At 41.1% G+C, this 60,087-nt stretch overlaps 2 protein-coding genes across 4 annotated transcripts; both read right to left on the bottom strand.

The window, feature by feature from the left end:
* Window positions 1-2,833: 2,833 nt before the first annotated feature.
* klf5b (Kruppel like factor 5b) lies at window positions 2,834-9,228 on the bottom strand. The gene is made up of 4 exons (XM_011489304.4): window positions 8,593-9,228; window positions 4,991-5,649; window positions 4,855-4,914; window positions 2,834-3,375 (listed from the first exon to the last, which is right to left on the bottom strand). Exons 2-4 carry the CDS (start codon window positions 5,634-5,636, stop codon window positions 3,197-3,199), a joined length of 885 nt encoding a protein of 294 aa, XP_011487606.1. The 5' UTR covers window positions 5,637-5,649; window positions 8,593-9,228; the 3' UTR covers window positions 2,834-3,196.
* Window positions 9,229-29,865: 20,637 nt separating this feature from the next.
* LOC110017411 (uncharacterized) lies at window positions 29,866-58,819 on the bottom strand. Of its 3 annotated transcripts, none has more exons than XM_078940039.1 (5): window positions 58,595-58,759; window positions 43,735-43,892; window positions 43,435-43,650; window positions 43,331-43,363; window positions 29,866-30,137 (listed from the first exon to the last, which is right to left on the bottom strand). In XM_078940039.1, exons 1-5 carry the CDS (start codon window positions 58,620-58,622, stop codon window positions 30,111-30,113), a joined length of 462 nt encoding a protein of 153 aa, XP_078796165.1. In that variant the 5' UTR covers window positions 58,623-58,759; the 3' UTR covers window positions 29,866-30,110. The 3 variants fall into 3 exon arrangements, 1 of the variants encoding a protein (XP_078796165.1); XR_013652913.1 differs by lacking the exon at window positions 29,866-30,137 and adding an exon at window positions 41,833-42,879 and having other exon boundaries at window positions 43,741-43,892; window positions 58,595-58,819; XR_013652912.1 differs by lacking the exons at window positions 43,331-43,363; window positions 43,435-43,650; window positions 43,735-43,892; window positions 58,595-58,759 and adding an exon at window positions 30,218-30,348 and having other exon boundaries at window positions 30,000-30,137.
* Window positions 58,820-60,087: the final 1,268 nt, after the last annotated feature.

The raw sequence follows: 60,087 nt of genomic DNA, 5'->3' as shown, positions 1-60,087 counted from the left end.
AAAATAAATATTTGAAGTAGCAAAGTCTGGGATAATAAGATCAAATGCAGCATTAACACGCAATAATATCTTGTTAGAAAGCGAAGCGTGGTGGAGGTGGGGTGATGATCGGGGCTTGTTTTGCAACCAATTAGTCCTTTTCTAAAATTACCAAAAATTATAGGTCGGTTAAGTGGCAAAAACAAAAAAATTAAGTTGGATCAAATGAAGTAGCTTTAGAAGTGGTTGTTGTTCACCTTTCTATATATATATTCCTTCAGGGGTCGCCACAGCCAATCAGCTTCCACCAACTCACACGTGTGGCTTGGCTGAGATTTTTGTGCCAGATGCCCATTCTGAAACAACCTTGTATTATATCCAGGCTGGGGACTGGCACAGGGGGATCCAGACTCGGGCCCCTTGTGGCTACATAGTTAGACAGCAGAAAGGTCTTGCCTGAAGTAGAAACCATGTTAATAGCTTGAAGAGTAAAAAAGTACAAAATTAAAGTATTAAACACATCTAGTTTATCGCTTAGAATGTATTAAGTTACGGTACATTCACTTTATGAAATTGTTATTTTACAGCTAAAGTTCTACCAATGCAAAACTCAAAAAAGGCACAATGACAACAAGTTTGATTCTTTTTTCATAGTTTTAATTAGAAAATGTTCAGTTCAGTTTAGTCCAGACATGTTCAATAACAAATCACAAGAAAAGGAAATGGTTAGAAAAACGGTCTTAAATGTCTTAAAATATTGAAACTAAAACTCTTGAACAGACAGAATCCAAAGAAATGTCATTCAATCTTTTTACTCTTTTGACAAAAGGTTTAAGTGTTATTACTGATGCTTAAAGAAGTTTGTATTGATGATTTCTTAATCTTTGACAATAATATTGACAAAAAGAGGGGGGGGAAGCCCCTCCCACTTTACACCCTGTAGCTCCGCCCATAGATAACAATAAGTCCTGATCTGTAATATGTTTGGGAGTATTTTCACAATAATGCTCATTTGTTGCAAAAAGTCAGATACCATTCAATAGAATTTGTGGGTTAAAAACTCCAACAGCTTTACTAGTCCTTACCTGTTTCTCATATAAAATATGTCTTTAAATGAAAAGAAGTAGACTGTTGAGCTGCAGAAAACATGTATAGAAGAAGAAAATGTGTCATAATAGGAAAGGTAAATGAAAAAAAATGAAAAAGCTGATTTAAGGTATTTAAAGTATGCACTATAAAGTTCAGATGACATCATACCATACCAGCTTGTGTCTGTTAAGAGATATTTTTGAGACGGGACATGTTCCAACAGCGTGAGCTAAATACAATTTCTGAGAACAGCTTTGAGTTCAGAGAATTCCTCCTCGAGAGGAGCATGGCTCCAGCCTCATCTGAAAGAATGTTAGCATCATCCACTCGATGTCGCCGTTCCACGAATCGCCCCACAAACGTTTTATTAGAAACAAAGCTGGTCTTTTGTTTTGGCCTGCACTTTGCAGAATGGAATGATTGACCTGCCGTAGAGTGGTTAGGTTTCACTCCACGGAGGCGCTGACTGTGTCAGAGGTGTTTAGTGACACCTTCATTCTCAGAGCTCAAGCATTAGAGGTTCTTCGAGGACTGAAGAGGCTTCCAGGAGGGCTCCGGAGCGTTGGATGAAAACAGGTCGGTTTCTTGGAATGAGTGCAAGAAGAAAGAGCAGACGGATGTCCGCCACAAAGTCACTTCTTCACGTCTGAAGATGCAAAAGTAAAACACAAAAACATGCCAAGTATGATTTTATGGGGATTTATCATGAATTTATTCAGGAAGCCTCTGCGAGGCAAAAAGATCACAAGAAATTCGTGGATAAGTCTCATTTTACTCTTTATGGAATCTCCTTGTGTTAACTCATATCCTCAATGACAAAATTACCCAACATCCTTGAATGATCCATCCTTCTTAAAGTCCATGTGTACAGTGATGAAAAATATTTATGTTTTAAAGTAGTTTTTATATCAAAATGTCTCACGTCAAGGTTTACTTTGTGATTTTCTATTGGGTCAAAAACAAAATTTTCTGATTTCGAAGAGAGGTCTTTGTTTGGTGATCGCCATGTTGGTCTCCAAAGGAAAATGGCGTGGAGTTCCCAGGTCAAGGACCCTCAGGTGTCGTCCCCAGAGTTCTAGCCACACTACAACTCCCAGCAACCCCAGCACACACTCCCTGGATGCCACACACCTGACTCTCGTTCACTCAATCAACCAACCACAACATGCTTAAGCTCTGCACTGAGTGATTTTGCAGATTGTGTCTGTAGGTCACACAAGTTCAACTTTTTGTTCATAGCGTGAAAACTGTTGTGTTTTTGGTATTGATAAAGGTTGCAGATCGAATGCAAATGACCGGTTAAAGTTCTTCTTTTTTTTTAAGGTCTTTGGTCACACATTGCATTTTGTTGCCTTTGTGTAACCCTTGTGCTATCCTAGCCACCTCAACATTGGGAGTTGGGTCATCTAGACCCACTAGACAGTGCGCTGAACCTTTTTTCTTCAATGATTTGTGATCTTCACTGGAGTCCATGGAGAACTGGAGTTCAAAAAGCTCTGAGGCCAAAAAAAAAGACAAATTTCCCAGTTTTCCTGGAAATGTCTTGCTTGTACCTTAAGCATGTTTGTGGATTCCTCCTGTTTGCACAATCCTACAGGTGTTAGCATCAAGTTTCAGTTTTCAGTTAGATATTCTGAAACGCTGCAAAAAACAACAACAACACTGTGTTTTTACATCCTGTCCCTGGGATTACTGGCAGTTCTTTTAATGTATATTAACTTTTATAGGACATAAACCATAATGCCAAAAAAACATTTAGGCTACATTTCATATTTAACTCGTTTTTATTTTAATACAATCATTGCCAAATCTTCACCATTAACATAGACTCCTTTTTAAGACTTATTTTATGATGTGAAAAAATATAATACCTGAAATAGTAAATATTTATCTCAAGTTATTTACAAATAGTGTGTGATATGAATGACAATGTCATTCATAAATAAACGTTTGTTATTCATTTGAGTTCATTCTATTTAAATATGCTAATTTTTAATCATGATCATTCATTTATAAGGCAAACATGAAGCAACAGGAAAGAACAGAAGTTTTTTTTATATTCTAACCTTAAAATTTGTAAACATTTTTGGATTTTGGGCAGCATTTGTTTCAACCTAAGACATGGTTTCTAGCCCTGGTGTCTCTTCATGTGTAAGGCCAGGTGGTCAGAGCGGGAGAATGCGCGGCTGCACGCTCCACACTGGAAGGGCTTGGCCCCGGAGTGTTTCCTGAAGTGACGCGTCAGCTCGTCAGAGCGAGAGAAGCGCCACTCACATCCCTCCCAGGAGCAGTGGTATGGCCTCTCACCTGCAGCAAGCAAAAAGATCATTCGAGATTTAGATAAAGACCCTGATTCAGAACATGTCCATCAATAGCTGCCTTTACATGGGCAAAAGTAATCGGAAAGAACGCCTGATTGGAAGAAAAATGTGTCATGTAAACACGCCGTTCGGAATACTCTGCCCCGATCAGACTCATTCGGATCAGAATTTCTTTCCGACCACGATAGGTGGGTTATGCTGATTGTTTATCCGATCGTTGTTCATGTGAGCGGTTCATTCCGATCGTGTGTCACTACTGCTTTGGTTTACGTCACACATAGAAGGTGTGGTTCTCCAGAGAAAGCTTTGGAGCTCAAACAGGACTGACCGGCTGCTCTGCGGACGCCCAGTGCGAAGCGCGGACGCCCTCGCCCCGCGGGCTCCTTGCCTCTCCCTTCCCATCTTCTCCGACACCCCTCGAGAGGGGGTTGCCGGGGAGGAGAGCTTCGTGCTCCCTGACGTCCGGACCCTCCGCGGTCTCTGAGCAGAGCAGACGGACTTAAAGTTTTGTGTTCGAGGGGAGGGGAGGATGCTTTATTACTTATGGGAAGCTTCGGAATGCCACCTGTCCCACAGCTCTATGTGAACAAGCAGCCAAATTCAGGAGAACCATGTCTCCAGCTTTGGGGCGGTGTGTTAACTTTTCAAAGCAGAAATGTCGCTCAGTCCTTAGAAACTGTTCAAACAATCACGTGGATTTGTGTTTCCAGTCGTGTCCCGACAAAATAAAGGCTGATGTTATTCCCACATATTTACGTGCAGCCAAGATGCAGATTGCGGCATTTCCCGCATCGATTTATGCTCATCCAGGCTAAATGTTGTTGATAGCGCATGTTAACCTTCACCTAAACGTTCTTCCGGCTTCGTTCTTCCACAAAAAAAGCACTGACCACACAGATTAAAAATAAAATGATGATAACCATAACAATAATAAAAGCACGTTTAGAAGATCATCTCGTACATTACCGAGCTGCTACATATGTATGCGGCAGCTCAGCTTGTTTACATCGGGATTCGTTTCCTCTTCCTGTATTTCAAACAGTACTGCGCATGTGCGACTGTTTTATTCCGACCGAAAGTGCTGCGCATGTAAACGTTTGTTCTAATCAGAAAACGTTTTTCTGGGCCCATGTACACGGTTGAATTCTAATCCGACCATTGATCCGATCAAGATATTTTGCCCATGCAACCGCGGCTAATCTCAGCTTTATGTGATCTGATCTGTTGGTACCATTTTTTTTTTTTTTTTTTTTTAACTTGTCCTGTCCAACAGCTGGGCAGACAGATGAGAGCTGAGGGCCTCTTGTGTTGGACATATTTTACTTTAACAAGAGGGGTTATTAATCTTCAGACAAACCAAAGGTATGTCTGAATAAACCCCTTTTGTAATTGAGGCCAAACTTTATTAATTTCAATCATGTCTGTTGGTACCATTTTTGACCAAAATCAACAGTTAAAATTTTACCTGTATGGGTCCGCAGATGCACCTTTAGATGAGAAGACTTTGTGTATACTTTGTTGCACCCTAAAAGAAGAGAAAACTGATCAACTGTTGTCCTGAAATAAGGCTTACTGCTTTGCTTTAAAGCTTAAAGTTTCACCAGGGACAATGCAGTGGTGAATTCTTCGTCTCTCCAGATCGGGATTGTTCCTCCGACTGTGTTTGATTGACTGGGACATCATTGGTATCATCTGATCATATCTTGGATCATATCTTAGACCAGAAGTTTGGTTTTGATCTTGAATTGGAGTCCCGTCAAAGGAGTGTTCACGTTTTTGAAACATCAGCCTGGAGGCCATGCTGGCCTCATAGGTCGGAGGTGGGGGGAGACTGTGAAGGAGTTCCAGCCGATTTTCTGGACTTGGAGGCTCAGAGTTTGGTGGAGATGGTGGTAAATAGGCCAATCTGTCTTCATGCAGACTCAAATCAGAGCTCAGGAGCTGAAACGGGGACACATTCTGCAAATCAGCCACTTCCCGTTTGATGAGAAAGCCCAGAAAAGCGGTGGATAGAACCGTTTGGTGTCCTGTGCTCTGGCAGCAGGGAGGCATCAGGGCGTGTGCCGGCTCTGTTTTGATTTGTCTCATGTTCAGGTTTGTTTCTTTAGGAGGGAGCAGGTCACTGCTGATGCCGTTCCCGGATGGAGAGGAGATGTCTTCTGTAAGTTCCTGCCTGAAAGTGCCAGTCCTGCCCAGTGTTTCAGAAGTTACTACATTTTGGAGAAACAGACACGAGTAGCTGTCCATTGCTGATTTACCTCTGAAATGCAAAGCAACAGAGTGGTCATAGAAAATACACATTAATTTATTTATCCTCTCACTATGAGCCAAAATATTCTACAGCTAGCAGCTTCAGAACCCTATATGGCGTTCACACTGGACAAACAGGGATGGGCTTCCACTTCTTCTTCTTTTTCTGTTTTTACTATTTACTAGCACATTTCCGCCAGCCTACAGTTGAAGGAGGCTTGGCGTGAAATGTTAAAGCGGTGAAAATCTCAAAAATTTTACTCCAAGGTTTCCTGTCACAGCTCTGGTGCAATAAATGAAAGACTCTTTGTCGCATATTTCCAGTCGGGCACAAACCGCGATTATTAATTTCTTCTCATGATCAATTTTCAAGTGGTTGGCATATCTGTAAAATGAAAGGGACGCTATCCATACGTCACTACCAAATTTCAGTCCCTGATTGGTCAAAGTTTGACCTGGTTTAACTTTCAACACACGTTCTATAGCTCCACGTTTTTTATGTAGAGCCTGAAAATGGTCGTAGAAACTTGCATAGCAAAGTTTAAACACAGAGGCTCCAAACGTGCGTTTGGATAGACTTTTCATTGAAAGTGGTTTGCTTGAATGCATGTTGCCGAAGGCGATGAAAAGGTAGCTTTACAGATTAAGTATGTATTATCTACCTGCATTTATAACAGAAATGCGACAAAAAGTTATTTGACTCTATGCTGTTTTGTTGATTTCCTGAGACATTTATTCGAAATGCATTGAAACAAAAACAAAATAATAAGAAAAATATATTTATAAAGAGTTAATGTGACTAATTGAGTAGTGTTTGATTTCACAAAACACGGCTTTCTAATTGGGGCAAATTGTCTCAATTTGGCTGAAAAAGGTCAATCATTTCTCGGAGTCACCAACAACATTTGATACCATTTAACCCCTTGTAGTTCTGGGCCTTTTTGAGCTTCCTTTTCTACTGTAGAATTTGCTCAAATAATTCATCTTTGCAACAATTTTTGTGGCAATGCTTGATATTGATCTTTTTAGTACGACCACAGCTTCTGCTTTTACAGATATAGTTTTCATTGTATTACACAATAATTCCCCCATGAACCTGGAACTAAATTTAGTCCTTTCACATAAATTGTGATCAAACTGTTGTGTTGTATAGCAAAAGATCAAACATTTCGAGACAACATAAAAATGTATAAATCCACATACAAAGCGAAGACCAGGTCAAAACTATGTGGTAATTACAAGGGGGGTCTCAATTATGTGTCATAGCTCAAGTCATGTTTGTTTAAAACCAAAAATGTCAAAACTAAAACTTCTTGAAATCTTCATGATCAAATTTGAATGAAATGTGGGGCTCAGCCTCAATCCTACTTCATCGTAAACAGCTGAGGTCATCAGAAAACTCACAGGTGAATTCAGGGACTGGATAAAGTCATGTGCCTTATTTGCAAGACAGTCAAAGTATTCAATATAAATTGTCATAATGTTACAACTCATAAAAACTACAACAAATGTACTGGCGAGGAGCGCAACAATAAGCTCCAACAACAACAATGAGGCTATGCTGAACAGCAGATAATGTTTACAAAAATGGCTAAATCCAGTGAAGCTGTGACAGAAGCTAGCTACGTTGTGGCTTAGGAAATGAGTAGAAAGCCCTTAAGTGACGGGGAGTTTGTAAAAAGAACGTATGGTGAAAGTAGCTGACATTGTTTGTCCAGAGCAAAAGAAAGTTTATCAAATGATACAATTACTAGACAAGCAGAAGATCTAGGCAGCAACCTCCGACAGGAACTGGGAAAACATCTGGAGGGCCTGGTTAACTGTACAAATGACACTTGGTCATTAAAGTTATCAAAAACAACTCTTTCTGTTTAGCCATTTTTTACACCAAAATTAGCCCCCAGTCTAATGTCGAGTTCCTAATTTTGCCCTCTGCTACAAAAACTTTGAGAACCCCTGGTTTAGAGGGATTTTGTCCATTCCCCTGGCAGAGCCTCGTCGGAGCTTTAAAACTAATATTTGTCAAACGATCTCTTATTCTTCTTGTTGCCCTCCAGCAGCACATCACACTTTTTTGAGCCATGTCTTTGTTAGCTGTGTGTCATGCTGGAACACCCATTTTCATTGTCCTCACACACACACAAAATTGCACACAGCGATTGTGTGTGCAACTCAGTATTCCTTTTGTGCAACATCAAACCAACATGTTCCCCCCTCCATGTTTGACAGTGGGGATGATGTAATTCTGGACTGGATCCTAAATGTCCTCATGGGGTATGGAACTCCAGAACCAGGAAGACTAAAAGTTTATTTTTATTTTTCATCCATGAAGGAATAATCTCACCAAATCGCTCTGCAGTGATCTAGTCCGGTCTTGTGTGGATCTACACAGCTTTGTCCCTGACTTCTGTGGACAGCTTAGGTCTTGATCATACTGACATTTGAACTGAGTGATGGCTTTAATGACAGGTGTCTCTCATTCAAGTAACACTGTTAGCTAGCTCTTTAGCTGAATAAAAGACAGCTGGGAGCCATAAATAATGCTAATTGGTTAAGATCAAAAGCTTTATTCAAAATACAGCAAAATACAACTAATCTATTTTTTAAAACTCCCTCCCTGTTCACTAAAGCTCTTTTTTGTCACTTCAAAAATCAACAGAAGATCCTTTTTCCCTCATTTTTACATGAAAGAAAAAAAAGACCCCCCCCCCCCCCCCCCCATTTTCCTAGAAGCTCATCTAAAATGCTTAAGCCTATAGCCTGTTCTGAAATGGAAATCTCTCTGCATTTTGCTTTGACTTCCTGGAGCCAACAACATCAATGCAACCAAAGCTCTAGACGTTTGAAGGTATACCTCAGAATTTCCAATTTAACCTTCCTTCAATTTAAAGTGAAAACTCTCTGCTTTTATTTTGAAATTTATTTTCTATATGTGTTTAAATCAATTACTTACCAGGCGATCAGGATAAAAATATGAAGTTTCTTGGATGGCACCATGTTCATCCACCTCGGTTCTGAGAACTGCTGGTGGTGCGGAGGTTCTGCGCGCGGAGTCCACGCGTGACTCCCCACAGCAGCGGTCACTGAAGCAGAAGTCACTTCACTTATACCTTCACGGTAAAAGTCATACACGCTTTTGTTTGGGAGCAGAGCAGATGTCAAACGACAATCCTTCCAACTCGGTTTGTCAAATTGCGCAACTGCGTGGTTTGACGCGTCAGGAGCGCGCGCGTCATCCGTAGGCTAAAGAGATCAAACTATAACCACTATTGGTTGTAAGAGGATGCTATACGGGAAGTGTTTGTGGAGAAGTGTGAAGTTTATTGAGGCTTGAATAACCATCCATGGGATCCTGCTGTGGCATGTCCCAAACCAAACGTCACAGCCTCACAGCTGTCCGTCACGACTGGGTACTGGATGCCAACATTCCTGAAGCAGCTATGAAGTCTTTTCCAGATTCAGTAAACTAACTGTGTGTGTGTGTGTGTGTGTGTGTGTGTGTGTGTGTGTGCGTGTGTGTGTGTGTGTGTGTGTGTGTGTGTGTGTGGGTGTGGGTGTGGGTGTGTGGGGGTGTGTGTGTGTGGGTGTGGGTGTGTGTGTGAATGTGGCGTCCCGTCAAAGTAGGTCACAAAATACTCCTCCTAGTTTCCTTCTTATGTTCAGCAATTAGGATGTTGCCTGCAGCTGATTGAGCCGCAGATGGAGGTGGGTATGTTCATGTTTAACATTTTTCTGTTTGTTGCCAGACCTGCTATTGATTCTTTTTTATTATTATTATTTATTTATTTTTTGAAGGAACATCAAGCTTTGTAATCTTGGTCTTGGCTCAGTTGGAGATCCAAAAATCCATTCCCTTTGAGATTGCACACAGTAGCTGCTGTTTTTGCTGTTTTCATTCTACAGTATATGCATGTGAGTGTTTTGAAAAGGTGGGGTGGGGGGCTTTCTCAATATGACATTTATAGGCCACAGCCACTCCCATCCCCATGTTCCTTCAGGCAGCTCTTGTCCTCTCAGTGAAATGTTGCTCCTGCAGCCGCTGCAGGCTTGACTGAACATGATTTAACTGTGTTGTTTGCAGTGAAAAGGTAAAAGTCTGTCTTTGGCCGTTTGTTTCATATTTAACTTGACCCCCCCCCCCCAAAAAAAACAAGTATTTTTTTGATACAATTAATTAGAAAGGTTAGTTCGTACAACACAAACGTTGGGAATATGTGGAGTCCGATGGAGGCAAAGAAGATTATGGCCAGAAACTCTAATTTTTTTGCCAAACCTTTTTTAAACTACGTTCACACAGCAAGGCGCAAATGAAAAGTCTAAGTAAACGCGTGTTTTTGCGCATTTTTGGCTACCGCTTTAAAACTTGTGTGTTTCTACAATCATTTTTCGGCTCTACGAACCGAACACGCAGCCAATTAAAACATGTTGAAAATTAAACTAGGTTAAACTTTGACCAATCAGCGACTCAGATTTAGTGACGTATGGATGGTGTCCCTTTCAATTTACGGAAGTGCCAACCGTTTTATAAACTGATCATGGGGAAATAAATATTTGCGGTTTGTGCCCGGATGGAATGATTTGACACCAAGTCTTTAATATATCTGTGGTGTGAATGGAAAAAGTCTGAAGGTGACATTTCCCACCAAGCCTCTTCCAACTGTAGGTGGCGGACATGTAAGGATTAACAGCCGACGAAGTGTGCACTATCAGAAATTCTGATTCTGATTTTCTAATTCTGATAATGCAGGCCACAGCCACTCCCGTTGGAGGCCATTAACCCACTTATACCATGGTCACTCACAAAAGAAATAAATATTCAATCAGTACTTATTCATGTTGTTTTTTGGGTTTGGATAGCTTTTTTTTCACAAAAAGTGGACTATTTGTTACCTGGTGCGGCGCGTTGTCACGGTAACATGACAATGCGCCGCTCCAAGCTCTGATTTCGACTGCAGTGGCAAAGGAAAGCGATCTATATGCTGACTGTCACGATTACTGAAAGTAAGCATCAGTTCAGAGAGACAGTTCACTTGTTTTTGTTCAGATGACGAAGCAAAATTTGTTTTAAAGGAGCCAGCGCAGTGATAAAGAGCATTTAACTTCTTTTTTAGCAGTGCATTATCACTTTTTAATTGCACACCCAACAGCCAACCAGAATCAAGAATTCACCAGGACCATGGTACGAGGGCTGGTAAAAATTAGAATAAGAAAAAGATGAAGAAGGCTTCCCTGCCTGTCCAGTGTGAACACCACTGGACATGAAACGCGCGTTCATTTCTGGTAATTATTTGCACAAACCTCTATTGTGCATCTGCACTTCTTAATTCACACACTAGCCCCACGTCATGAAAGAACCTTGTTTGACAAAGGCAAGAATGGGTTCATTTTCTGCCGTTGAGCACTCGATGCACTTCTTGTTCCTCCCAGATTACAGCAGAAATAGGTTTGTGTAGTCCAGTGCGAGTTTATTAGGATTTAAACCTCAACGAATCAATGATTATTTAAAACTATGAAAGATCAGGCATATCGGAGGAACTGAATATATTAATCTGACTGTATATATTTGATTGTTTCAGACTTTACCAATAGACATTGAGCTATTTCAAAAAGCATTTTGCAATAATTGTATCAGTTTTAAGCCATAAGAGCATTGTTCCTTGGTCAGCTAATGTACCCACTTTAAATTGACACTCAAATTTCGAGGGATTTTTATATTTGTTAAACTGAAGATGAATCAAACAGGTGGAACGAGTAGAGTGTGCTTGAACGGGAGCTGTGTTAGATTATCTCTGAATCTGACATTCACTTTCATCAGGCAGGGGAAAGTGCCAAAGTAAAGCTTAGGGAAACGTCAACAAGGAGAAATTAGCAAACAATCTTTGCAAGTGCTCTTTAAATCCACAGACCGGCTCATCTTGGCTGTTGCTCTTATCACATAGTCTCTGTGAAGCTTGTTCCCATAAACCCCCTGCTCCATATTAGAAAATCCAGAAATATGCCAAACAACTGCAGTGCAGGGGTGAGCATGTGTGCTATGCTCTTGCAGCATCCAGCTCCCCTTCTTTCAAATAGGCTTAAATTGCCAAACAATGAGGGTCTGGACAGTAAATGGGGTTTGTTTTCCTGAACACTTGTCAGTAGTTTTGTATCTTACACTAACATTGTTGTGAGCTAAAACTTAAAAAATCACCCAACGTATCTTAACTGATACTATCTGTATCTCTTAAAAATTGATATTGCAATTTTTATGGATTAATTAGGGTTTAAATAACATCACAATTTTCCAAAAATATGAGCAAATTTACGAATTTCCTGTTGAAATGCATGAGAAAGCGGTAAATGAGGCATCGCCAGCCTATTTGTGCTTTGTTAAAGCTTTAATTTATTTGCCTTTATACCTTATTTTGTAATTAATAAATGAACTTTGGAGTAAAGTATATAAAAAAAACATGGTTATAAATCTTTGTCCTGGGGTATTTCCACGCAGGCGCCTGGCATTCCCAGCAGAGGGCAATGGTCAACTACAGTTGAGCCTCTTTGTGTCTGCGTGTCTACATCCTTTCTGCTGTGAAACAGTGAAGCAAAACGTTCACTTTTGTTACTTTTATATTTTACAGGAAGAACTTGTAAAATTTTAGCACATGTTGCCATTTAAGAGTTTTTCATTTTAACCTGTATTTTTAATGACAAATTTGGAAAAGGCTCATTATTTCCACCAAAGATGTGCTGCATGCACAAACCCCTCAAGGGCAATTTGATCTCAAACCTGCTTAGTGCATGTTTTCTATGATTCTCTGTGTTCTGTTGTTTTTTTTGTAAAAAAAAAAAAAAAAAATCAAGCAGGCTCTTAGCATTTTAATTCACTTGATGTCAGATTTACAAAGCGTGCCCTTGAATAAATACAATCAATATGTTTTTTTCCCCCTCCCCTCCTTTGACTTTATTGTTTTGTCTCATGTTTGGCTGCGTTACAAGCTCGTCTTGTTGACTCGGCGCCGCATTTATCTGATCTGACACAGTTTCGTTTAGCATTAGCAATCATTTCCAAAGCACGCAAAGTGCTCCTGTTTGTGAAACAGCGGATGAAGCGGATGCCGTCCTCTGGGGAGAAATTCAATATAATTTGTTAATTAAATGGAATAATTTAATTACAGTAAGTTAGAAAGCATTCATCAATATAATTGTTTTTGGAGCTACCAGTTTAATTGAGGTTTAAGTGAAAACAAGTGCGTTTCTAATGTTGGTAATGTGCTGACATAGTTCCGCCGCCCTCCATTTGTTCATTTTCTATGATCTTCCACCGTGCCGTTTCTCAGCCTTTCGTTTGATGGCCGGCCTTGCCACATCAAGCGGACCCAAACATTTATTACGGCCGTTTCATTTAACCTCTCCAAAGGCACGCGCAAGAGGACGGAGATGCTAGCAGGGCCGCCCTGAAAGGCTCTCGCTGTTCAGCTTCTAATCTGATCCCTTGTGTTGCCCTTTCATAAAGACGCCGGAGTATTACCCCGACTCCAAACATACCTCTGCCATTTAACTGTCTTAGATTTCAGCACAAGGACAGCCAAAAGAGAGAGCAATTCATTCTCCAGGGCCTGAATAATAAAACATAATTTTAGTCTAATCTGCCAAAAGAATGTCCCCTGTTTGAAGTTGACAGTGCTCTATCTTCTGAGAAGAATAATTGCCTTTTGAGTACAGCAGCAGAGAGGCCACTGAGGTAAGTCTGGCGAGGGCCTGGACCTTACAGGTGCGCCCTTGGACGGACAACCTCGCTGTTGTTCTGGAGAGTTGGGGTGGAGGGCAGGAGGAGGGGGGGTTGAAAGAATTCATCCACCGACTGAAACTTTACAAAGCAGCAACCCGGCAGCACTACTCTCCACCTTCAGATCAGCGTGAGGCCAAAGCGAGGCGAACAAAGAGACTCTGATCCGCAGTAATTCCCTCCGTCTGATACAGCGGACAAATTCTTGTCATTAAAGTTTTATCAGGCCACTGGGCGGGTTTGTGGGAACTGACCTGGTTGTAATCGGTTAAATTTTGATGACTGCATAGCGACAAACCCTCACTGACAGTTTCAGTGTGAGAATCTCTGCAATAGACCCTCACAGAGTGCAGGCTTTGTGCCTCTCAAGAGATTACATTCAATGCAAGGCTGCAGTTTGGCAGCACTGTTTTTCAAGTGGAGCCAGTGATCATAAAGTTTTATGATAATTCTACCAATTGTTGTTTTATTTATTTGGTAGATTGTCTTTTAGACAAACTCTTCAAAGCCTAAATTGTCTTCACTTCACTTAAAGAAAAAGTCTGTGCTTTTGATTGTTGTCAACCTTGTTTCTGAATCCTATTTTCCTCTTTGACATTTTCTTGCTGTTTTTTTCTTTTTTGAAAAGTTACAAACTGACGAATCAAATGCCTCGATAAAAGCACGAGGTCTCACGTTGAACATTAGAAATGTTAGGTTGACAGATTCTCCTGAGCCCACTTTCAAGCGGTATGGGTCAGGACATCCAAAAAGCTCACTCGTGATTGGCGAGAGTGGTTGCCATAGAAATGTAGACTCAGCACGCCCCCCCATGAATGCAAGTCCAAGAGACCAGGTACAGCCAGGGCTTTTTGCACTGGTGAGATATCATGGAGAGCAGCTATAAGAAAAAACACATTTTAGTACATTATTTTGAGAATGTTTGTGTCATTGTTTGTTTTCTTCAGTAGTGTTCTGCTTGGCCACCCATCTTCACCGTTGGTTGAGGTTTTTCTACAGCTTTGATGACCTCCATGCCCTTCCGTTTTCAGTTGCTCCCTGTCACATTGCATGTCTTGTGAACTTTTTTATTTTCTTTCAGATTATGGGTCAGGTTGTTGTTCAGTTTCTCTTTTGTATTTTTGCTTTTTGATCGTCCCTCGCGACCTGCTAATGGCACATTTGTGTTTGCTGCTGCACTACTCAAACCATTTTTTTGATGGGCTTCATCCAGTGTGGGTCCTTGGGCAAGATCCTTCCTGCTACTGCTTAACTATGTAGCCATAGGGGGGGCCCCAGTCTGGGTCTCCCTGTGCCGGTCCCCAGCCGGGATAAAATACAGGGATGTAAACATCTCTGCCAAACCACCTGTGCCATAGCAACTCCTGACAGGATATGCCAAAAGGTGAACAACATTAGAGTCAGTGTGAGCAAATAATGGTAGATGCATGAAGTGGCCAAATGCCAACGACAATAAAGTAGTTTTATTGGTAGGGTTCCGATATTTACCATTCTGTACTCTCATATGATATAAGATTCTGTAGTCTCATATGGTGAGATGGATTTAATTTTGGTGGCTACTTTTTGTTCAGATTTTTGTCTGTGTTAAAAGAAAAAAAAACTTGAATTACAGTAAACTTGTTTAAAGTTTGCCTCATACACATGATGCATTTAGAGATTTCTTGAGCGCTTGGAAAACATGATGAAAGTTTTGTTTTTTGGTGTTTTTTAACATGTTCTTGTTGCGTTTTTCTCATGTAGGACATGTATAAAGAAAATTAAGCCTAAAATTAATTTCCTGAGTATTTTTTATTCAAATCCTTGTGAATCAAGAGAAGACGAATCAAGAGAAGACGAAAATATTCTTTTTTTTACAAAGAGCTTCTTCTTATCTCCCTGCTCCAGGCTCTCAGCAACACAAAGGGGGGCGGGGTTGCTCTGCACCGATGGTCCCACCCACAACTCGGAGACAAATTTCTAATGAACTCCTGTCGCTCTACAGAAACTATGTCCTAGAAAATAATTTTTTTGGGAGGGGGGCTAAAAAAGCAATAATTATTAAAAGGCCACTGTGAGCGCTTTTAGAGCAGATCAAAAAATGATCAGTAAGTCTTTAAAACTTTTGTACTTTCATTTGTGTCAGGATTTAACTTTCCCTTGCGGTTGACCGGCAGAGTCATTGGTGTGCTTTCCTTTCCACCTGCATCCGTCTTTTAACTGAAACTGCTTCATTTCATTCAGCCTCTTCCTGCTCTTTAAACGAGCTTATTAGCTGAAGGCAGAGATGTGTCCCTTTCTGAACATGACACTGAAAGCTGCTGAGCAGCTGTCCCAGCTCAGGAGAATCATATGGAAGAATGCATTATTGGCCTTGTTTGAATATTCGCTTCGATTCGGAATAATCAGGCAGCTATTCAGCAGCGAGATGGCCGCGTAAACATGCCAAAGCGCAGCTGAGGGAACCGTGTACCGTTGCAACACGCAACATGAAAAATGTGAATAATGCAGGTGTTCGGGTTAGAATCCGTATGGTGCGCTCATCACACATAATGGAAAGACACTTTCTTTCAGTGCCTGTTTTTTTTTCTCTTCTGTTTTTTTCTTCCTGTGCTTTTGCCTTGTTCAAGGTGATCCCAGCTTTGCATATGGCTGATTAATCTCATTGCGCGGTGGCTAACATTGATCACAGAAATGATTAGAAATGCATCAGTCAGCAGTCTGTTTGGAAAGCTTGGCTTTAAGTGCGAGTGCCAAGGCATTTTCCATAGGTGTCCATGTTTTTAATTTTGTTATATAGAATTTTGCAAATGGATGCATGCCGGCTGCCCAAATACAGCTTCAATGCTTTAATGCTCACGGACGTAATTTAATCTGGTAGATGGCAGGCCTGATGGGCTGTGTAGAGAAGACATCCCTGCTAAATTCATTATGCTAAAAGTTGCTACATCTCAATAGCTGATGAGAGAGAAGCACAAACAACGGTCTGTTTGTATGTGGGGGCTGTTTCTGTGCATCAAAGAAAAGCCCTTTTTTTTCTGCATCTCATTCTGGAGCACAGGTTTTGTTTAAGTCTTACTAATGTATTTATACTGATTCTCAACAAGTATTACTCTTTCAGGAGTAGTTTGTGTTTAAAAAAAACCCTCCTGTAATTGCATTTGGAATAAAATCTTTATAAGCTTTATGTGGATTTTTTTTCTTCTTCCATGAAGATGCTTTTAAATGCAGTGTTGGTGCAACACAATGTACAAAAAATAAAATAAAATAAAAAGTAGATTTTGAACAGCACTGGATGAAACCCACCATGGGGTTTATTCACTTTGTGAGCAGACTTAGTTAATTACTGGCAAATTCTAAACGAACAGCGCGTGCAAGCTTTTTGCATGCATGAGCAATTTTACGCTTTTTTTAGTACGGATCAGACTAAATCTGACTCTTAAGTCTTTCATATTCCATAAACCAATATTTTGTTCACCACAGAACATTAAAAAAAACTGTGAAACTAAACTGTTTTAAGCACAAGAGGATTTTCTCATGTCAAGCTTGACAGAGACAGTTAGGACACAGGGGTATTTTACATAATGTGGCTTGTCAATGTCATTCTGTTGGTAAGCTCTGGATTTGTATTGTCCTGCAGAAATACATAAAACTACGTTTACACCGCCCTCTGCAATCCACGATCAAGTGACCACTTCCAATGGAATATGCATTTTTGGTGTCCGATTCCAGATCTCTGGCGTTCATGTGTAGCTTTGCAAGTTTCAACGACTATTTTCGGTCAATATTAACATGCGACCATTAAACATTAAACCGATTCAAACTTCGACCAATCAGGGACCTGTCTTATCCGTTGGAAATTACGTTAATGGTTAAAAATGTACAGTAGCTCAAAGAGCGTGTGTTATTTTGCTGTCGAGGGTGACAGCCCCAGTGTTTAAGGTTTAACAGCAACTTATGACAGTGAAATGTTTGTTTTTACAAAATGTTTTAAGACTTGAGACTTGACTACAAAAATTACAATAAAAGACACAAAAGATGACTTGACTTTTTCACCAAAGATATCCGACTTGATTTGGAATTGAATCAGTTCAAAACAAACCAAATCAGGTATGACAATATAAAAACAATACAATTCACGCAATTACTTGGTTAAAGGAACCCTTTTACAAATAACTAGTAAGGCATTAGCCACAAAAGTGCAGCTCACCAAGACAACTCTTGCCACATGTTCAACACTCCCCATTTAGAACCTGGGGAAATTAATGAACTTCCATTGGCACCTTCACAACAAAGGGATCTATAAAGCAGCCCTAATGTTCTCGGGGAAACTTTACTCTTCAGTAGTTCTCAATCAACCGGCAGCAGCAGATTTTGTTTTATTTCCCTTGTAACCTACACCAGGAGCTGAGAAATGCTTCTCACTGCAACTCCACGAGTGTAACCCTTGATCGAAATAGCTTTGAACTCATTTTTGATTTAATTTTTTTTTAAAAAGCATCAATACCCTCTTATAGTCCAAATTGAAATGCACTGTGCATTTTTAAATAACAATTCAGCAGTGAGTTTTGAAAATCCCATTAATCTGAAATAAAGATAAAAGAAAATCTACCAAAGGAATCATAAAAACACACAAAAAAGAGCAAAACCTTGTTGCTGCGAGCATCGATTTATACTTTCTACCTGCTTGTACACAATTAAGAACACTTAGGAATCAAAGAGCGCAGAGGTTTGCAGAAAGGTATTAATTAGAACTTTATTTATGCAGATGCTTTGTAAATTTGCATAAAAAGCAATTCCACAGATGGGTTTATGGCAGTAATGACTGTTCCAGTCCGCAATAAAACATCTGCTTAATCACAACAGAGACAGTCAATGGCTGCTGTGAAAACAGGCTGTCCAAGCACGTCTCAAAGAAAGTATTCTGGTGGTGATGGTGGGGGGGGGACTGGTGTGGACGGGTTGGGCAAAAATAAAAGTTGAGTCAAAACAGGAGCAAATTCAAAAGCAAATTTAGTTCAAAGGGACTTGTATCCTCCCTCCAACGTGTGCTGCTGATGCTTTGAATGCTGTGATGTTGGGAAAAATACCTTTATCGTGTTGGCAGAACAATCCACTTACTGTGTTTAACAGGAGATGGAGTTTTGTTCAAGTCAGGCCAAGTCTTTGTCTATTAGTGCCAACTGTTTTCAGAATATTCCAACTTGTGCCTTTTTTAATCTCTGAAAGCCACACACGGACACAAACTTGGGTGAAACACACAGTCTTGCTCCTCTTCACGTACACACACATTGATGCGTACACACAGAAGTGCAGCTACAAGGTCACTCCAAGTATTGATAAATCACCCAGCTGTGATTCCCTCCTGACAGCTCAAACTAACATCAAGCTGGATGGGGGAGAACAAAAGACCATCAAGCGGCCCTTTTCCTGACACTTTTATTCAATCACGGCCAGATTGCTTACGACAGCACCAGCAGCTGTTTCGTCTTCATCTTTCCCCATTTGATAAAGCTTGTCAAGTCATATTTCTGTAAGTACTTCACCTCACCCCATACTGTGCAGATCCACGCCGATTCGGCATATGCACATTCCACATGAGGGGATCGTCAAATGGGTCAGGGAGTAATGACACCCCTCTGAAGGTCGTGCATTGCTGAATTGGGGGGGGGGGGGGGGGGTAGAGGGTGGGAGCAGGTATCTGGGTGGAGGTGGAGTTGGGGGGGAGGAGGACAAAGCAACAAGCTGAAGGTCAAAGATAAGAACGGCCGTAGAGATATCTAAGATATCCAGTAGAAATTAAACAATGAGGCAAAGGCGGCGGGGCTTTGATTGTGTGATTGTGTTTTTACAGAGAAGGTGGGGTTGGGGTGGGGGAGTGTGGGTCAGTTGTTGGTTGCTGCGGTTGTTATTTTGGGATCCCATTTGGAGCTCTTCTGTTGACCTTGTTGGTGGTGGGATGTAGGGTGGCGATAGGACAGACAAATAATGCAGACGGCTATTGTTTTTTCTGTTACGTGACATCATCCCACACAGGGACGACCTTTAACTCTTAGCCACTGCGTTTAAATGTTTGCCCTCAGGTTACCCTTATAGGACCTGCTTCCTGGCCCTTTCCAGTTGAAGATTACAGGTGCCTCAGTTTACGCCTTAGTCACAACTGCCCTTAGAGGTGGATACGGGCTGTTTGGAGGTGAAAATGGGCAAACCTGTACAAGGACACCCCAGTGGTCTGCTTAAAATTTTATAATCCTAGACCATTCTGTTATCCCATAGAGCGATAATGTTCATGCACATGTTTTTCTACAAGCATGCTGTGGGCAACAGGTTGTAGCAACACCTAAACACCTAAATAACACATAAGGGTAAGTTAGTGGGTAGTAGCTATACGCAGGAATGTCATACCGATTTTTCAGATTTTCAACCCTCCCCGACCCTGTGGACTGTGGAAGGGGACCGTTAGTGCTGTTCACTGTTGCACGCCCCTTGAGCATCCATCGTGCACACGGTCAAGCAGCTTGACTGTTAGAAATTAGGAAATTAAACAATCAGGGCACAGTTTTTGTGGCCGTCCTGCGGGCGTCTTACAGGCTCTTATATGTCACATACACACCCTGTGCAGTCAGCATTTGGGCACCATCAATGAGGAGCCAGTGCGTGCACCTTACTAATGACTACTGTCAGCATCAGAGCACCAAACGAGATCGTACCTGTACGTCATAAGTGCGTGTAAGTTACATTAGCTTTTCAAATACATGATAAACTTACCACAAGCGCGACAATCATGCGTTTCACCTTTATAACCTACCTCAAGGTGGCTGCAAGACACGCCTGCGCTCCTTTTAAGATACAACCCAAAAACTTACAGCACCACTACAGATTAACCCCCTGTCTGGGTCCAAGTGACTGGAGCTTTTTTGTGTAAACAATGAAAGCCTTTTCTTAAATAGATCTTATTTGTGTTACAGCCAAATTGTTGGTTTGTTGTAATTTTATTATGCACCTTAATAACAAAATGTACCAGTCAGTTACTTAACCTAAAGTATAAAATCATTTTTGAGACAATTCTATAGTTTTTTTTAATCAAACATGTGTTTTTGTTGTTGTTATTTTCACTTTTCTGCTTTACATTGACTTCTGTGATAAATCCATTATCCTGGAAGCAGCATGGCTTCAGTGGAAGTTAGTCTGTTACTTTGATCCAGAATTAAATATGTCAGCAATAAGATGATGAGCTGTCATGACAGTTTCTGCCTGAAAAACTGTGTCTAAGTCGCACGGGCAGAGGACACTGTGGAGAGGGAACATAAATATCCTGACTGATGACAGTGTCTTTAACTTGGAGGGAATCATTTTTAAAAAAGAACAAGATGTGAGGTATCATTAAGATGAGGGAGAGATATTGAAAAATGTATGGATCAGAAATTAAAACAGGACTTTACACCCATAGACCTTTGTTTGGACCAACCTTATTTACAATCAAATGTGTTATTTTCTTTCAAGCCTTATTAGATGGAAATGGAATGATGTGAGCTCAGGGAAAAAAAAGGTGTTTTTTACCAAGGTCTCACACTTTGTTTTAAAGGTTGTTTCAAATGTTGCAGTTCTTCAAAAGCCCACTGGAAGCTGGTTTTAAAATGGAACAACTTCTTAGCAACTCAAGTCTGATTTTACTTCCAAAACACATGTACATTTTTTGACATTCTCCATCCATCTTTTATATCCGCTTAATATTTTTCCAGGGTCATGATGATGCTGGAGCCTATCCCAGCCACTGTCACACGAAGGCTGGTTCACCCTATGTATCAGTCCATTGCAGGAGCTTAAATGTGTGGATGGTTGGGGGGCTAAACTCCAGTCAAGACACCCAACCCACTTCAGGTAAGTGATGTTCTACTCTGAGTGACTGAGATTATTATTTCAGGGTCTCCGTGTTTGTGTTTGCCACCATACTTTTCATCATTTGATGAAAATTTACATTAATACAAGGTGTTATGAGGACATTATTGCACATTATAATAATTTTCAAGACTGACATTGCTTTTTAATCATGTTCGACAAACCAATAATTATTTTTCAATATGGTTGAAGAGGTACCTGGTAGTAAATACTTGACTCAGAGGAACAGATGGGAAATCTATATAATTCTGCTACAATTCTAATCTCATTAAAACTGTAAGAGAAAAAGAGCAAAGACTTAACTTGAAACTAATGACAACGATTTACATCCCAAATGGGTTCAGACAGTGTTCCACCCAGCCTGCACATTGTTTTCTATAATCACAAACTTACATTGTGATTAGAGACTTTAAGGTTGTTTTTCTATTGTGATAGTCACCATTCACAGAATATGAGAACTGGACTGAGTGAGTGTGACATCATCCATAGAAAATGAGCCCCATTGTAAATGCAGTCAATTCAGTCACTATTTTTTCTCAATTTGGATGCTGCTATGTTGGAAGCGGACGTCAATAAGCAGTGTTTGGTCAGAGTCAAAATCCCTTTGGCAACTACTCTCACCATTAAGGAATGAGCTTGTTGGAAGACACCCCTACCTTTGAAATGTTTAACATGAGATTACTTTTATTGAGGCATCTGATTGGTCAGTTTCTAACTTGAACAGCTTGTACTACAGAAAAAATATCACAAAAAAATAGGATTATCAAGAACACAAAAAAAAGGTAGCAGAGCAAGAATGGTTATTCTGATAAATAGAATGACTGAGTAATAGCTGTTTATTTCTCAATAGAGGCCTATGGCATTTTGGCTTCTTGGAGCCAGTGGGTACTTCCTGTTTGGAAAGTAAGAGGGGAGGAGTCACTAAGTCCAGTTCTCATATAATCATCACTTAAACATAGTCACGCAGACTTGATTTGAGTGGGGAAAATTCTGAAAAGAAAGAGCATTGGAAGGTCTGAAACCATTGCTGACAGGAAAAAAAGTCATCTTCTTGATATTACTGTGAATAGAAGAAAGAAAATGTCAAAAAACGATTTGGGAAGACACCGGAGTTACACATGGATCAGTCGAATACCAAACATCTGGGCTACTCTTCACAAGTCCAACATTTCTATGTTAAAATATTAATACAATGCTTTACCTATCTTTCTTTTTTTATGTAATGTCTAAAAAGCTGCCACGGCCTTCACTTATGTCTATCATATCCGCACCACGTGGTGTTTATCATATGTACAACTAGTTTCTTTCACTAAAGAAAGGGGGGCAGCAACACAGCTCCTGAAATCATGCCCCACAAGACATTGAAAAGTCCCACAATCACCACTTCGGTATCTTTGTTCTGAGAAAAATTCGATCTTTCAAGTCAGGTGCAATTTTGGCCGCAATGAATGTCCGCCATTTGCGAGGGGGAAAAAAAAGAGACATGTAAATCAGGTGCAACACTCGTATCAAAAATGGGACAGTTCGCTCCGCTCAGACTTGGCGCGGCTCCCAGAAATGCAGCAAGCTCGCACACAATCACTGCCTATTCATGGTGGCACAGCTGTTGTGGACATATGTTCCCCACCAAAGAGGAGGACATCAACCAGACGCACCTTGAACAGGTTAGCAGATGAATGCAGCTCAATCCTTTGACAGTCTGCCCTCCTCTTTTTTTCAGTTTTCTTCATTGTTCAACAAATACGTTCATTTCTGGTGCGGTCTTAACTTTTTCCATTCACCTGTGATTAAAGAAAAAAGTCTAAAACATCAACAATAAATTTTAATCATCTAACTTTTGTGGGATAAATCTATCAAAAACCACTACTTTGTGAAGTAGATATAAAATCAGTGAAATTGCACATTCACTGAGTGTTTCAAGAGGACAATGAACCTTAAGGAACAGTAATAAAGAATATTAACAGCCATCGCACATCCCAAGACTTTTTTCCATGATCTCAGCAAATGACCAAATGTGAGAGAAAAGATTACATTTATTCATGGCTGTCTTTCATCAAGAAGCTTAAAACCCAAACTTCAGATGTAACCCCAAAATCATATGCATATTGAGCTGACCTCGTTCACCCTCTGCCTTAAAGCCATAGAGGAGGTGTGATATGCAAAAGCCGTCAGTTCCCTCTGCTCGGCGTTTCGATGATTTCAGCACTTTTGCTTTTGCAGCTGTTGGGGGGGTGATCATGTTAAAGGAGCCTCTCCTTATGCACCATGAGTCACATGCACCAGTTCAGGAGTTGACCCATATGCGGGCTGCAGGTTTCGGGCTATAGAGGGTCGTAGACAGATGCAGACGCATCTTGGGGTAAATGGTCAATAGCGTATGATTATGTAGCACTACCTTCACTACCTTCTCAGAAGGCCCAATGCACTTTACTGTCACAGTCCCACTCACCCATGCACACACTTTTACACACTAATGGTGGCTCTGCTGCTGAACACTGGCGCCAACTGTTGAGGTGAACAGGGGTTCCATAATATTTTCTATGATCTTTTCATTATGCATTACAGGGGTTCTATTATATTTTCTATGTTCTTGTTATAATGCATTTAATGGATTTTATACATGCATGTATATTGTGTTACAGAAATATGCTTGATTCCTGCCCTCAGTAACAGATAATATGTGCCAAGGTCACCAGTAGGCCTGTTTTTGACTTTTGGTCTCTGTTTTCTTTCTGTACTGGAGTGCTTATGGAGCCACGACACCTGCAATGCAAACTAGACAAAAACACACCATTCTAATGAAGTATTTTGTATGTTTTTATCTTCCTTCACTGAATAATAAAAAAGTCTTTTTGCATGGAGGACAGAGAGAGCGGACAGCCACAGAGCCTAACAGATCGTGTTTCTCCACCTCTCCCCTTTTGCAAAAGGTCGGAAAATTCATGCAGACTCTTGTGTGTCTTTTCATTTCCCAACTGCACATTTCATTTTTGTACGTCCTGAACCATCCGAATCTGCGAAGGCCAGACGGGAAGCCAACACAACTTAACCACAGGGAACAATGTGGGGTTCAGTGTCTTGCCCATGGACACTTCGACACATGGGCACCTAGGAACCAAATTTTGCAATCTGCCATCAGAGGTTGACCTGCTCTACCTCTGTTGACCGCTCTACCTCTGCACTAAATCCACCCCCAAGATGAGCGCAGGTTTGTCTTTGCACGACTTGTATGGGGACGTCATGAAAATGTAACATACCAATGTCCTGCATGTGGTATGTCAGGCACTTCTGATGTACGAGGGAATATATCATACAACGCCCCTACGCCACACTCTAGTCGTTAGTACGATGCCCACAATGGCTACTTACAGACCACTTGCATTCGCAATGCTGCAAGCACAAGGTGTGCATGTGATACGAATGTGCCCAAATGACACCCACACAATCTAACAGTAAGTTTGCAAGCACAGAGCGCGTTGTTTAAAAGTTCACTACAGCCTGTCGCCTGCAGCAGGCCTGTACAAAAATGTGCATAAACCTTTTTGCTCAACCCCACCTGCGAGTTCCATGCACACAATATTTCCTCGTTTTTTTAACCACAGACTGTCATGATCAGAACACGAAGCGGACCCAAGTGCTGGAACCCAGAAGGAAAAACAGGTAAAAGGTTGGTAAGAAGGATTTATTTTACTGATCCAGACAGGGCAGTGAGCAGACGTGACAGTAGATGTGGAGGGTGGCTGGTGTAACTGACGAGGAGCATGGCATAGGCTCTTGAGGGAGTCGAGGCTGGAGTTCTTGGCGAGTGGCGTGCTTGGAGCTCTTGACGAGTGGCGTGGCTGGAGTTCTTGCGGAGCGCTGAGACTGTGGATCTTGAGGAAGGAAGGCGTCAGCCTGGAGATAGAGACAGCTGCTGCTCGAGGTGATGTAGACTCAGGACTCACGTGGCTTGAGATTAACCTGAGGCAGAGGAAACAAGGTTCAATTAGCGAGGCACAAGACTAAGGGAGCCAGACGTGAATCACAACGTGACTAAGCACCATCAGGGTTAACGGACTGGCGATGAATGCTGGAGCTGGGTCTCCTTATGAAGAGCAGAGGCTTGATGAGAAGATAGGATGCAGCTGAGAGTCAGGAGCAGAGCAGAGCTGGGAGGGGGAGGAGTCAGACCGAGGCACCATGATAGTACCCCCCCCTCAACGACCGCCTCCAGGCGGTCCCGGACGCCGATCAGGGTGGGCACGGTAGAAGTCCGCGATGAGGGAAGGGTCGAGGATGAGGGAACGGGAGACCCAGGAGCGTTCCTCAGGACCGTACCCTTCCCAATCCACCAGATACTGGCGACCACGGCCACGACGACGAACATCCAAGATGCGAGACACATCGAACGCCGGAGCGCCATCAATGATACGGGTGGGTGGAGGGGAGACGGACGGCGGGCACAAAGGGCTGTCCAGAACAGGCTTAAGATGAGAAACATGGAATGTGGGGTGTACCTTGAGGGCCGCAGGGAGGCGAAGACGGACGCAGGAAGGATTGATGATGCGGTCGATGACGTAAGGACCAATAAACCTGGGAGCCAGCTTGCGAGAAGTAGACTGTAGAGGAATGTTCTTAGAGGAAAGCCACACCTTCTGTCCAACCTGATATGTGGGCCCCACAACCCTGTGGCGATTGGCAGCACGGCAGTTGCTCTCCTTAGTACGAATTAGAGCAGCCCTGGTCTGGGTCCACACGCGTTGGCAGCGCTGGAGATGGTGTTGCACCGAGGGCACTGCCAAATCCAGCTCTTGAGAAGGGAACAGAGGCGGAGAGTAACCAAGAGAGGCTTCAAAAGGGGAGATCCCCGTGGCAGATGAAGTGTGGGAGTTATGAGCATATTCAATCCAAACTAGATACTTGGCCCAGTCGGCAGGATTCTGAGCTGCCAGGCAGCGAAGAGCCGCCTCAAGCTCCTGATTTGCCCGTTCCGCTTGGCCATTAGATTGGGGGTGGTAACCGGAGGTAAGGCTGACTGTGGCGCCCAGAGCTGAACAGAAAGCCTTCCAAACTTGGGATATGAACTGAGGGCCCCTGTCGGAGACGATGTTGGCGGGTATCCCATGGTGACGAAAAACATGGTGTACTAGGATGTCAGCGGTCTCGGTGGCGGTAGGTAGCTGGGGAAGTGGCACAAACTGAGCTGCTTTAGAGAACCGATCGATGATAGTAAAAATAACTGTATTGCCTAGAGAGGGGGGCAAACCGGTAACAAAATCCACAGCAATGTGGGACCAGGGTCTGTGAGGAGTGGGCAATGGGTGAAGTAGGCCTGAAGGAGGCGAGTTAGATGATTTGGACCTAGCACAAGTGGTGCAAGCGGCAACGTACTCACGCACATCCCTCTCCATGTTGGGCCAGCAGAACCTTTTCCGGATTAGATTGAGTGTGCGGAAAACCCCTCCATGGCAGGCAATACGAGAGTTGTGACCCCAGGAGAGAACGTCGGATCTGAGAGAGGTGGGAACGTAGAGGACACCGTCAGGACAGGGATCATGGTTAGGCTCCTCACCTTGGGCATTCATGACGCGGTTCTCAATGTCCCAAATAAGATTCCCCACGATGCAGGTAGGAGGGATGATCATGGTAGCAGCAGAGGCATTGTCAGGGCTGAATCTCCGGGAAAGCGCATCAGGTTTGGTGTTTCGGCTGCCTGGTCTGTAAGTAATAGTAAAATTGAACCTGTCAAAGAATAGACACCACCGAGCTTGACGAGAATTTAACCTCTTGGCAGATCTTAAGTAGGCCAGGTTTTTATGATCGGTCCACACAATGAAAGGTTGGCTAGCTCCCTCCAGCCAATGACGCCACTCCTCCAGCGCCAACTTTATGGCCAGCAGCTCGCGATTTCCTACGTCGTAGTTACGTTCTGCTGGAGAAAGTTTCCGGGAGAAGAAGGCGCAGGGTTTGAGTTTTCCTGAAGTGTTTTCTCTTTGTGAGAGAACCGCACCAACACCAGTGTCCGAAGCATCAACCTCAACAATAAATTGCCTTGAGGGGTCAGGTTGGATGAGAATAGGAGCCGTGACAAACAGAGACTTGAGAGAGTCAAAAGCGGTCTGGGCCTCAGAATTCCATTTATAGGGCTTGGAGATGGAGGTTAATTGAGTGAGGGGTGCCGCAATGCTGCTGTAGTTTCTTATGAATCTGCGATAAAAGTTGGCAAAACCCAGAAATTGTTGCAACTTTTTGCGGGTTTCAGGAGGTTCCCACTGAGAGACTGCTTCGAGTTTAGCTGGGTCTGGACGGATACTGCCTGACTCAAGAATATACCCGAGGAACTGGATAGAGGAGGCATGGAACTGACATTTCTCAGCCTTAACAAAAAGCTGGTTTTCAAGGAGTCGAGAAAGGACTTTGCGAACGTGGTTTTCATGCTGAACGGGGTCCTGAGAGAAAATCAAAATATCGTCGAGATAAACGAAGACGAACCGGTTAATGAAATCCCGGAGGACGTCGTTGACGAGCCTCTGGAAAACCGCGGGGGCGTTAGTGAGGCCGAAGGGCATGACCAGGTATTCGTAGTGGCCCAGAGGAGTGTTAAATGCGGTCTTCCACTCGTCGCCCTCCTTCATGCGGACTAGGTGGTAGGCGTTGCGAAGGTCGAGTTTGGAGAAAATGTGAGCACCTTGAACAGAGTCGAACACAGAACTAATAAGAGGGAGAGAGTATTTATCTTTGATAGTAATTTGGTTGAGCTCACGATAATCGATACAAGGTCGTAAAGTTTTGTCCTTTTTCTCAACGAAGAAAAAACCTGCACCAACCGGAGAGGAAGACGGGCGAATGTGACCGAACGAAAGTGCCTCATGGATGTAAGACTCCATGGCAGCTTTCTCGGGACCTGACAGGTTGAACAGATGACCTTTGGGCAAGGTAGCCCCTTGGAGGAGTTCTATGGCGCAATCATAAGGCCTATGAGGTGGCAGGGAATTAGCCTTAGACTTGCTAAAGACCGCTTTGAAATCATGATAACAGGCGGGTACTGACGTGAGGTCAATGTTTTCCGAATTTATGGTGGCAGCGGGCCGCATAGCAGGTATAGCGGACTGGAGGCAGTTAGCAAGACAAAAAGCACTCCAAGTTATAACGCGCTGGTGCACCCAGTCAAACTGGGGATTGTGGGTTTTAAGCCAGGAGTAGCCTAATACTACAGGATTTTGCGGAGCATGAGTAACAAAAAATTGGATGTACTCGTGGTGATTACCAGATGAAATGAGCTGAAGAGGCTTAGTACGATGGGTAATAAACGAGAGATGTTGACCCCCCAAACCGGCAGCTTTTATGGGGGTGTCTAAGGGCTCCGTGGGCAACGAGAGGGATTTAACCAAATCAAGATCAATAAGGCTTTGTTCGGCCCCCGAATCAACCAGAGCATGAGTTTCAGTAACAACGGTTCCAAAACATAACTTGACAGAGATGTAAAAAAAATCCTTAGAAGTGGGAGCGACAAACTTACCCGCCCGCGGCCTGTCATCTAGCGGGGGGTTCGGGAGTTTTAACGGAGCGGACACTGGGAAACCTGATGGCCGTGATTACCGCAGTAGAAACACAACCCCTCATCTCTACGCTTCTGCCGCTCTTCAGCAGACAGCTTGGAATGGCCGACCTGCATAGGCTCCACTGGGGGTTCGCGTGGTCTGAGTGGAGAAAAATCAGCCAGGTGGACTGGGAACGGAGACAGATTAGCGGATGGCTGTTTACGAGGTAAGGAGTTACGTTCATGATTACGTTCTCTGAGACGGGTGTCGGAACGTAAAGCGGCGGAAACTAGTTCTTCAAATGATGAAGCTTCAGGCTGTGAGCACAAGTGATCTTTTATGTTTTCATTTAAGGACTGATAAAAAATGCCTCTGAGCGCCGGGTCAGACCATCCAGCCTCCACTGCTAGGATCCGGAAATCAATCACATGGTCGCTGACAGATCGATTGCGTTGCTTGAGGCTCAGCAAACGTCTGGTGGCTTCTTCCTGCTTTCTAGGCTGATCAAAAACGAGTCGAAACTCACCAATGAATCTTTCGAAGGGGAGGTGGGAGATGGGATTGGCCGCCAGGAAGGCTTGGGCCCACTGCAGCGCTTTACTCCTGAGGGCATTGACAATGAGCGTAATTTTGCAGTGGTCCGAGTGGTAGAAACGGGGGGCCTGCTGGAAGAGGAGTTGACACTGCAATAAGAAACCCCCGCATGCCTCTACATCACCATGGAACGGCTCAGGCTGTAATCGGTAGTTTTCCGGGGCCGAGGCAGAAACGGAAGCAGTTAGGTCGCTGGGAGACGGAAGTGGTGCTGGGGCTGCGGAGCTGGATTGTTGTCTAGTCAATTCCAACAGAGTCTGTGTCATGCTATCCAGACGCCGAAATAAATCCTGCTGGGCGGAGGCCATTTGGTTCAATGTGTCGGCTTGACGTCCAAGCATGATGCCCTGCTGTTGAACTGCCAGACGGAGTCCTTCTGGGTCAGCTGGGTCGGGGTGGTGGCCAGTCCGTTCTGTCATGATCAGAACACGAAGCGGACCCAAGTGCTGGAACCCAGAAGGAAAAACAGGTAAAAGGTTGGTAAGAAGGATTTATTTTACTGATCCAGACAGGGCAGTGAGCAGACGTGACAGTAGATGTGGAGGGTGGCTGGTGTAACTGACGAGGAGCGTGGCATAGGCTCTTGAGGGAGTCGAGGCTGGAGTTCTTGGCGAGTGGCGTGGCTGGAGTTCTTGCGGAGCGCTGAGACTGTGGATCTTGAGGAAGGAAGGCGTCAGCCTGGAGATAGAGACAGCTGCTGCTCGAGGTGGTGTAGACTCAGGACTCACGTGGCTTGAGATTAACCTGAGGCAGAGGAAACAAGGTTCAATTAGCGAGGCACAAGACTAAGGGAGCCAGACGTGAATCACAACGTGACTAAGCACCATCAGGGTTAACGGACTGGCGATGAATGCTGGAGCTGGGTCTCCTTATGAAGAGCAGAGGCTTGATGAGAAGATAGGATGCAGCTGAGAGTCAGGAGCAGAGCAGAGCTGGGAGGGGGAGGAGTCAGACCGAGGCACCATGACACAGACAGCCCTTACCCATCTGTAAGGACAGCTGTGACTAAGGCAATAAGTGCTGCATAGAGGCGTCCCAAATGTTGTGGTCAATGCAGCATCAGTAAAAAACTTAAAGCAAACTAAAATGAATGTAGGAGTGTGAAGACAAAAAAAAAAACAGCACGAGAACACCCATTTGCATTTCTTAACAGTTGTGCTTTTGTCACCCATCTCCACCACTACGACCTTTTAGCGTTAGTGAAACGCTGTGGGGCCACAGAACCATGTGAAGGTTGTTCAACCATCCTGCAGAGCCATTTAGAGAAGAGAGAGCTGCAAAGCTTAGCCGCAGTGGCTCTCTAATGACCCCATCAGTGTAGCTGATGGGAACAAACGGCACCAAGAGATTTAAACACATTTGGCGAGCATGCGGTATATTTGCTCTACATGTTTCCCCTTATTGTCCTGTAATGCATTCTACGAACGCATGAATTTTGCAAAGCAATAAACCCCGTCACCCGTAATATCCGATTTCTTTCCGATATTCACCTCCGGCAGGCTGGTGAAAAAGAAAATGGAAACCAACGGCAACTTTATCAAGTGCTTCCTTAAGTATTGAAGTTATAAAGCAAGGCCACCATAATTAGTATGATTTTCAATGATCAGGGCTGTACCTCAGTTTAACAATTATAAGAAACTTTGTCAGAGATAAAAACAGAATTCAGGCTTCCCTTTGTGAGGAGATACTGTGAAGTCACAGGAGTATTCATTAAGGCCTTTGTGTCCTGTTTGAAATCATGCTGTTAAAGGCTTTAGCTCTGGGCATCTCTCTGGAAGAGATATAATGATCCTCCAATTAGAGACAGAATCATGAGACCTGTTTATTAGTCCTAATTCATCTCCTCATTGTGCTGAGCATATCAAATACTACAGAGAAAGAGTGAGCGGAAAAAAAGAAAAATCAACATTTCGCACATCATAATTACAGATGTATTAATAGTTTTGCAACAATGACAAGCGCGCAGTGTTCACATCAGCTTCTGCTATCAAGAACAATACGGCCGCGCTGTCGACGTATCCATTAAACCCACATTTATGCCGTCTCAATGGCATCTCGCATTTCAAATACGACTCTTCAGATCAATTACAAATTTTCATTAACAGGAACCTTTTTGGCATTATTAATACTTAATGGGTTTTCAGACACGTCTCCACATTTGCAGCTTATCACACTGCAGCAGACTTTGTGGCCATAGAGGTATTTTCTATGAAAAAAAAAGATGAATAAAAACAAATTGTAATGAGCAAAACTGAATGGTGTAAAATTGTAAAAATACGGAGACAAAGAGGAGCACAGATGCATTTACATGTTTGATGAACTCTTCATTGTCTCAAAGCATCTCCTTAAACAACCTTGATATTTCAATGAAAACGTGAATCATATCAGTGCAATGCTCTAGAGAACAAAGGAAAGGAAATATACTTGGGATGTTCCATTATTTGAGAGCAACCAGATACACTGGATTTTTTTTAAGCACATAACATTTAATGTCTGTAAAATATATCTATATATTTGATGTTTACTGTGTGCAATTTGTTGTTGAGTCATCTTAAAAGTATAGGATTAGAAGTAAGCAATGCTTCTCATGTCTTAGTTGGTTAAATTCCATAGTTTAAATGTTTGTTCAGTTCCAGATTTCCAAAATTTACCTCTGTGTTTAGTCTTTTTTTTCTCCCTCTTTTGCTTTTATTATTTTGGCCAACAGCAGTCCTGGACTGCCAAGGCCAGATTATTTTTGCAATTCTTTGTTCTTCCTTTAAGCATGATTGTTGCCCCCGCCACATACTCAAAAACATAAAAAAATAAAAATAAATGACTATGAATAAAGAACGATGACATCACAGTAGGAAAAAGCAAAAAAGAAAAAGGTGTTGGGCCAAAATTTCTTATGGGGGTAAAAAAAGAGAAAAGCAAATTAATTTCTAAATTCCCTCCCTAATCCCTAACTACTAAAAAAGAAACATAGTGCGAAACTATCTAGTGCCCTGGATTTTAAAAGTAAAAAGTAATTTTAAAAGTAAAAAAAATGTTTAAACAGCAAATATGATGTCACAATTTTACTAAGTTAAAACATAATAAATATTAAAATCTTTCATGGACCATTTATGAATCCACTGTGTTCTGATGATAAAAACGTTGATAGTTTGTTAAAAAATATATTTAAACATAATTTTTCACAAAACTTTTTTCAAACGCAATGCATTGTGGTGTATCTTCTCCAATCTAGTGAGCATTGGAGCACACTGTTTCTTCATGTAGATTGTAGATTCGGACAGCCCTACAAAGTGGGGAACGCACTTTATAGCGTGTAGGGAAGGAGTTAAGACATAGCCTTAAACACATGTGTCGGGGATATCCAAAAGAAGTTATGAAATGATTGGTGGATGGCCACAGGGCCTACAGCTTGATAGCTATTTCATGTTAAAATTTGCCAATTTCCACATTGGCGGAAATCTTGTATTTGAGTGATCTTCACAAATTTCACAAGCATGCCACCAGCTTAAGACCACAACCAAAGTTTCAGTGACCGTTGACCTCGGAAAGAAGCATGCGGAATTTAAAAAGAAAAATTAACATTTAGTACCTTCTACACATTTAAACTCCTCCTAGGGACTTTGTCCTATTGCCTCCTAAGTCTTCCAGCATTCTTGGCTGTAGACTTTTAACGGCGTGGCGAGCTTGCAAAAGTGACTTTCCCCTGTTACTCGCACATTTTTCATTTCAAATGAGTCGTTGGCTCAACCTGACCGAAACAATATGACATACGGTATGAACAAATTAAGAATGTGGGCATGGTTAGCAAAAAACCTCAGTTGCCAAGGAAATCCCCAATTTTTTTTCTTACTTTTGCCAATTCTTCTGAAAATAATGTAGACCTGGTCGTCACCCGTAGGTGACCAAGAAACAAAATGGTTACCATGGAAATAAAACCAACACAAAATCAGCCATTTTGAAAAAAAGATTTTGTTTTTTTTCCATGAATTTTTCAATGCAGTTCTGACCATGGCGGCAGGGGTTGAAGGGGAGAGTGAGGGACATGTAGCAGCTGCTCACTCAGTGAGGCCGGGTACAAAAGTGGGCGGCGAGAGCAACGCCATACAGTGACATTTGTGGCTTTCATTTTTTTTGTCTTCTTTATCTAAATTTGATTCCAGTGTCACGAATGAGGCTATGTGTATGTGTATCAGAAGTGTTGTTACGTTTTTACCCTATGACATTACGTTTTCTTCTTTTTGTAAGCATTCTTGTTCTTTTGTTTGTGTTTATCTTTAGCAGAATGTCTTTTATCCTGTTTTTACACGAACCCTCACCATCCTGGTTTCAGATTATATCAGCTTTATGTTTGACTGTAAAGTGCCTGTTGACACTGTTCCCACATTATGTAAGCAGTATCGTCTCATCACGTTTCCTTTTTCTCTTCTTTTTTTAAACTTCACATTTCCTTTAAAACATACAGATTACTTTTCATCAAGAGGCCGATTTATTTTTCTCTTCCCTTTTTTACTGGAACTGTTATAAACTTAGGTTTTCATTGCTGAAAAATTAGCTGTTTGCCTCAGCTTGTGCAGGAAGTAAGATACCATTTTGACACTTTTATTTATGTCACCAACAACATTTCTATTCCTCTTTCTTGTCTTATTGGTAACTCCTGTTCAAACCCAAACGGCTGAATTTCAGCAAAATAAGGGAATATGTGGGCTAGGAGGTGAAGCTGAGGACACGAGCTTGACTGAGCCATCTGCTGGCAGGTGGAAACGTTCGCTGACTGAGGCCAAACGCCGCCTGTCCAAGAAAGAAGAGCTTCTTCAGAGAATTTTTTCTTTTCAAATTCTAAGAATAGCATTGGAATGATTAAACTCACGACATGTTGAAAAGATGTAAAACAGTTCCATTACAGTTTTAATAAAAAATTCATCAGTTCTTTTTGCAGATTTGGTAAGTAGAGGAACATTCCCACTAGTTTGATCCACATTGAGGTTTTTTCCTTGTCCTCATGCTTTGGCAGGTGTGAAAGGTCATCTGATCTGGTGCAACCCAAACAAGCTATTTCCTTCAGAACCAGACATCAAGTTTCAGCTGTTAATGAACTCTGGTGCAGTTCACTTTAATGTAAATACTCTGTGGGTTGCAACCAACCAAGTGAAAGTGGGGAACCAAATGGAGTCAATGACTTATGTGATGAGTGTTATGATTGGGACAGAAAAATGTAGTCAAACAAAAAAATCCCTGAAAGGTATTGTAGCTAAATGATGGGAAATGAGAACGTGAATCAACATCTCATATCATTCCAGCGGGGCGCAAACTGCATTTATTCATTTCTCCTCCATGATCAATTTTCTAATGATTGGTACTCCCAAGAGTTATAGGGGACGCCATCCATACGCCACGTTCACTCTGAGTTTCTGACTGGTCAAAGTTCAGTTTGGTTTTAACTTTCAGCTTGTGTTCAATGGAAACGCGTTTTGTACGTAGAGCCTGAAAATGGTCATAGAAACTTGCGCAGCTGTGCACAGAAGCCTGTTTACGCATTTTTGCGTATACATTTTTTATTGGGAGAGGTTGCTTGAACGTGCATCGCTGGAGGCTGTGTGAACGTGGCTTTAGAGCCTCATGCATTAAGGTGTGCAAATAAACTTGATGCAAATTTGCAAAAGAAAAGAAAACTGACAGGTAACCCTCTGTCGGATGTCAGAACTCTGTCTCGCTCTCTGGTCATTGGCGGGAGCCGTCCCCAGAGTTCTAACCACACAACATCTCCCAGCAACCCCCAGCACATACTTCCTGTCGCACACCTGGCCCATGGTATTGTTTGTGCCACTCTGCCTTCATTATTGAGCGTTGTATCTTGATCTGATCGGCTGTTTCCTGACCCTGTGTCTGACTTCATTTGCCTGCCACCTGCCCCGACTCTCGTCTGGATCCTGACTACCCTGTCTCTCCTCTGATGCTCTCATGCTTGCTATTGACCCCTGCCTGCCTGACCCTGATTTAGCTTTGTGTACTCAGCTGACCTCATAAACCTCCTGCTCAAAAGGGACCCACATAGTGATGTGTCAGACATGAAATTGTGTTCCGATTGCTGGTTTGTGTCCATGTCTGATAGGACAAGTAGGCACTGGATAAACGACTGTAGCCACTGTTGTGGGGACACATAAAGCTGTGAAAGGCTAAATTTTTATTTACGCTCAAATTAACATTTTTGGAATGCCACGGAAAAACCAAATTAGAGACATGCTGCCTATCCTTCTGAGCCCGTATCCTGACATTAAAAAAAGAAAATATATCTCTTTCCCACAAATGAATATCTTGTTCGCACAAAATAATATTCCGTTCCCACAAGATAATATTCCGTTCCCACTAAATACTATTTTGTTCCCTCAAAATCATTACTTCGTGAAAAACGAAATATGACGCGAACAATTAAGTCATTCATAAACACGGATATGCTCTCCATTCGTTTGCCAACTTCTGTGTCTCTTTGACCCACATTGGTTCAAGACAGGAAAAGAAAAACAAGAACAATCAATTTATTATTGTCTCAATGAATATAAGAAAAATATCATAAGATTTAGAATGTCCAAGCTTGCTGTTTCACAATTTTCACACCGCAGTGATTCTCTGGACATAGCTCCTAGCTCCGCCGCAGAGCTCTTTAGTTTGTCTTGCCGGCATTCGGGCATCTGGCTGACCGTCTTGTAGTTTAGGGTCGAATAGGAATAATAATATTCAGGACTTGTCTTTTATTAACATACTCTTTAGCAGTCACTTTACATCCAAAGGCTAGTAGGCTACATGCTACCTAGCTCATCATTATTCTGTTATTCACGTCATGGGATTCATAAACACAGCTGTGAGCAACCTATTGCTCACAACCGTGTTTATGAAGTTAGGAGATAGGAGCTATGTCCGGTAGGCGAAGCAGCAATCCATGTTTATGAATCACTTATGACGTAAATAATTACTTCGTTCGCACGAAATGAATTAATGCGTGGGAACGGAATATTATTTTGTGGGAACAAGTGACTATTTCGTTCGCACAACTTAATTATTTCAAGGGAATCAAGTAGTATTTCGTGGGAACGGAATATTATTTTGTGCTAACAAGATATTCATTTATGGGAACAAGATATTAATTTGTGGGAATGAAATATATTTTATTTTTTGAATGTCAGGACACAGGCTCCGTACTATCCATCTCCAGTGCTTAAATATTAATAAACCCTTTTATAACTTCTAAAAAAGATTACTGTAATGCCCTCCTTTCTGGAGTTTAGCAAACTACTATTAAGCTTGTTCAAACTTAGCGGCACACATCTTACCCAAGACCAGGAAGAAGAAGAACATTACTCCAATTTTGAAACCTCTGCAGTCAGCTTTAGGATTGATTTTAAGATTATTTATCAGTTTATAATAGTCTTAATGGAATTAGACCCTCATTTTTTTCTGAATTACTTTTAGTTTATGACCCTCTAATCTTTAAGTGTTCACTTTCTAGCACTGTGGGACTCACCTGTGGAACCCTCCACCTGAGGATGTGAGGGCTTCATCCTCTGTGGAGCTTTTTAGAAAAGTTAAAAGAAAGAAAAGTAGTTTGTTTTTTCTTTTTAATATTTACTTGTGCTTTAATTTGATGGACAGTTTTAACCCGGTTTGTTTTTGTATAACATGTTAGTGTGTGTGTGTGGGGGGGGGACTGTTTTGTATACTACTTTTACTATAATTTTAATTTCTTATTTTATGTAAAACACTTTGGGATGTTCTGTAGCAGGAAAAGTGCTTCATAAATAAAGTTGAATTTGAATCCATTGCGGGAATCCTGGAGCCTCTGGATAAGTTAAGGGCTGACATGGAACCGTTTAGGAGTATGAAACTGTCTTTGTATTTCAAAGTTGGATGTTTCCTCCTCAGTCCTCTACCACGCCTCTTTATATTTCATAGGCTGCTGAACTCTGAAGCCCCTCCCAGTGGCTTGTACATGACAAGGTTCTGGGACGTTTTGGCACAGGCCAGGGCGTCCCACATTAGCAATGGTACTACACATGCATTATGGGAGACAAATGTCTGAGCATCTTTAAAGGCTGCAGACTGTTTCATTGGCTCTTTGGGTTCTTGCTTGTTTCCTATGGATGCTATTGAGGTTCTGAAAGAACAACCTGTTGTTCTAGCCAGGCCCGGATTTGAGAACCAAGATCCTCCAAATAAATACTGATAATTGTTGGATTACAACAAATGTTCAGAGAAAACATTTCTACAGGAGGTGACTACTATGTTGCACTTTTTTATCCCCTTTTCTTGAAAAGCCTCCTGTGTGTCGTACTCCAGTGATCCTTGAGTATCTGATTTATTTTCGCCGTACCAGGGCTGCTCCTGCAGCTCGATATTGTTTCAGAGGCTTTTCTTCAACGGGCCTCCCACCTGTCTCACTCTGCCTTTGCCATCTGGTCAGATTTCATTTAGCAGTTTTGACCTTCCTGCTCTCCTCCTTTCATATCTCACCATGGCAAAATCGTGAAGCTCGCTGGATCCTCATTTCAATACGGCTTTCTGTGCCTGAATTACACAATCAATTCTAATACAATACAAGTTTGATTTTTAACCAGCAACTTCATAAACACACAACAATGGCACTCTGTTTGCATAAGTATGCAATTTTGGGGTTTGGCAGGTTAAGTTTATTCACCATAGTTTATTGTTACTTATGCCACTTATGATCTTTGGGATTCGTTAGATATGTCATAAATGAATCTAGGGTTCACACACAAGAAAAGAAATACAATTTTATAGCATTCTTTAGCACTGAGGTCAGTTTGTTTGATCTGCCACAATGTCTGGAAGGTTTTTCTCAAATGCAAAGGAGACATTATATGTAAATTGAGGGTGGTGTGGACCAAACAGAACACTGTAAAAATTGAAAACCTTAAAACCTTTATTGCTTAGGTAAAAGTAAAACAATCTTGCCATTGCAAACACGTTTAAATTGTATCTCAGTTGATGGAATAAGTCTCACTCTCATCAACTTTTGATCTACTGTAAAAGCATTCCCAGCATAATCTTTTAAATATTGTTTTTTATTATGATTTTACCGTTTTTAGCCTAAATCAAAATACTGTGTGGATTGTTGGCTCTGAGTAAGTTCGCCCTGACTTCCCAACATCTCTTTGTTTTCACTCTATCTCGCTAGCTTACAGCCCCTTACATATCAACGTAACATTAGCGGTGCAAAGAAAATGGCGAGCAATATTGAAGCTGTCTATACACACAGTTTTGAGCTCAGGCGAGGAAAACATGAATGTTGGATGTAGTCGTCTCCAAATGGATGCTTGTGGTCTGCTGACTGTTGCACCTACGTCACAACTGCCAGCATGTTTTATGTCTGCTCCTGATTCACAACAATTTGAATAAAGAAATCCTGACAAGTGCAGTTTTAAACTCAATTAGCGTGATATATTTCCTCCATCATGAGAAAAATGCCACAAGAACATGTTAAAAACACCAAACCCCCAATTTTTAATGGGGTCATTCTTGAAAACAAAAAAAAGAAAAAACAAAACTTGCATTAAGTGTGTGAAAAAGATTGCCAACATCAAAAGATTTGCTAAAAAAAAAGATAGAAAAAGAAAAATGTACCAAACACAAACTTCCTCTTTAGGGCCACGTCTGTTCTAAAGTCCAGTAAAGACTTCCTCATTGTTAATTAATCTGAGTTATTTCTGAACAGGAAAGTTATTAATTTAGCCATGGTGAAGGGCTTTCAAAGACAAAGTCCCCTAAGAAACACAACGTTAGCATTCCTGGCCTCTGCAGTGAAAAGTGCCTTCAGGACACTCGATCTAATATCACTTCTGACGTTTGTTCATTATTGTTTGAGAGTGAAAAGAAAAACCCTAGAGGAGAAAAACTAAGAAAACTAAAAAGTACAGCATTGGGTGGTAAATGTGGCAAGACATTAGATTACTCTTTGCTATAAAATCTCTGGATTAAAATGTGACTACTTCCTTCCATAAAAATCTGATTTGCAACTTTTATGAAATTTAAAATCTCCTACTTAATGAACTAGATGAATTTAGGAGTCATTTTTTTAGATTTTGATCATAATCTCACAGAAGATTCAGGTTGTACTGACATATTTAGGAGCTTGGATTTCTTGCTTTTTTGAATTCTACGAATTATAAACAAGTAAAAGATGAAAAGCATACGAGCGAGATACAGTGAGTCCTGCAGCGTAATCTCCAGCAAGCATGACTTGGATAACTTTGAAAAACACTGAGATGAAAACCCATAAAATGATTACGAACGGCAGCCAGAATGACAAGTATTATCAACAAAAATTAATCAGGTGCATCTTTTCATGAACTCAATTAATAATGTGCAACAACGGGGTTCTTTTTTCCCTGGAATGAAAATTAATTAGCAGGGGAAGGTCACTCTGAGATGCTGACATCACTCATCAGGCCGCAGTGGCAGTTCTAATTATTTGTCTTCCAGGCTTGGCTGATCAAAAATTATTGCCATACCTGAGCAACATTCAGAAAAAAATCTTTGTTTAAAGCGCTTTTAATTAGAGCTGCTATTTGATTAATGCAGTGTAAGCACTCAGGATCGGCCCTCTTATCAGCATTTCTGACAAGTTTGCTGGGTATTGTTGTGTGAAAGACGTTTTACTGACGCTAAGCGACTGTTTAGTATCTAATTCATTCCCGTTAGTTGCAATTAAAAAGCTATTTACCACAAGAACACTTGTTGATATTAATATAGATGTTGTTAACTTTGACAAAGCACTTTCTGTCCATACTTGAAAATGTGGCACGAAGTGCAAAAGAAAAAGTGAACAAGCTGGTGCAAACGATGGCACGTCCACGCTTCCATTGTTGTGGTGGATTGCACAACGATCAACCTAGTTACACATCCTCAGAGAGAACAAGTGTGACTCTGTAGCCTCACAGTTTATTGTGTTTTTGTCAGCTGTAATTAATAGCAAAAGACAAAGGTCACAGTAAGCCAACATGATTACCTAATCCCTGCCTGATAGCATATCTCGCCACTGTCGGACGGAGAAAGAAGAAGCTGTCACAAAGCAGTGCCATGATAAAAGCTTCAGCAACTTGGCGCGCTCTTTTTGCTCTGAGTTATTGCGCCGACTCCTTGCCTGAACTATCTCCAGCCCCTTACTACATCAATTTACATTACCTGCAAATTAGCAAAGTTCTACTTTCAAGCTCACAGTGCATTTGATCCAAATAGAGTCTAAATGCCATTTCTGTTCCTATTAACCTACAGATCGGTGTGGCAGATATTTTCATGAGGTTGCTGGGGAAAAAACACGAGGCTAATGGCTTGGTTGTGACAGCGCTATTCATGATGATTTATGATTCTGTGTTTAAGTTGATTACTCCACTGCTGACTCGGAATACTATTTCAATTAGTGCACTGAAGGTCACTCCACGAAATCCCTCCATAATCTATTCCTATTAACACTAATGCGTGGAGTATCCATATCTGTTCACCCTTGTTGATTCAAATCATCCCCACTCCTAACGGCCGGCTTGTTTACCAGTTTACTGGTTCGGACGTATCCTAGATGGTAATTTTCGCTCCTCCATGTATCATTAATGTCTTCAGTCTTGACACATGGCTAGAAGGGACATCTCAATAGAGCTCGGCTGCATTTTTATGGCTTTTATTGTTTCTAATTTGTTTTACAGATCAAGTGATATTTATGCTGAATGAAATTGATCCTGAAAGCCCTATAGGCAAGCGTGGTTAATATTGGGAGGTTAGGAAGCAACAACCCCCCTATTACTTGTCATCATGAGAGCCAAAATAGCCTCGGCGTGATCAAAATTTTAGAGGTCTAAATTAATTTTGCATCACTTTCATTCATACTCCCACTCACCCATGCAGAGGAGGAAATTAGCTACCTGTATTTAATCTAATATGTTCCCACTGTAAGCGCTGGTGGACATGATAGACTTAATCACTTCATACTGAATCAAAAGGCTCACCAGACACGGCTGAACAATGCATTAACTTTCAAAGACAAAATGGTGTCCTACTTTACCTGAAAGTAAACTCTGTATTCTGATCTCACCTAGGGCAGAAGTTAGTAAAGCCCGCTGCTTTTTAGCCTCCTGTTTCCCTAAACGTTTCAGGGTAAAGTTTATCTTTATCCTTTTTTTAAATGTCTGCAGCTGCTTTCAACTTTATTTGTACACTAGATTTCATGAAGGAACCATTTAAATGTGATATAAATTTTCCTTTAACCCATAACTGTCAAAGTGGGAGCCAAAAAATCGGATGCCAACTTTCAAGCAATTTCACTGCTTGGACAACTTTATTAGCAGCATTAGAAAGCTGCTTGCTGAATAGTATGCATGATTATTTTGGTCTGTGCGAACAATTGCCACAATAAATTCATACTTGAAGAAAACACTCCTGGTTTTTGTCTGTGAAATGCAGATTTCTTTTATTTTGAAGTCAAAGGTTGTTTCCTCACTGGCTCTTTTCTGCAAAAAAAAAAAAGTTCCAAATACGGTACGTTTGTTTTTTGTTAAATTTACTATCTTGAGGATTTTAATTTAGCGTTCTGCGAAGCTTCTTTAAGGAAACAATGGATGTATTTTTGACATGTGACATGCGTCGGGTCACTCAGCTTGACACGGGTCATCTAACTCATGTTAGATTTGGCGGAGAGAACACAGTAGTTTTTCAAAATAAAACTTCCTTCAAGATCATATTATAAATACAACAAAAAAATGTTTTGTTTTGTTTTTTGCGGCCCGGTTCCAACTGTCCCGGTGGTCGGGGACCACTGCTTCAGCGGAATCTTCAGAAAGCAACAAGGGAGGCCCGAGCACAGGAAGCATCTTCCAGAAGAGGGTGAAAGTGCTGACATTGTCAACAGTTGATGGGACTCTATCTAAAGGATAGGTGAAAACACTTGGGAGCAGTGGCATCAATTTTCAAGATGATTTAACTTCATGCTCCTGTGTTGGAGGAAAGAAACTTTAGACCCCTGATTTACCTTCAATGACAGCCGCGCGGCCCCCGAAACAATGTTTCCAAGGCTACTAGCGAATGACGAGTGGTCACGTCTGTACAGACGTCCCCATTGGTTTGATTTATGTGACCGGGATCCAATAAAAATGGCAATCAAATCAACCCAGCCACTTTACAGGTAGAGGGCTGTCTGATTGAGTTGTCGAAGGCATGGCTGAGGCTCAGAATGATTATGCTAGGAAACAGAGAGGGGTCCATCTCTTTGCAGCCAACAAGGACACCATACATCTCCCCATGCAGCTTTCCTACTCCACTGTGAAATGTATCCAAAATAACCGCACACATCCCGCTCGCCTGCCTCCTCTCTCTGAAGGTTATTTGTCGTCTGAAGGACTCTCCTTGTCAGAGTATGATGAATACCATGTACACAGACAGGAGCAGCGTCAGGTCCACGATTAGCCGGAAAACTCACTGATCTGTGAATAACCTAAAAAAGAGGAGCTGAAGATTAGCCATGATGCTTTTAGGAATGATCCATCAAACTCAACTACCTGCGCCAGTCAAATGAATCATCTCACTTGATTCTTTAACCCAGGCGAAGAGCGAGTGACTGCCGCGCTCCCCGCAGGTCACAGAGATCATTTCCAGGATGTTTATTTAATCAGTGCTATCCATTTTCCTACTGATCATCTTTTATCAATCCCGTCCTTGGGGATGAGTCAAGCACACAATGATGTTAAAGGTTGTGGTCTTCGCTTTACGGCTTTCCCCCTGCAGAAACCTGCCAGCGATTGTGGACAGGAACGGCTGCCGTGATGTTAAACCGATACGTGAAATATGCTCTATATTTGGCAGGCCTGTTAGCGGCACGCTGCAGACAACAAAGCGCTTCGAAATGGAGGAAAAGGGAGCAAACAATAATAATGTGAACTTTTTACCTCAGCTTTGAAGGAACGACGACTCAGGCAGGCCTGTTTACATGGAAGCGCACATTTCAGGAAGTAAATTGGATCAAAGTACAAGCAGCTGCTTAGGCACTTACCTGCTTGGATAAGCAGAGTGGAATCACCATCATTGTTGCATTAGAGCAACTCGTTTCAGTCACCAACAGGAAAGCAAGCAGGAAGAGGAGAGGGAAGCCGATAGTACCAGCTCCTTGTGTCGTGAAGGAGCTGCTGGCTGGGAGCCAGCAGAAGAACGGAGAACAATTGAACATCCCCGTCGGGTTTTTTTCAGACCTGGAAACACAATCATCCTGCTGGAAAAAAACAATGCATTTTACAACAGGTACAAACACATCCTCTGGAATATTAAGTGAACATCTCAAATTCAATGTAAAAACCCGCACAGTGGCTGGAATGCTACGTTCACACGTCATCTGATGCACTTTCAAGAAGGTTCTTGAACATGGGTCTAGTAGTCCATGGTGTTCACACTGGACAAGCAGGGAGGGGCTTCTCCTTTTTCTTTTTCTACTGTTTACTGGCGCTTGTCCATCACCTGCAGTTGGAAGAGGTTCGGTGTGAAATGTCAAAGCTGTACAAATCTCACAAATCCTGCCCCAGGCTTTTTCTATCATAGCTCTATTCCAAGACGGCTATTTTTAATTTCCCCCTCCATGATCAATTTTCAAACAGTTGGCACTTCTGTGAGTCAGAGTTCAGAGTTCATCATGGTTTAACATTCAGCAGGCGTTCATAGGCCTGAAAATGGTCGTAGAAACTTTTTTAGCGATGAATAAAAAAAAAAAAGGAATAGTTTTGAATGCTGAAACTTGAAACGTGCAATTACATAGACTTTTCATTGGAAGTGGTCGCTTGTTGCCAATGGCGGTGTGAGCGTAACTTAACAAAGCAGTGCTTTTGTCCCTGACAAAAAAAAATTAAAGATATGATCTTGAAGCACGTTTTAAAATACCTTTTCAGAATCGAGGCAAAACTAAAAGTCTGTGATCCAGGAAATTTGAAATAACATCCCTTCAAGTTCTCCCTGAACTCTAAAAAGCCTTCCTTTCCACCGACAATGACATCAGGAAAGTTCAAGGATCTAGTAAGTCAGTTGGACTAACATGCCGTGGAACAGGAAATAACCATTCATTGATTTTGTGTGTGTCCAGAAAGATCAATTTTATTCTTCCTTTGTTTTCAAACTACAATGCACTAAAGCTCCTGCAGCAGCAGGATGTGTTTCGTACAGGCACGGCCTAAATGAAGCTATAAATCAAGTGTTGGAGCAGAAACACATAATGTCATCCCCCACAGACCAACGTGGAGTACTGTGCTGCACCTCAAACCCCCTGCTTTCTGCCTTCAGTCAGTGCAAACACTGTGACAACGTCTCACAATCTAATTAACACAACTGACAACCAAGTACGACAAAAATGGACGGAGCCGAGGTGTTATACTGCAAATGCATGGTGGAAAAGAAATCTAGATGATGTCGTTACTCCTTTCTGAGGGTGCTCATTTGATGCAACAATTTTCTGTTGTTATGCAGTTAGCTGATTAAGTGTGTGCGGACGCGCGTGCACTTGTGCGTGCGTGGGCTGACGCCTCTTTAATTGTATTGCGCCCTCGCTATCTGCTGCTGGAGTTTAACTCATAAAAGTGAAGTCTCAAGCAGATTCCCAGCATCTGCCTATTTAAGATTCATAGAAAAGACCATCCACCCCAATCAATATCTACTTTAGATTTAAGTTGCATTATGTGTCCCCTTCACAGGCATGATTTAAAACATCAGCACAAAGTATTCTTAATTTTATTGCCTGCCGTAAATTAAAATTAATGACGCTGACATCCACAATTAACAATGAAAAATGCAGATTCTTATAATTACTTTAGCAGTAACATTGTTTTCAGCCCGGGCTCAAGGTGCTCCTCGCATGTGCTCCTCAACATTCAGTAGAACACAAAAAAGACAGCTTCATTACATTTTATTTGCTAAAGGAAACAAAAAAAAAAATAAACCGCTCGAACAAAAATCCAAAGCTCATTTGGGAATATCTCGCCATGCATAATTAAGCAAATTTGATTGGAATTAAGCATGACTTCTTTTGGTTGGGTTTTAATGAATGCAAATCAGGCATCTACATCCCTAAGATTAATTTCAGCCAATTAAAAAACAAAGCTTGTTGGAAAGTGTAAAAGTGTTCAAAGCAGGGTAGTTTCTCCCTCTCCTCTTTCTCCCGCTCCCTCCTCATCTCATCTTCATAACTTGCACTCAGGAGAATCCCCCCCCCCCCCCCCCCCCTCAACTTTGATCATTAGCATGAAGTTGCAGGCAAACATCATGAATTCAGATGTGGTAAAAGTGAAATGCCAAAATCTTAGCTCTCTTTTAATCTCAAAGATCCACTCCACTGAAAAATTGTGTTTTTGACATGTTCTTGTGGCATTTTTCTGACGATGGAGGATGTGCATATAAAGAAAATTAAGCTTAAAATTGTGTTTCTTTACATTTTTTTATTCAAACTGTTGTGAATCAGGAGCAGACGACAAAAATGCAGTTTGAAAAAGTTTGTAGCAGTGACGTAGGTGCTGCCGTCAGAAGATCCCTGCCTCGCTCCATTCTGATGCATCCACTTGTAGATGACTAGATCCACATATGTCTTCATTTTCCTCAGCTGAGCTGGCATCTGGTTCTAAACTGCTTGACTGGCCAAAGCCAGTATTGGTCACCATTTTATTTGCATGGGTAATGTTGGGTTGGGGATGTGAGGAGATGTGCGAGAAAGTGTAATCCAAGGGATGATGGGAAGTCAGGACAGGCTCACTCTGCACCAACGATCCTGCCCCCAACTCAGAGTCGAATGTCTGATGAACTTCTGCTCTGCAGAAACTACGTCCTATATTTTTGACTGAAAACAGCATAATCAATTTTTTTTAATACTGGGAAAGCTTTTAAAATAGATCAAAATTGATTGGAGTGGGACTTCAAGTTTCATGTGTTGGCATTATTTTTTAACAACTTATCTTTGTCCATATTTTAGGTAGAAATGTGCATTTTAAGCCTTAAATATGTCTTTGTTGTGTCTTTGACAGGAAGAAAAATGATAATTATTCTGCATTAGTTCGGCCACGATAATGTTGGCACAACCTGAAATCAACCTTTATCAGCGTTCAAGAGCATTCAATCCATCTGACTTAAGCACTCAGGAGATCTCATCGTGGTATTTTCCATTTGAAAGCACCATTGCACACAAGACCTGTGACAAATAACGCCGCTCACACCAATAAAAAATGTCAGTGTCAGCCACTGTCTGGCTTATCTAGCCTCATTATGACAACCTCACACTTCCCTCAGCGTCAAATGTTTTGTTCTTTGCATCCACCATTGCAGTTAAAGCACAAATCCTGCATGTTTGGGGAGTCAGATGTAAATGCTAATGATGGAGGGCGAGCCGGCACCTTCGAGCTAATGCTAATCGGCCTCGCAGAACAGGGTGTACATTGATTTGATCTCTCACATCTAAAGACAAACAGTGCTGCAAGTCAGCACTTCCCCAGTCAATGTCATTCCTTGAAGTGATTCCCCAGCACGTGCATCTTTATGGGCCAGCGAGGGGAGGCGAGGGAGGGAATAGAGAATTAGGCGATCAGATCTGTTGGCATTTCTTTAAAGGAGATTCATTGCGGAAGGAAGGAGGAAAAGTGAAGAAAACTGTTTCCCCCATTCACCTGCTAGCCGTTTCCCGTTCACAGAGGCTCGCCGTGTTTAGATTGCATTAATCCTTCTGTCTCTACCTGTTACAGAGCTTTCATTAATGTTGTCTTTTAACATCAAGTCTCCTGCAGAGCAGGGAATAAGTTGATGGTTCTCAGAACTCTGCAGAAAGTTCAAAGCGCCACAAGAAAGCCTTTATGTGTCCCCTCAATCATTCAAAAGCCCCCACCCTAGGATGCCACTTGTGTAGCTCCTCCATATGACGAGAAGAATTCATATTTGGCCTCTGATGGATTCTTTTTTGAAAGAATAAAGGATTGCGAAGGAAAGCATTATCTATTCAAGGAGCGCAGGGAATACGGCGGCCGCGTCTCGTTCCTGTTGTAGCTGCTGCGTCTCATTTCGTCTGCGGCAGATCACAGGGCCGCAGACCGGTGCCTTTCTGAAGGAGAATGGCGAGTGGGAAATTGTTCTGTTTAATTAGAACCCTGTGGGAGAGTTTTGTAGCAGCATGCATGCCATTGAGCCTATTTGCATCATGCTAGCAGCGAATTGATATGATAATGTTGTGATATTTAGATGGAATCAGTCCTGCAGAAGTGGGTTTTTTTGTGTGTTTTTCTTCACAGCAGAGCTCTCCTTGATGCCAGATTCGCTACAAAACCAAAGATTATGTTCAACACTTCAGCTAAAATGTCTCATGATGACTTTAAAACCTGCAGAATTTCTGCAGTGATAACAATAATTTGAGTATTTTCATGCCAGTGAGTCCTTTTTATGGTAATGCATGACGCCTGAGGCTTTCGAGTTTCCTCATTGAAATAGTCTTGGCCCTATGCTTACTTTATGCACCAGGAACCACACATTCAAGTTCACTAGAGCAGACCTACACGCCTTTAGAAACATTTGGACCGCATTATGATGAAAGTACATTGTTCATACACTTCTCAAACTGCAATTGCAACCCAGCCATCAGTGAAAAATGAGCCATTCTGACTTTTCTGAATGCAGTGAGTCTGAGAGGCAGAGGAAATGTGTGTATCCTTTGTTTTCACACATAATAACACAACTGAGATGATCATTCAGAGGTTCTGTAATTCTGGGAAACTGGGTTTTTTTGTTTTTTTTGCAGGCCATCACACATATACTGGAAAGGATGCTTTGCATTGAGGCTTCATGATGTGCATATGTTCAAGGTTTGCTTTTAAGGATGTTTTGATTCGTTTTCATTAAACTGTATGAAGTATTTCTAATGAAAAGGGCCGCAGACAAAAAAGAGCCTGTTCCGTAGTTGTAGGACTGAATTGTGTGAAGGGAAGAGATGTTCCTGAGAGATGAGAAGCTCAAGGGACGAGCAGGAGGACAATAAAGTCTCTTGGGAGAATTTTATGCTGCTGAAGTGGATTTGAATATATAAAGGAGATCTTGGGTAAGACGGAAAAAGAGGGGAGGGGGACAACATAGCCTGTGTTCTGCAAGTCCCTTGTGTGAAAAATGAGGCAGATCAGCCTGTTTTTTTTTATCCTTTTCTCTCCATTTCTGCATTGTTCACAATTACTAATTCCGCATTTAAGCTTTGTGACGGTGCCACCAGTGGGCTGCATTTGTTAAAGAATGGCATTTTTAACCCCCCATATGTCGCATATGTTTTGGCATCAGATGTGCTCAGCAGTGGTGATTCGATTCTAATCAAAATGTTCATTACCATTCCACAATCTGTTACTTCATCCCATTTGCACAGATGTAAGGCTTCTTTAGCAGAGCTTACCTATTTCTCATCTGTCATTCATGTGGGTGAAAAGACCGATTTGCTCAAAGAAATTTGGAAACAGGCCTTAAGCCATGTGAAGCCAAAGATCAGTTTTTTATAGTAGTTTTCTGATTTTTTTTAATGGTGTTTTTTTTTTTTTTTTGCTCTTATTTTCATGTAAAAAAAACAAAAACAAACACGAATCAGTAAAAATGACCCCCCACAAAAAAAGATCAAAAACAGAGGAATGCAACATATTCACATCAACACTGCTCAGGCAGGCAACACCCCATACATTCCCCCCTTCTTAGTTTTCCTGTTTGGTCTGCCCCCTTCACTTTTTCTCTTATCAGAGCATCATTCATTCCTCCTCTGCGATCCTGCGCTTGGCTGTGGTCTTTGTGGCTTGGCACCAACCCATTCTACATCGGTCCACACTGTTCTTTGTCTTCAACTAAGAGCAAAGCAGTTCGCTTTGTCAGGACATTACTTGTTGAGGTGCACAGGTCTCCTGTGTTTGTACAATACATCCCATTAAAATGTGGATGAGCCTGATCAACTGAACCCCTTAAAGTGAATAATATGGATTTTTAGCTGCTTCAAACTTTTAAAAGAAATCTTTTAATTTCATTGAACTAAAATTCAAACTTTAAAAAACAAGGTTTTTCTTTTTCCAACTCTAAAGATATTTGAGTACAAACCACCTTGGCTCATTTCCCCTGCGTGCCTGTAGAGGTCACTGTTGTGTGTCCCTAATTCTCCACATTTGGAGACAACAATCAGCAACAAAAGCTTAGTGTAGTTTGAGTCGCAGTGACATTGAAATAGAACGTAAACACTGCAAAGTTAATTTGTTCTGCCAAGTCATAATGTGAATATAAACAATTTCATTTGAAAGGGAAAGCATTTGTTGACACGTTAATACAGTAAGGAAAAGCCAATTCTTTTTGTGCATGTACGTGTGTGTGTGTGCGTGCATGTGTTAATCACTCTGTACCAGTCGTAAGTTAATTTGAACCAAATAAAGATGCTTACATACATGTGTCTCAAGGCATCTTAGAGTTGTAGGACTATTTAATCTGTGGAAGAAGCACACTATGTTAATAACAAAATCCCAACATATGTGAATCAGAGAGATAATTGTGCAGAGCAATTACACAGGCTTTATTGAAGAACACAAACGAGATACGAGGAATAAGTTCGTTTCAAGCGTTTGTTTGTGCCATTTAGCTCTCAAATCCTTGTTTATTAAACTCCAGTTGTGAATATGAATCGACTCTTTGGCATTAATCATGAAATACAAGGACCCAGATGGTACAATCTTAGCCAAGCTTGAATTAATACGAAAGGTTGAATCGCTGCTGCAACAAACCCCTCTCAAGGACCTTTGAAGAATGACATGAATAATCATTGCTGTTTGCCGCATAGTTTAGAAAGTCAGCAGAGTATAGTGACCTGCTGCAAACTGAGAGATATTAAGGCTCATGATGCTGCCCAGCCAAGATGTATTATTCTACAGCTGAGATGTCAAAAAGATAAATGACTTTGTGTACTATTTTGCGAGATAAATTTTTTTGCATCGTATGATGCACTTTAATATCATTATTATATGGTGATCATGGTACATAAAGACATGACTGATTTCTCCCATGATTAACATCAGATGATTCTTTTGAACCAAAACAGTAAATTTAAATTTAGAATGGTGGGTCTTCAGAAAACAAGAAACTGCAGAGGTCTGATGTGTTAACTTGGATTAAGATGAAAAAATAAAGAACTTTCCAATTCATTTCTTTTTTAAGAGGTTAGTTATAAAAAAATAAACATACCACAGTTTTTTTTCACTCTAACATACCACAGTTTTAACCAACTCCTCTGCTTCCAGTTTTCTTTGGAGGGTCTGCAGAAATGAAAGGGAGTGCACATCAGAGCCGAGCAGATGGTGTTGCCAAGTTGAGCAATGCTGTCACCATAAATTGCTGTGTTTAAACAGTGCACTAGCTGAACATATCACAGGTGTTGAAATCTGCATCACTCTGATATGTAATTACATTTCTGGTAAGATACACGACAGGCTAAGGCTTTGCCGTATAGATTACATAGCAACGACACGATGTTACTCAGGCAAAAATCAAGCTTAACTTCCCATTGAAGTAGATGTGCGCACACAAGTCTTTACAACCTTCACCATAACTTTCATTATTTATCTGTCAATATCTTTCAATATTTGTAAAACAAAGACAAAAAATGGTTTTCAGTTTCCTCACATAGAAATACTGTATATATGGCATTGTTGATGTGTCAACAAAGAGTAATGGTTGCACTTCCTGTTTCATGTTGGTTTAAAAAACAGAAGTAACTTTTAGGTCAGTTTACTGGATCAACTATAAATCAGGTCCCATTTACATAAATGTAAAACAACTATAATTTATAACAGAAAAAAAATGACATCAACCTGTTTAAAGCTTTAGTCACATGCACCCATATGGGGGTTGACCTGGATGGGTGCTCCAGGTTTTTGAGTTGTCCGGGCCCATGGAGGGTCGTTGACAGAAGCAGCTGAATCTTAAGGTGAGTGAAGTTGTGTCTTGCAGTTTCCTTAAAGCTTGTACGGCCACTGTAAGGGATGTCATGAAAATGGTATGTACCATTGTCTTGCGTATGGTAATTGTATCATGAAGCATTTGTAAGGGTTCTTATGATGTACGGGTAACACTGTCGTATGGTGCCCATATGTTGCCCTATAAGGTGCTTGTAATGGCTCCTTGCTAACCGTGCACAATTGCTGCGGGTACAGGGTGTCCGCGTAATGCATAAGTGCTGCAAGCGAGTAGAGTGCAAGGGGCTTATTTTATCATTTGTGCGCAGGATTTGGAGCGGTTGAATAAAAGAAAAATCCGTACAACATGCCTGTGTCTCACCTACTTGACCCTCATTTGCCCGTACATGTTGTGTACGTTTTTGCTACGACTTGTCACTTGCAGCATGTCCGTAGGTAAATATGCATGAATATTTTTACTCTTCACGTTCACCAAGCGGTCTGCGACTTTGAAATTTCCATAGGGCTACCTGGGTGCCGCATACAGGTTTGCCCGTTTTTCGACTGCAGACAGCCGGTATTCACCGGTAAGGAGAGTTGTGTGCAAGGTCGAAGGGCTTTTCTGCCTTGATTCAGGCCGAAACCACTTTGTAGTCACAGTCCTGTTCGCCCACATTCACACACCAATGGTGGCGGAGCTGCCAAACAAGGCGCTAACCAGATCATCAGGAGCACTGTGGGGCTCAGTGTCTTACCAAAGGACACTTCAGCAAATGGCCAGATAAAGTGGAAACCTTCAATCTTCCAATCAGATATCTGTGAGAACTTTATATGGCATCCGTTTTTGAAACTAGAGTACATCAATGCAAGCTCTTCAGGACTTGAACTTGGGAGTTTGTGTGACAGTTGTTGTATAGCACACAATAAAACACATTTTTTACAAATGTAGCTGAATATAAAAAGTGATGACTTCATCTCAAGGCCAGCAAGCATAGAAATTGCTTTGAATTAGTTTTAAGAATTGGCTAAGGTATCACTAACACATCAGTGTCTAAACAGAATGAAGTAGAAGTGGGCCCAGGTGTCCATAGAAAATCTAACAGTGCCCTGCAAATAACAAAGACCTGTCGGACAGCTAAATTACGGTACTGGACAAAAATGACACATCAAATTGTAAAAATTTGAATAGGTTTCATACATGCAACCATAACAGATTTAGGGACCATCAAAACAATGAAATGATGTCCCTCCACTTGTCTTTTCAAAAGATTGTCATATATCCATGTGTAGGATCCCCACAAATGATTTCTGGTTTCCAGGAAGGTGGGAAAAAAGGAATGCATTCACCTGAACTCCCACTAAATGAACATTTCGTGTATTTGTTGAGTGTTTCTCCCATGTTTTTCATTAGTCCTCTTCCACTTTGCTTTGTCCCACAGTTAATGTATTCAATTTCAGCTGATATCCTGATTCCAAAGGACATTGCATCTCATTTCTTGTCACTTGTCTCCTAAATTCCTAAAGGTACAATTAGCATTTTGTTTGACGAAACGTTGAAAGGTTCATAGATTGATATTTGCGAGAAATGTAGATGGCTGTTTTTTCCCCCCGAATGCAAATTCTGACATTTATTAACGTTTATTACAGATACTCAGTTTATGGATTGTAAAACTCTGCATAGATTTAATGGGAATAAAGTAAAATTACATTGTTTAAATATAATCAGTGTGGCAAAACCGGCAAGTGTGTAATATAGTGTTGTGTGGCAATGAAATGTTTTACGGGTCTTTGATTTATGTCCTGTGCATGCCATTTCTAATGAGAGCAACCAACATTGCAGTACGCCTGTGTTCCAGGAAACTACATTTTACAGCAGATCTTTTTTCTCAAGAGTGTTTTTCCCCCGTGAAATAATGTCAGCACTTTCCCACCTTCAAAGTCCCTTTGTTTCCAGATCTATTAACAATTCTAATTGTACAGGAACACTTGTTAAGTAAGGCTGGTAAATAAAGCCGGAAACGCATTATTTCCTTTTAGTGCAGATTAAAGGTACAGCTATTCTGGCTTGAAACACATTAATGAGGTTTTAAATAAAAATGCTGGCAGGGAATTTACACCGCTGACTGGTTTAACTGCAGTAAGCAGTTGATTTTCCTTGATGTTAAAGGGGAGCATTATTTTACCCGCTAATGAAAAATACATCTTTCCACCCTCCTATCTGTTAATTAACATGTTTGTGTTTTAAGGGATTTTCAAAAGGGCTACAATTGCTTTAAATCTGATTAAAGTAAGTGATACATAATAGAAGGATTGTTTTCCTAGGGTCCTTCTGTTAATTGAATAGCTTTGTATGACTTGGAATGTTTTTCCTAGTCACAACAGTTTGCCAGGACATGGCTGCTCGGGATGCCCCCCTATCTTAATTACGGATCGTTTTGGAAATGCAGTTCAATTTCCTCAGCCGGACAGTTTCTGTTAACTGCTATTTTTAAGGCCAATAACAACGTCAAAGCTGGGGGATGATTAAAGCAATTTAAGTTTCCCTTTGTTTTCTGAGTGCACCGAGATAGGCCCACCAGTTTGTTCAACATTTATTAAACATTTACTAAATGGAATTGAATCTGTCATCGATGGAGTTTTCCGAGACAATTACCTTTTAGCATGGCAAACACTGCTTCACTCTCCTAATGTCTCCCAGCTTATGGCTCTGATTAGCCATTTGATTTCATCTAACTAACTAAAAAAAAAAAAAAAAAAACACTAGCAGAGCAGACGGTGAGGCTGTATGTGAGAGAATTAAGCAAGGGGGGGGTTTAAATATAATTTTGCCATAAGAATTTCTCAATTAACATTCCAAATTTTCTCCATTAGATAAAATGCCTTTAGAAAGCAGGCCGGTTTAATCTGTTTAATGTCCGTGTAAACTATAATCTCTTGATTCTAAAAAGAAATTTCCTTCAGGACATGATTCACATACACTTTTTATAAGGCAGCCCTTAAAAGACGTGATGAAGTGCAGCTTTTAAGGGCTGTACTGTGTCGGGTTTGTCATTCTCTCATGGATTGTGCAAGTTCATGTGTTTGGCTAATCATCAGTTATTGGTCTTTGAGAAGCTTGTCTCTCTTTAAGTACCCCATACCATCATTGTATGTGTTATGCAGCTGCATATCTATTTATTTTTTTATTGTGACTGTAGATTCCCCTTTTTTTTTTTTAGCTTCGAGACATTTGTCGGCAGATCTCGTCTTTGAAATCAAGCAGCTGTTCTGCAAGACAAGCATGATCCTTGTATCTCCCAAGTAAATGACATAATATATGGCTGAAACTTTGATCTCCAACCAAAGGTGCGCACGTGTATGTCTCAGACACCCGGGCTCTTTCTGCGAATAGAAGTCAGGATTTGTTGTTATCCCAGTGAACGACGGGCAGAGGAGAAATCGGGGTGTTTACATGCATATCATTGCTTTCCATCATACACTGCAGGCTCTGTGAATTAGGGCCTGCAAACAGCCTCATTCTCCTTGCATCACGCCAAGAGTCACTCCATTGATTACCCTTCTCCGTTCCCAGGAAATGGCTCATGCATCTCATGTACATTATAACAAATGTTCTCTTTGCATTACAATTGAATTGTGATTGTTATGTTCAATCAATCGGGAAAGGTCATGGGATCGCTCCTGCCAGCTCTTTAATGGAGAAGTCGATGAGGATTCATTTTAATCACTGCGGCTGTGGCAGAATGAGCACAACACTGAGAGACTGTCAATGGCCCGGTAATTACCGCTGTTTATACAGGTTTCGGCTTTGGCAATTTAGATATCCACAAATCTTTCTGTTTCGTGCGCTCCAGTTGTGCTGGAAGCCGTGTGGCGTCAAATGAAGTGCTGGGAGATGTGGGCCGTGACCGCTCTAATTGTACAAGTATTGGTGAGGAGGATTCTATGGAAATAAGATGAGCTTCATTTGACTGCCACTGAGCAGTTCAAGTTCATAGTTACGGTATTTTGAGGACTTTGTGTGAAGGAGCATTTAAACCAATGCAACTGAGGTTAATCATTTCCTACTAATTCCAGAAGGGAGGTGAAGCCCATTTACATTTATTTTGAAAAATTCTGTCGCTTCTCTGTCATCGGAAAATATCCCATTTCATAAGTTAAGCTATTTTTTTTTTCAAATATTAAATAAAATATAGCTGTTTTTATCATTTCCTGTGTGAAGCTGGTTTATCAAAATAATTGATGAGACACACTTTTCACATTTTTCTTTATTTCAACCGCAAATGAAAACAAACTCAAGAGTTTAAAAAAACAAAGATGAAACAAGACAGTGTGCTTGAAAAGGAGTGGGTGAAGACAGATCTTGTGTGATCCCACCCCGTTTTTTTTACAACACCTGATGATCTATGTATTTCTATTTACAGTTTTGTTTATGTTATGCAGTCACAATTACATTCTGCATAGCACCTTTGCAGAAGTGTCATTTATATTTTTATTGATCATTTCTTGCCTTGTACAGTTCCACCAGTGTCATGCTAGGTCAGTTCACCAGATAACCACTAGTTGCCTCTATTTATCTTGGCTCCAAAACCACAAACTTTTATTTGATGAACATGAAACCTATACAATGATGATTTTTTTTTATCCTTGAAACTTTGTAACCCTCAGCTTTTGAATAAGTGTACACAACAATGGACAGGTAAGTTTGTCAAACCTTTTTTTTGTTTTAAAGAGGGATCAGCAGCAACACAAAGCCAAAATACTGACAATAACTCAAGTCACTATGAAGTAATAGGTGAAATCACGCATCTTCTCTACATCTTCACAGTTTTGAGTTTTTGCTCCCTTTACAGTTTCAACCACCAACTATTTTAGCTACTAACTAATCTATCTATGCATTATCGTTACAAGGCTGCAGCAAAAACCAATCTGGACTTTCAGTCCTGTCTTTTTTTAACTTGTCCTGCCCAACAGCTGAGCACACAGATAGGAGCTGAAGGCCTCTTGTGTTGGACATATTTTACTGTTACAACAGGGGGTTGTGGATCTTCTGACACACAAGGTGTGTATTTGTATAAACCCCTTTTGTAATTTAGGCTAAACTTTATTTAAATTGATTACATCTGTATCCGTTTTTTGTTGGAAAAGAAGAAGAAAAAAAGAAGGGAGGGAGGGATGTTGAAGACAGGGGGTAAGGGCACAGACTGAAGAAGGAAAAGCGGAGTTAAGGAAATCTAGAAGATGATTACAGAGGTGGTGGTGGTGATGGGGGGGGGGGGTACAATAATAAAGCAACAAGATGCTGGAGGATTATCATCATTGCTGTCTGGTGTAAATGTTAGACAAAAGGGGCGGGGCCTGTGTCTACACATACTCAAGTGTTACTAACATATTTGTTGGCTCCAAAAATACAATCATGTCTACATGTACTCAACACAACTGCAGTTCACACACACATATGCACACAAACCAACACATGTAAAGCATTTAATTCTGTCACACATAGTATTTGTGTAAAGGTGAGCTGACACCTGTACTCAGGTGGGTGTTTATGTTCTGCTGAGGTGGATGATGGATTGTAAAAAGAGGGAGAGTGCCCCGCCGTCTCTACACCAAGACCCCCGCTGAAGCCGCAGCGGTAGCCAGAGCCCCCCAACACCGGCATGGCATAGCAGATAGAGGGAATCTGCCCGCCGGGCAGTCCAGCCAGACACCCAGCCTTAATTTTCTCTACATATTCTCGAATTGAAATCAAATTCACATTTAATCCCTATCATTTTGATGGTTGGGAGAGTTTTTCTGCAATTCTTTTAATTTTACCAAAGGAAATATTTTATTCTGGCATAGGTTCTTAAGCAATCTGATGAAAATCGTAATTTCTGTGTTTTTAACATGTTCTTGAAGCATTTTTCTGATGATGGACATAATTAAGGAAAACTAAGATTAACATTGTATTTCCGAATTTTATTCTATTCAAATTGTTGTTAATCAGGAGCAGATTTAAAAATAAAACGCAGTTTGAAAAAGATTATTTTTGTTACATAGAAAATACGCTGGGCGGGCCACGAGACCCCTGCTTGATGCAGATCAGTGTACGTCTTTGTTTTCCTTGTCTGAACTGGCATCTGGCTCAAAACTGTACAGCTATATAGCTCCAACATTGATCACCATTTTTGTTGCACTGGTAATGTTAAGTTGGGGCAGTAAGCGGCTGTAAGCCAATGGGACAGCCTGTAAACCGGGAGCTCTCATTGAACTACTGTCGCTCTGCAGAAACTATGTCCTAGAATACAACACAGGTTTTTTATTTTGGTCTAAAATGACAATCATAATTAAAAGACCACTGGTAACAATTTTACAATTGATCAATAGATGAGTCGGGTGGGACCCTTAAGTACATAGTTACTTTTGATACCAAATATAAATAAGTAATAAGTACCAGCAGAACATAATATCCACCCATTTTTAAATTGTTTTTGTAACTTACTGGCGTGAAAAAAAGATTGGTGTTTGGGTTTCAGTTACAATCACATAAAGTTGCTACAACTTTAGTTGCTCAAGAACCGTTATTTGTGCACACCTGCTTTTCCTGAGATGTTCCATTTCTTCAGAAAATATTAGCATTCCTTTTCCGTCCTCTTTGTATTTAATTACATTTACATTGTATTGCTTCATTTTCCTCTAAAATGCTGTGGCTTCTACTAGCCAAAGTGCTAAATTACCTTTACACTCCCAGTAGCAGGTATGCTAGCAGTGCCAAACGGATTTGTTGTTATCTAACCTGCATCTTTATATATGATTTGAAATGATAAGGTATTGTGCCCTCAGACTGTTGAGCAATGAGGCTTTTTAATAGATTGTGGGTTCAAAGCCAGCCTCTGTTGTAAACTTAAAAGCTAAATTAATGTACAAATGTTTTGCTTGTGGTCTTCCTCGATGGTCAGCTGCTGAAAGACAAACCAAAAAATTGATGAACCCGTCGGCCTTATGATGAAAAGAGAAGAAAAAATTGCGAAACGCGTCAAATTCATTTCTGATTAATGTTTGTATAATTGACGTGATCTGGAATTACTTATCTTTTCAGCGCTGAACACTAAGCTGCAGATTCATAGCATCACATTCAACACGGTGAACAAAAGGTAAGAGGGTTCAATCGGGAGATTAAAGGCAACATCACCAAACTTGGAAGAGAAAACCAGCAATTTTCAAACACAAAAGCCATTGATGTGGCTGGTGCAGAATGTTATCACTCACCCTCCGCCATCAGAGCACTCTCTGTCATCTCCCCTTCACCCCAAGTGGCATGTTTGTGTTAGCCGACGTCTAAGGAGAGATGGGGTCAAGGCAGTATAACCTTGGAGGAACAAATATTCATGATCAATAAGTGCTTTCTTCCAAGCATCTAAATGATTTCTGTGTCTGCTTTTGTTCATCTCGTTTGCCCGTGCAGGAATGCATTTGGAAGATCTAAAAGGACATTTTTAAAGGGATACAAAGCGTCAGTGCCTTCAAATGTCACGCATTCCTTGATTAAAGGGAAGGTGCTTTGACTCCAAAAAAAAAAAAAAAAAAAGAAGCAAAGTTATGCTACACATATTAATTTGAATCTGAAATATAACACTCTGTAAGTATGACCCCCCCCCCCCCCCCCCCCACAATCTCTGCACACCAACTCAGAAGAAATAGTTATTTATCTCCCTCCTTTTTTAAGTTCATCAATTATATTGTGATACACTTAATGTCCATAAGAGGATGATGTATGATTGTTCTAATTATTTCTTATTCACCATGCTTTCTAAAGCATATCAATTTTGTTAATACCATGTAATTAAAACACGTCAGCGCACTACAACTTGCTGGCTGTATTAATGACTATGAAAATTATTTTAATTAAATAGCCAATTATAGAAAAATCCTAACCATGAGAATTGACATTTAAATGAATTTAATTTAAATTGCTTTTCAACATTGTTTTATCAAGGCGTTATGGGCTGAATAAATTATGACATCAAACAATATAGTGTGTCATTGATCATACACAAGTCCTGTCTCGTATCCATACATTTTCAAACACTTTCCTGATGCCATACATCATACAGGGTGATTACATTTTGACACGGTCATTTGTTTACCGCAATCTAATCCACGTGCGCATAACGTGCCGGTACTTCTTGGAAAACTATGGGAGTATTCTGTAACTTTTTTTTATTGAGATAATTGATGCCTCTTTCGGGTCAAAGTTGGCTCCTTTAATGTAGATTCTTGACTTGGTTCATTCGAATTAATATTTTTCTATTTTTGTGGATTAAACGAATCAAAGCGATATGGCGCAATTTGAAGCACAGGTCGGCAGGCTGCATTTTTGAGTTGTGCCGTGTTTTCATAACAGGGGTTGGACACACGCAGCCCACCCAGTCTGCTAAAGAGCCGTTTTATCTAAAACATCACACATATCCTGTGTTGCCTTTTAGTACCTTTTAAGCTGCTGGGGCTCAGATGTTTTTCTTTTTCTCCTTTTCCCATATTAATGAAAGTCATTTTTCAGACATTACGAGAGCAATGATTTGCAGTTAACCCAGCAAACAAGAAAAAGTAGTGGGCAAACTGTTGTGACATTCATTGTATATAATGAAATCTTAATATGGTGCATATTTAAGTGAAAGGTTAGCAACATAAAGGGCAAATGGATTGCCTTGCAATGAATTTTAAGCAGCTATTGATTTTACACTACAAGCTACTTCTTCCCT

Source organism: Oryzias latipes, chromosome 21 (assembly GCF_053564925.1).
Source record: "Oryzias latipes strain Hd-rR chromosome 21, Olatipes_Hd-rR_3.1".
Lineage (NCBI taxonomy): Eukaryota > Metazoa > Chordata > Actinopteri > Beloniformes > Adrianichthyidae > Oryzias > Oryzias latipes.
Note: the sequence above shows the minus strand (reverse complement) of the source record. Positions and strands in the feature narration are given on the sequence as shown.

Coding starts and splice junctions, on each gene's coding strand:
- klf5b (XM_011489304.4), bottom strand. CDS start 5,636: ATGGACAGCTACTCGTGTCTGTTTCTCCAAAATGTAGTAACTTCTGAA. Junction 4,915..4,990: donor TCACCACTGCATTGTCCCTG/GTGAAACTTTAA, acceptor CTCTTCTTTTAG/GGTGCAACAAAGTATACACA. Junction 3,376..4,854: donor GCATCTGCGGACCCATACAG/GTAAAATTTTAA, acceptor TGCTTGCTGCAG/GTGAGAGGCCATACCACTGC.
- LOC110017411 (XM_078940039.1), bottom strand. CDS start 58,622: ATGACAGAGAGTGCTCTGATGGCGGAGG. Junction 43,893..58,594: donor GAGTGCTCTGATGGCGGAGG/GTGAGTGATAAC, acceptor TTCCAACTGCAG/GTGATGGACAAGCGCCAGTA. Junction 30,138..43,330: donor GTCGTTCCTTCAAAGCTGAG/GTAAAAAGTTCA, acceptor CCTCTGCCTCAG/GTTAATCTCAAGCCACGTGA.